Genomic DNA, 72,089 nt, shown 5'->3' with positions numbered 1-72,089 from the left:
GAGACCCTCACTAAACACCGGACACTCCCTCCCCTCAGACGCTCTCCCTCCCCCGAGACCCTCACTAAACACCGGACACTCCCTCCCCTCAGACTCTCTCCCTCCCCCGGGACCCTCACTAAACACCAGACACTCCCTCACCTCAGACTCTCTCCCTCCCCCGAGACCCTCACTAAACACCGGACACTCCCTCACCACAGACTCTCTCCCTCCCCAGGGACCCTCACTAAACACCGGACACCCCCTCCCCTCAGACTCTCTCCCTCCCCCGAGACCCTCACTAAACACCGGACACTCCCTCACCTCAGACTCTCTCCCTCCCCCGGGCCCCTCACTAAACACCGGACACTCCCTCACCTCAGACTCTCTCCCTCCCCCGAGACCCTCACTACACACCGGACACTCCGTCTCCTCAGACTCTCTCCCTCCCCCGAGACCCTCACTAAACACCAGACACTCCCTCACCTCAGACTCTCTCCCTCCCCCGGGCCCCTCACTAAACACCGGACACTCCCTCACCTCAGACTCTCTCCCTCCCCCGAGACCCTCACTAAACACCGGACACTCCGTCACCTCAAACTCTCTCCCTCCCCCGAGACCCTCACTACACACCTGACACTCCCTCACATCAGACTCTCTCCCTCCCCCCAGACCCTCACTAAATACCGGACACTCCCTCACCTCAGACTCTCTCCCCTCCCCCGAGACCCTCACTAAACACCGGACACTCCCTCACCTCAGACTCTCTCCCTCCCCAGAGACCCTCACTACACACCGGACACTCCCTCACCTCAGACTCTCTCCCTCCCCCGAGACCCTCACTAAACACCTGACACTCCCTCACCTCAGACTCTCTCCCTCCCCCGGGCCCCTCACTAAACACCGGACACTCCCTCACCTCAGACTCTCTCCCTCCCCCGAGACCCTCACTACACACCGGACACTCAGTCTCCTCAGACTCTCTCCCTCCCCCGAGACCCTCACTAAACACCGGACACTCCCTCACCTCAGACTCTCTCCCTCCCCCGAGACCCTCACTAAACACCGGACACTCCCTCACTTCAGACTCTCTCCCTCCCCCGAGACCCTCACTAAACACCGGACACTCCCTCACCTCAGACTCTCTCCCTCCCCCGAGACCCTCACGAAACACCGGACACTCCCTCACCTCAGACTCTCTCCCTCCCCGAGACCCTCACTAAACACCAGACACTCCCTCACCTCAGACTCTCTCCCTCCCCCGAGACCCTCACTAAATACCGGACACTCCCTCCCCTCAGACGCTCTCCCTCCCCCGAGACCCTCACTACACACCGGACACTCCCTCACCTCAGACTCTCTCCCTCCCCCGAGACCCTCACTGCACACCGGACACTCCCTCACCTCAGAGTCTCTCCCTCCCCCGAGACCCTCACTAAACACCGGACACTCCCTCACCTCAGACTCTCTCCCTCCCCCGAGACCCTCACTAAACACCGGACACTCCCTCACTTCAGACTCTCTCCCTCCCCCGAGACCCTCACTAAACACCGGACACTCCCTCACCTCAGACTCTCTCCCTCCCCCGAGACCCTCACGAAACACCGGACACTCCCTCACCTCAGACTCTCTCCCTCCCCGAGACCCTCACTAAACACCAGACACTCCCTCACCTCAGACTCTCTCCCTCCCCCGAGACCCTCACTAAATACCGGACACTCCCTCCCCTCAGACGCTCTCCCTCCCCCGAGACCCTCACTACACACCGGACACTCCCTCACCTCAGACTCTCTCCCTCCCCCGAGACCCTCACTGCACACCGGACACTCCCTCACCTCAGAGTCTCTCCCTCCCCCGAGACCGTCACTAAACACCGGACACTCCCTCCCCTCAGACGCTCTCCCTCCCCCGAGACCCTCACTAAACACCGGACACTCCCGCACCTCAGACTCTCTCCCTCCCCCGAGACCCTCAATAAACACCGGACACTCTCTCACCCCGAGACCCTCACAACACACCGGACACTCCCTCACCTCAGAATCTCTCCCTCCCCCGAGACCCTCACTAAACACTGGACACTCCCTCACCTCAGACTCTCTCCCTCCCCCCGAGACCCTCACAACACACCGGACACTCACTCCCCTCAGACTCTCTCCCTCCCCCGGGACCCTCACTAAACACCGGACACTCTCTCCCCTCCGACTCTCTCCCTCCCCAGAGACCCTCACTAAACACCGGACACTCCCTCACCTCAGACTCTCTCCCTCCCCCGGGACCCTCACTAAACACCGGACACCCCCTCACCTCAGATTCTCTACATCCCCAGAGACCCTCACTACACACCGGACACCCCCTCACCTCAGACTCTCTCCCTCCCCCGGGCCCCTCACTAAACACCGGACACTCCCTCACCTCAGACTCTCTCCCTCCCCCGAGACCCTCACTAAACACCGGACACTCCCTCACCTCAGACTCTCTCCCTCCCCCGAGACCCTCACGAAACACCGGACACTCCCTCACCTCAGACTCTCTCCCTCCCCGAGACCCTCACTAAACACCAGACACTCCCTCACCTCAGACTCTCTCCCTCCCCCAAGACCCTCACTAAATACCGGACACTCCCTCCCCTCAGACGCTCTCCCTCCCCCGAGACCCTCACTACACACCGGACACTCCCTCACCTCAGACTCTCTCCCTCCCCCGAGACCCTCACTACACACCGGACACTCCCTCCCCTCAGACGCTCTCCCTCCCCCGAGACCCTCACTAAACACCGGACACTCCCTCCCCTCAGACTCTCTCCCTCCCCCGGGACCCTCACTAAACACCGGACAGTCCCTCACCTCAGACTCTCTCCCTCCCCCCGAGACCCTCACTAAACACCGGACACTCCCTCACCTCAGACTCTCTCCCTCCCCGAGACCCTCACTAAACACCAGACTCTCCCTCACCTCAGACTCTCTCCCTCCCCCGAGACCCTCACTAAATACCGGACACTCCCTCCCCTCAGACGCTCTCCCTCCCCTGAGACCCTCACTACACACCGGACACTCCCTCACAGACTCTCTCCCTCCCCCGAGACCCTCACTACACACCGGACACTCCCTCACCTCAGACTCTCTCCCTCCCCCGAGACCCTCACTAAACACCGGACACTCCCTCCCCTCAGACGCTCTCCCTCCCCCGAGACCCTCACTAAACACCGGACACTCCCTCCCCTCAGACTCTCTCCCTCCCCCGGGACCCTCACTAAACACCAGACACTCCCTCACCTCAGACTCTCTCCCTCCCCCGAGACCCTCACTAAACACCGGACACTCCCTCACCACAGACTCTCTCCCTCCCCAGGGACCCTCACTAAACACCGGACACCCCCTCCCCTCAGACTCTCTCCCTCCCCCGAGACCCTCACTAAACACCGGACACTCCCTCACCTCAGACTCTCTCCCTCCCCCGGGCCCCTCACTAAACACCGGACACTCCCTCACCTCAGACTCTCTCCCTCCCCCGAGACCCTCACTACACACCGGACACTCCGTCTCCTCAGACTCTCTCCCTCCCCCGAGACCCTCACTAAACACCAGACACTCCCTCACCTCAGACTCTCTCCCTCCCCCGGGCCCCTCACTAAACACCGGACACTCCCTCACCTCAGACTCTCTCCCTCCCCCGAGACCCTCACTAAACACCGGACACTCCGTCACCTCAAACTCTCTCCCTCCCCCGAGACCCTCACTACACACCTGACACTCCCTCACATCAGACTCTCTCCCTCCCCCCAGACCCTCACTAAATACCGGACACTCCCTCACCTCAGACTCTCTCCCCTCCCCCGAGACCCTCACTAAACACCGGACACTCCCTCACCTCAGACTCTCTCCCTCCCCAGAGACCCTCACTACACACCGGACACTCCCTCACCTCAGACTCTCTCCCTCCCCCGAGACCCTCACTAAACACCTGACACTCCCTCACCTCAGACTCTCTCCCTCCCCCGGGCCCCTCACTAAACACCGGACACTCCCTCACCTCAGACTCTCTCCCTCCCCCGAGACCCTCACTACACACCGGACACTCAGTCTCCTCAGACTCTCTCCCTCCCCCGAGACCCTCACTAAACACCGGACACTCCCTCACCTCAGACTCTCTCCCTCCCCCGAGACCCTCACTAAACACCGGACACTCCCTCACTTCAGACTCTCTCCCTCCCCCGAGACCCTCACTAAACACCGGACACTCCCTCACCTCAGACTCTCTCCCTCCCCCGAGACCCTCACGAAACACCGGACACTCCCTCACCTCAGACTCTCTCCCTCCCCGAGACCCTCACTAAACACCAGACACTCCCTCACCTCAGACTCTCTCCCTCCCCCGAGACCCTCACTAAATACCGGACACTCCCTCCCCTCAGACGCTCTCCCTCCCCCGAGACCCTCACTACACACCGGACACTCCCTCACCTCAGACTCTCTCCCTCCCCCGAGACCCTCACTGCACACCGGACACTCCCTCACCTCAGAGTCTCTCCCTCCCCCGAGACCGTCACTAAACACCGGACACTCCCTCCCCTCAGACGCTCTCCCTCCCCCGAGACCCTCACTAAACACCGGACACTCCCTCCCCTCAGACTCTCTCCCTCCCCCGGGACCCTCACTAAACACCGGACACACCCTCACCTCAGACTCTCTCCCTCCCCCCGAGACCCTCACTAAACACCGGACACTCCCTCACCTCAGACTCTCTCCCTCCCCGAGACCCTCACTAAACACCAGACTCTCCCTCACCTCAGACTCTCTCCCTCCCCCGAGACCCTCACTAAATACCGGACACTCCCTCCCCTCAGACGCTCTCCCTCCCCTGAGACCCTCACTACACACCGGACACTCCCTCACAGACTCTCTCCCTCCCCCGAGACCCTCACTACACACCGGACACTCCCTCACCTCAGACTCTCTCCCTCCCCCGAGACCCTCACTAAACACCGGACACTCCCTCCCCTCAGACACTCTCCCTCCCCCGAGAGCCTCACTAAACACCGGACACTCCCTGCCCACAGACTCTCTCCCTCCCCCGGGCCCCTCACTAAACACCGGACACTCCCTCACCTCAGACTCTCTCCCTCCCCCGAGACCCTCACTAAACACCGGACACCCCCTCACCTCAGAATCTCTCCCTCCCCAGAGACCCTCACTACACACCAGACACTCCCTCACCTCAGAATCTCTCCCTCCCCCGAGACCCTCACTAAACACCGGACACTCCCTCACCTCAGACTCTCTCCCTCCCCCGAGACCCTCACTACACACCGGACACTCCGTCTCCTCAGACTCTCTCCCTCCCCCCGAGACCCTCACTAAACACCGGACACTCCCTCACCTCAGACTCTCTCCCTCCCCGAGACCCTCACTAAACACCAGACTCTCCCTCACCTCAGACTCTCTCCCTCCCCCGAGACCCTCACTAAATACCGGACACTCCCTCCCCTCAGACGCTCTCCCTCCCCTGAGACCCTCACTACACACCGGACACTCCCTCACAGACTCTCTCCCTCCCCCGAGACCCTCACTACACACCGGACACTCCCTCACCTCAGACTCTCTCCCTCCCCCGAGACCCTCACTAAACACCGGACACTCCCTCCCCTCAGACGCTCTCCCCCCCCCGAGACCCTCACTAAACACCGGACACTCCCTCCCCTCAGACTCTCTCCCTCCCCCGGGACCCTCACTAAACACCGGACACTCCCTCACCTCAGACTCTCTCCCTCCCCCGAGACCCTCACTAAACACCGGACACTCCCTCACCACAGACTCTCTCCCTCCCCAGGGACCCTCACTAAACACCGGACACCCCCTCCCCTCAGACTCTCTCCCTCCCCCGAGACCCTCAGTACACACCGGACATGCCCTCACCTCAGACTCTCTCCCTCCCCCGAGACCCTCACTAAACACCGGACACCCCCTCACCTCAGAATCTCTCCCTCCCCAGAGACCCTCACTACACACCGGACACTCCCTCACCTCAGACTCTCTCCCTCCCCCGAGACCCTCACTAAACACCGGACACTCCCTCACCTCAGACTCTCTCCCTCCCCCGGGCCCCTCACTAAACACCGGACACTCCCTCACCTCAGACTCTCTCCCTCCCCCGAGACCCTCACTACACACCAGACACTCCGTCTCCTCAGACTCTCTCCCTCCCCCGAGACCCTCACTAAACACCGGACACTCCCTCACCTCAGACTCTCTCCCTCCCCCGAGACCCTCACTAAACACCGGACACTCCCTCACTTCAGACTCTCTCCCTCCCCCGAGACCCTCACTAAACACCGGACACTCCCTCACCTCAGACTCTCTCCCTCCCCCGAGACCCTCACGAAACACCGGACACTCCCTCACCTCAGACTCTCTCCCTCCCCGAGACCCTCACTAAACACCAGACACTCCCTCACCTCAGACTCTCTCCCTCCCCCGAGACCCTCACTAAATACCGGACACTCCCTCCCCTCAGACGCTCTCCCTCCCCCGAGACCCTCACTACACACCGGACACTCCCTCACCTCAGACTCTCTCCCTCCCCCGAGACCCTCACTGCACACCGGACACTCCCTCACCTCAGAGTCTCTCCCTCCCCCGAGACCGTCACTAAACACCGGACACTCCCTCCCCTCAGACGCTCTCCCTCCCCCGAGACCCTCACTAAACACCGGACACTCCCTCCCCTCAGACTCTCTCCCTCCCCCGGGACCCTCACTAAACACCGGACACACCCTCACCTCAGACTCTCTCCCTCCCCCCGAGACCCTCACTAAACACCGGACACTCCCTCACCTCAGACACTCTCCCTCCCCGAGACCCTCACTAAACACCAGACTCTCCCTCACCTCAGACTCTCTCCCTCCCCCGAGACCCTCACTAAATACCGGACACTCCCTCCCCTCAGACGCTCTCCCTCCCCTGAGACCCTCACTACACACCGGACACTCCCTCACAGACTCTCTCCCTCCCCCGAGACCCTCACTACACACCGGACACTCCCTCACCTCAGACTCTCTCCCTCCCCAGAGACCCTCACTAAACACCGGACACTCCCTCCCCTCAGACGCTCTCCCTCCCCCGAGACCCTCACTAAACACCGGACACTCCCTCCCCTCAGGCTCTCTCCCTCCCCCGGGCCCCTCACTAAACACCGGACACTCCCTCACCTCAGACTCTCTCCCTCCCCCGAGACCCTCACTAAACACCGGACACCCCCTCACCTCAGAATCTCTCCCTCCCCAGAGACCCTCACTACACACCGGACACTCCGTCTCCTCAGACTCTCTCCCTCCCCCGAGACCCTCACTAAACACCAGACACTCCCTCACCTCAGGATCTCTCCCTCCCCCGGGCCCCTCACTAAACACCGGACACTCCCTCACCTCAGACTCTCTCCCTCCCCCGAGACCCTCACTACACACCGGACACTCCCTCACCTCAGACTCTCTCCCTCCCCCGAGACCCTCACTAAACACCGGACACTCCGTCACCTCAAACTCTCTCCCTCCCCCGAGACCCTCACTACACACCGGACACTCCCTCACATCAGACTCTCTCCCTCCCCCCAGACCCTCACTAAATACCGGACACTCCCTCACCTCAGACTCTCTCCCCTCCCCCGAGACCCTCACTAAACACCGGACACTCCCTCACCTCAGACTCTCTCCCTCCCCCGAGACGCTCACTACACACCAGACACACCCTCACCTCAGACTCTCTCCCTCCCCCGAGACCCTCACTAAACACCGGACACTCCCTCACCTCAGACTCTCTCCCTCCCCCGAAACCCTCACTAAACACCGGACACTCCCTCACCTCAGACTCTCTCCCTCCCCCGAGACCCTCACTAAACACCGGACACTCCCTCACCTCAGACTCTCTCCCCTCCCCCGAGACCCTCACTAAACACCAGACACTCCCTCACCTCAGACTCTCTCCCTCCCCCGAGACCCTCACTACACACCAGACACTCCCTCACCTCAGACTCTCTCCCTCCCTCCGAGACCCTCACTACACACCGGACACTCCCTCACATCAGACTCTCTCCCTCCCCCCAGACCCTCACTAAATACCGGACACTCCCTCACCTCAGACTCTCTCCCCTCCCCCGAGACCCTCACTAAACACCGGACACTCCCTCACCTCAGACTCTCTCCCTCCCCCGAGACGCTCACTACACACCAGACACTCCCTCACCTCAGACTCTCTCCCTCCCCCGAGACCCTCACTAAACACCGGACACTCCCTCACCTCAGACTCTTTCCCTCCCCCGAGACCCTCACTAAACACCGGACACTCCCTCCCCTCAGACTCTCTCCATCCTCCGAGACCCTCACTACACACCGGACACTCCCTCACCTCAGACTCACTGCCCCCCCCCCCGAGACCCTCACTAAACACCGGACACTCACTCACCTCAGACTCTCTCCCTCCCCCGAGACCCTCACTAAACACCGGACACTCCCTCACCTCAGACTCTCCCCCTCCCCCGAGACCCTCACTAAACACCGGACACTCCCTCACCTCAGACTCTCTCCCCTCCCCCGAGACCCTCACTAAACACCGGACACTCCCTCACCTCAGACTCTCTCCCTCCCCCGAGACCCTCACTACACACCAGACACTCCCTCACCTCAGACTCTCTCCCTCCCCCGAGACCCTCACTAAACACCGGACACTCCCTCACCTCAGACTCTCTCCCTCCCCCGAGACCCTCACTAAACACTGGACACTCCCTCCCCTCAGACTCTCTCCATCCTCCGAGACCCTCACTACACACCAGACACTCCCTCACCTCAGACTTACTGCCCCCCCCCGAGACCCTCACTAAACACCGGACACTCCCTCACCTCAGACTCTCTCCCTCCCCCGAGACCCTGACTAAACACCGGACACTCCCTCACCTCAGACTCTCTCCCTCCCCCGAGACCCTCACTAAACACCTGACACTCCCTCACCTCAGACTCTCTCCCTCCCCCGAGACCCTCACTAAACACCGGACACTCCCTCACCTCAGACTCTCTCCCTCCCCCCGAGACCCTCACTAAACAGCAGACACTCCCTCACCTCAGTCTCTGTCCCTCCCCTGAGACCCTCACTAAACACCAGACACTCCCTCACCTCAGACTCTCTCCCTCCCCCGAGACCCTCACTACACACCGCAGAACGCCCTCACCTCAGACTCTCTCCCTCCCCCGAGACCCTCACTAAACACCAGACACTCCCTCACCTCAGACTCTCTCCCTCCCCCGAGACCCTCAATAAACACCGGACACTCTCTCACCCCGAGACCCTCACTACACACCGGACACTCCCTCACCTCAGAATCTCTCCCTCCCCCGAGACCCTCACTAAACACCGGACACTCCCTCACCTCAGACTCTCTCCCTCCCCCCGAGACCCTCACTACTCACCAGACACTCCCGCACCTCAGACTCTCTCCATCCCCCGCGACCCTCACTAAACACCGGACACTCCCTCCCCTCAGACTCTCTCCCTCCCCCCAGACTCTCTCCCTCCCCCGGGACCCTCACTAAACACCGGACACTCCCTCACCTCAGACTCTCTCCCTCCCCCGAGACCCTCAATAAACACCGGACACTCTCTCACCCCGAGACCCTCACTACACACCGGACACTCCCTCACCTCAGAATCTCTCCCTCCCCCGAGACCCTCACTAAACACCGGACACTCCCTCACCTCAGACTCTCTCCCTCCCCCCGAGACCCTCACTAAACACCGGACACTCCCTCACCTCAGACTCTCTCCCTCCCCCCGAGACCCTCACAACACACCGGACACTCCCTCCCCTCAGACTCTCTCCCTCCCCCGGGACCCTCACTAAACACCGGACACCCCCTCCCCTCAGACTCTCTCCCTCCCCCGAGACGTTCACTAAACACCGGACACTCTCTCCCCTCAGACTCTCTCCCTCCCCAGAGACCCTCACTAAACACCGGACACTCCCTCACCTCAGACTCTCTCCCTCCCCCGGGACCCTCACTAAACACCGGACACCCCCTCACCTCAGATTCTCTACATCCCCAGAGACCCTCACTACACACCGGACACCCCCTCACCTCAGACTCTCTCCCTCCCCCGGGCCCCTCACTAAACACCGGACACTCCCTCACCTCAGACTCTCTCCCTCCCCCGAGACCCTCACAAAACACCGGACACTCCCTCACTTCAGACTCTCTCCCTCCCCCGAGACCCTCACTAAACACCGGACACTCCCTCACCTCAGACTCTCTCCCTCCCCCGAGACCCTCACGAAACACCGGACACTCCCTCACCTCAGACTCTCTCCCTCCCCGAGACCCTCACTAAACACCAGACACTCCCTCACCTCAGACTCTCTCCCTCCCCCGAGACCCTCACTAAATACCGGACACTCCCTCCCCTCAGACGCTCTCCCTCCCCCGAGACCCTCACTAAACACCAGACACTCCCTCACCTCAGACTCTCTCCCTCCCCCGAGACCCTCACTAAATACCGGACACTCCCTCCCCTCAGACGCTCTCCCTCCCCTGAGACCCTCACTACACACCGGACACTCCCTCACAGACTCTCTCCCTCCCCCGAGACCCTCACTACACACCGGACACTCCCTCACCTCAGACTCTCTCCCTCCCCCGAGACCCTCACTAAACACCGGACACTCCCTCACCTCAGACTCTCTCCCTCCCCCGAGACCCTCACTAAACACCGGACACTCCCTCACCTCAGACTCTCTCCCCTCCCCCGAGACCCTCACTAAACACCAGACACTCCCTCACCTCAGACTCTCTCCCTCCCCCGAGACCCTCACTACACACCAGACACTCCCTCACCTCAGACTCTCTCCCTCCCCCGAGACCCTCACTACACACCGGACACTCCCTCACATCAGACTCTCTCCCTCCCCCCAGACCCTCACTAAATACCGGACACTCCCTCACCTCAGACTCTCTCCCCTCCCCCGAGACCCTCACTAAACACCGGACACTCCCTCACCTCAGACTCTCTCCCTCCCCCGAGACGCTCACTACACACCAGACACTCCCTCACCTCAGACTCTCTCCCTCCCCCGAGACCCTCACTAAACACCGGACACTCCCCCACCTCAGACTCTCTCCCTCCCCCGAGACCCTCACTAAACACCGGACACTCCCTCCCCTCAGACTCTCTCCATCCTCTGAGACCCTCACTACACACCGGACACTCCCTCACCTCAGACTCACTGCCCCCCCCCGAGACCCTCACTAAACACCGGACACTCCCTCACCTCAGACTCTCTCCCTCCCCGAGACCCTCACTAAACACCAGACTCTCCCTCACCTCAGACTCTCTCCCTCCCCCGAGACCCTCACTAAATACCGGACACTCCCTCCCCTCAGACGCTCTCCCTCCCCTGAGACCCTCACTACACACCGGACACTCCCTCACAGACTCTCTCCCTCCCCCGAGACCCTCACTACACACCGGACACTCCCTCACCTCAGACTCTCTCCCTCCCCCGAGACCCTCACTAAACACCGGACACTCCCTCCCCTCAGACGCTCTCCCCCCCCCGAGACCCTCACTAAACACCGGACACTCCCTCCCCTCAGACTCTCTCCCTCCCCCGGGACCCTCACTAAACACCGGACACTCCCTCACCTCAGACTCTCTCCCTCCCCCGAGACCCTCACTAAACACCGGACACTCCCTCACCACAGACTCTCTCCCTCCCCAGGGACCCTCACTAAACACCGGACACCCCCTCCCCTCAGACTCTCTCCCTCCCCCGAGACCCTCAGTACACACCGGACATGCCCTCACCTCAGACTCTCTCCCTCCCCCGAGACCCTCACTAAACACCGGACACCCCCTCACCTCAGAATCTCTCCCTCCCCAGAGACCCTCACTACACACCGGACACTCCCTCACCTCAGACTCTCTCCCTCCCCCGAGACCCTCACTAAACACCGGACACTCCCTCACCTCAGACTCTCTCCCTCCCCCGGGCCCCTCACTAAACACCGGACACTCCCTCACCTCAGACTCTCTCCCTCCCCCGAGACCCTCACTACACACCAGACACTCCGTCTCCTCAGACTCTCTCCCTCCCCCGAGACCCTCACTAAACACCGGACACTCCCTCACCTCAGACTCTCTCCCTCCCCCGAGACCCTCACTAAACACCGGACACTCCCTCACTTCAGACTCTCTCCCTCCCCCGAGACCCTCACTAAACACCGGACACTCCCTCACCTCAGACTCTCTCCCTCCCCCGAGACCCTCACGAAACACCGGACACTCCCTCACCTCAGACTCTCTCCCTCCCCGAGACCCTCACTAAACACCAGACACTCCCTCACCTCAGACTCTCTCCCTCCCCCGAGACCCTCACTAAATACCGGACACTCCCTCCCCTCAGACGCTCTCCCTCCCCCGAGACCCTCACTACACACCGGACACTCCCTCACCTCAGACTCTCTCCCTCCCCCGAGACCCTCACTGCACACCGGACACTCCCTCACCTCAGAGTCTCTCCCTCCCCCGAGACCGTCACTAAACACCGGACACTCCCTCCCCTCAGACGCTCTCCCTCCCCCGAGACCCTCACTAAACACCGGACACTCCCTCCCCTCAGACTCTCTCCCTCCCCCGGGACCCTCACTAAACACCGGACACACCCTCACCTCAGACTCTCTCCCTCCCCCCGAGACCCTCACTAAACACCGGACACTCCCTCACCTCAGACACTCTCCCTCCCCGAGACCCTCACTAAACACCAGACTCTCCCTCACCTCAGACTCTCTCCCTCCCCCGAGACCCTCACTAAATACCGGACACTCCCTCCCCTCAGACGCTCTCCCTCCCCTGAGACCCTCACTACACACCGGACACTCCCTCACAGACTCTCTCCCTCCCCCGAGACCCTCACTACACACCGGACACTCCCTCACCTCAGACTCTCTCCCTCCCCAGAGACCCTCACTAAACACCGGACACTCCCTCCCCTCAGACGCTCTCCCTCCCCCGAGACCCTCACTAAACACCGGACACTCCCTCCCCTCAGGCTCTCTCGCTCCCCCGGGCCCCTCACTAAACACCGGATACTCCCTCACCTCAGACTCTCTCCCTCCCCCGAGACCCTCACTAAACACCGGACACCCCCTCACCTCAGAATCTCTCCCTCCCCAGAGACCCTCACTACACACCGGACACTCCGTCTCCTCAGACTCTCTCCCTCCCCCGAGACCCTCACTAAACACCAGACACTCCCTCACCTCAGGATCTCTCCCTCCCCCGGGCCCCTCACTAAACACCGGACACTCCCTCACCTCAGACTCTCTCCCTCCCCCGAGACCCTCACTACACACCGGACACTCCCTCACCTCAGACTCTCTCCCTCCCCCGAGACCCTCACTAAACACCGGACACTCCGTCACCTCAAACTCTCTCCCTCCCCCGAGACCCTCACTACACACCGGACACTCCCTCACATCAGACTCTCTCCCTCCCCCCAGACCCTCACTAAATACCGGACACTCCCTCACCTCAGACTCTCTCCCCTCCCCCGAGACCCTCACTAAACACCGGACACTCCCTCACCTCAGACTCTCTCCCTCCCCCGAGACGCTCACTACACACCAGACACACCCTCACCTCAGACTCTCTCCCTCCCCCGAGACCCTCACTAAACACCGGACACTCCCTCACCTCAGACTCTCTCCCTCCCCCGAGACCCTCACTAAACACCGGACACTCCCTCACCTCAGACTCTCTCCCTCCCCCGAGACCCTCACTAAACACCGGACACTCCCTCACCTCAGACTCTCTCCCCTCCCCCGAGACCCTCACTAAACACCAGACACTCCCTCACCTCAGACTCTCTCCCTCCCCCGAGACCCTCACTACACACCAGACACTCCCTCACCTCAGACTCTCTCCCTCCCCCGAGACCCTCACTACACACCGGACACTCCCTCACATCAGACTCTCTCCCTCCCCCCAGACCCTCACTAAATACCGGACACTCCCTCACCTCAGACTCTCTCCCCTCCCCCGAGACCCTCACTAAACACCGGACACTCCCTCACCTCAGACTCTCTCCCTCCCCCGAGACGCTCACTACACACCAGACACTCCCTCACCTCAGACTCTCTCCCTCCCCCGAGACCCTCACTAAACACCGGACACTCCCTCACCTCAGACTCTTTCCCTCCCCCGAGACCCTCACTAAACACCGGACACTCCCTCCCCTCAGACTCTCTCCATCCTCCGAGACCCTCACTACACACCGGACACTCCCTCACCTCAGACTCACTGCCCCCCCCCCCGAGACCCTCACTAAACACCGGACACTCACTCACCTCAGACTCTCTCCCTCCCCCGAGACCCTCACTAAACACCGGACACTCCCTCACCTCAGACTCTCCCCCTCCCCCGAGACCCTCACTAAACACCGGACACTCCCTCACCTCAGACTCTCTCCCCTCCCCCGAGACCCTCACTAAACACCGGACACTCCCTCACCTCAGACTCTCTCCCTCCCCCGAGACCCTCACTACACACCAGACACTCCCTCACCTCAGACTCTCTCCCTCCCCCGAGACCCTCACTAAACACCGGACACTCCCTCACCTCAGACTCTCTCCCTCCCCCGAGACCCTCACTAAACACTGGACACTCCCTCCCCTCAGACTCTCTCCATCCTCCGAGACCCTCACTACACACCAGACACTCCCTCACCTCAGACTTACTGCCCCCCCCCGAGACCCTCACTAAACACCGGACACTCCCTCACCTCAGACTCTCTCCCTCCCCCGAGACCCTGACTAAACACCGGACACTCCCTCACCTCAGACTCTCTCCCTCCCCCGAGACCCTCACTAAACACCTGACACTCCCTCACCTCAGACTCTCTCCCTCCCCCGAGACCCTCACTAAACACCGGACACTCCCTCACCTCAGACTCTCTCCCTCCCCCCGAGACCCTCACTAAACAGCAGACACTCCCTCACCTCAGTCTCTGTCCCTCCCCTGAGACCCTCACTAAACACCAGACACTCCCTCACCTCAGACTCTCTCCCTCCCCCGAGACCCTCACTACACACCGCAGAACGCCCTCACCTCAGACTCTCTCCCTCCCCCGAGACCCTCACTAAACACCAGACACTCCCTCACCGCAGACTCTCTCCCTCCCCCGAGACCCTCAATAAACACCGGACACTCTCTCACCCCGAGACCCTCACTACACACCGGACACTCCCTCACCTCAGAATCTCTCCCTCCCCCGAGACCCTCACTAAACACCGGACACTCCCTCACCTCAGACTCTCTCCCTCCCCCCGAGACCCTCACTACTCACCAGACACTCCCTCACCTCAGACTCTCTCCATCCCCCGCGACCCTCACTAAACACCGGACACTCCCTCCCCTCAGACTCTCTCCCTCCCCCCAGACTCTCTCCCTCCCCCGGGACCCTCACTAAACACCGGACACTCCCTCACCTCAGACTCTCTCCCTCCCCCGAGACCCTCAATAAACACCGGACACTCTCTCACCCCGAGACACTCACTACACACCGGACACTCCCTCACCTCAGAATCTCTCCCTCCCCCGAGACCCTCACTAAACACCGGACACTCCCTCACCTCAGACTCTCTCCCTCCCCCCGAGACCCTCACTAAACACCGGACACTCCCTCACCTCAGACTCTCTCCCTCCCCCCGAGACCCTCACAACACACCGGACACTCCCTCCCCTCAGACTCTCTCCCTCCCCCGGGACCCTCACTAAACACCGGACACCCCCTCCCCTCAGACTCTCTCCCTCCCCCGAGACCTTCACTAAACACCGGACACTCTCTCCCCTCAGACTCTCTCCCTCCCCAGAGACCCTCACTAAACACCGGACACTCCCTCACCTCAGACTCTCTCCCTCCCCCGGGACCCTCACTAAACACCGGACACCCCCTCACCTCAGATTCTCTACATCCCCAGAGACCCTCACTACACACCGGACACTCCCTCACCTCAGACTCTCTCCCTCCCCCGGGCCCCTCACTAAACACCGGACACTCCCTCACCTCAGACTCTCTCCCTCCCCCGAGACCCTCACAAAACACCGGACACTCCCTCACTTCAGACTCTCTCCCTCCCCCGAGACCCTCACTAAACACCGGACACTCCCTCACCTCAGACTCTCTCCCTCCCCCGAGACCCTCACGAAACACCGGACACTCCCTCACCTCAGACTCTCTCCCTCCCCGAGACCCTCACTAAACACCAGACACTCCCTCACCTCAGACTCTCTCCCTCCCCCGAGACCCTCACTAAATACCGGACACTCCCTCCCCTCAGACGCTCTCCCTCCCCCGAGACCCTCACTAAACACCAGACACTCCCTCACCTCAGACTCTCTCCCTCCCCCGAGACCCTCACTAAATACCGGACACTCCCTCCCCTCAGACGCTCTCCCTCCCCTGAGACCCTCACTACACACCGGACACTCCCTCACAGACTCTCTCCCTCCCCCGAGACCCTCACTACACACCGGACACTCCCTCACCTCAGACTCTCTCCCTCCCCCGAGACCCTCACTAAACACCGGACACTCCCTCACCTCAGACTCTCTCCCTCCCCCGAGACCCTCACTAAACACCGGACACTCCCTCACCTCAGACTCTCTCCCCTCCCCCGAGACCCTCACTAAACACCAGACACTCCCTCACCTCAGACTCTCTCCCTCCCCCGAGACCCTCACTACACACCAGACACTCCCTCACCTCAGACTCTCTCCCTCCCCCGAGACCCTCACTACACACCGGACACTCCCTCACATCAGACTCTCTCCCTCCCCCCAGACCCTCACTAAATACCGGACACTCCCTCACCTCAGACTCTCTCCCCTCCCCCGAGACCCTCACTAAACACCGGACACTCCCTCACCTCAGACTCTCTCCCTCCCCCGAGACGCTCACTACACACCAGACACTCCCTCACCTCAGACTCTCTCCCTCCCCCGAGACCCTCACTAAACACCGTACACTCCCCCACCTCAGACTCTCTCCCTCCCCCAAGACCCTCACTAAACACCGGACACTCCCTCCCCTCAGACTCTCTCCATCCTCCGAGACCCTCACTACACACCGGACACTCCCTCACCTCAGACTCACTGCCCCCCCCCCGAGACCCTCACTAAACACCGGACACTCACTCACCTCAGACTCTCTCCCTCCCCCGAGACCCTCACTAAACACCGGACACTCCCTCACCTCAGACTCTCCCCCTCCCCCGAGACCCTCACTAAACACCGGCCACTCCCTCACCTCAGACTCTCTCCCCTCCCCCGAGACCCTCACTAAACACCGGACACTCCCTCACCTCAGACTCTCTCCCTCCCCCGAGACCCTCACTACACACCAGACACTCCCTCACCTCAGACTCTCTCCCTCCCCCGAGACCCTCACTAAACACCGGACACTCCCTCACCTCAGACTCTCTCCCTCCCCCGAGACCCTCACTAAACACTGGACACTCCCTCCCCTCAGACTCTCTCCATCCTCCGAGACCCTCACTACACACCAGACACTCCCTCACCTCAGACTTACTGCCCCCCCCCGAGACCCTCACTAAACACCGGACACTCCCTCACCTCAGACTCTCTCCCTCCCCCGAGACCCTGACTAAACACCGGACACTCCCTCACCTCAGACTCTCTCCCTCCCCCGAGACCCTCATTAAACACCAGACACTCCCTCACCTCAGGCTCTCTCCCTCCCCCCGAGACCCTCACTAAACACCTGACACTCCCTCACCTCAGACTCTCTCCCTCCCCCGAGACCCTCACTAAACACCGGACACTCCCTCTCCTCAGACTCTCTCCCTCCCCCCGAGACCCTCACTAAACAGCAGACACTCCCTCACCTCAGTCTCTGTCCCTCGCCTGAGACCCTCACTAAACACCAGACACTCCCTCACCTCAGACTCTCTCCCTCCCCCGAGACCCTCACTACACACCGCAGAACGCCCTCACCTCAGACTCTCTCCCTCCCCCGAGACCCTCACTAAACACCAGACACTCCCTCACCTCAGACTCTCTCCCTCCCCCGAGACCCTCAATAAACACCGGACACTCTCTCACCCCGAGACCCTCACTACACACCGGACACTCCCTCACCTCAGAATCTCTCCCTCCCCCGAGACCCTCACTAAACACCGGACACTCCCTCACCTCAGACTCTCTCCCTCCCCCCGAGACCCTCACTACTCACCAGACACTCCCTCACCTCAGACTCTCTCCATCCCCCGCGACCCTCACTAAACACCGGACACTCCCTCCCCTCAGACTCTCTCCCTCCCCCCAGACTCTCTCCCTCCCCCGGGACCCTCACTAAACACCGGACACTCCCTCACCTCAGACTCTCTCCCTCCCCCGAGACCCTCAATAAACACCGGACACTCTCTCACCCCGAGACCCTCACTACACACCGGACACTCCCTCACCTCAGAATCTCTCCCTCCCCCGAGACCCTCACTAAACACCGGACACTCCCTCACCTCAGACTCTCTCCCTCCCCCCGAGACCCTCACTAAACACCGGACACTCCCTCACCTCAGACTCTCTCCCTCCCCCCGAGACCCTCACAACACACCGGACACTCCCTCCCCTCAGACTCTCTCCCTCCCCCGGGACCCTCACTAAACACCGGACACCCCCTCCCCTCAGACTCTCTCCCTTCCCCGAGACCTTCACTAAACACCGGACACTCTCTCCCCTCAGACTCTCTCCCTCCCCAGAGACCCTCACTAAACACCGGACACTCCCTCACCTCAGACTCTCTCCCTCCCCCGGGACCCTCACTAAACACCGGACACCCCCTCACCTCAGATTCTCTACATCCCCAGAGACCCTCACTACACACCGGACACCCCCTCACCTCAGACTCTCTCCCTCCCCCGGGCCCCTCACTAAACACCGGACACTCCCTCACCTCAGACTCTCTCCCTCCCCCGAGACCCTCACAAAACACCGGACACTCCCTCACTTCAGACTCTCTCCCTCCCCCGAGACCCTCACTAAACACCGGACACTCCCTCACCTCAGACTCTCTCCCTCCCCCGAGACCCTCACGAAACACCGGACACTCCCTCACCTCAGACTCTCTCCCTCCCCGAGACCCTCACTAAACACCAGACACTCCCTCACCTCAGACTCTCTCCCTCCCCCGAGACCCTCACTAAATACCGGACACTCCCTCCCCTCAGACGCTCTCCCTCCCCCGAGACCCTCACTAAACACCAGACACTCCCTCACCTCAGACTCTCTCCCTCCCCCGAGACCCTCACTAAATACCGGACACTCCCTCCCCTCAGACGCTCTCCCTCCCCTGAGACCCTCACTACACACCGGACACTCCCTCACAGACTCTCTCCCTCCCCCGAGACCCTCACTACACACCGGACACTCCCTCACCTCAGACTCTCTCCCTCCCCCGAGACCCTCACTAAACACCGGACACTCCCTCCCCTCAGACGCTCTCCCTCCCCCGAGAGCCTCACTAAACACCGGACACTCCCTCCCCTCAGACTCTCTCCCTCCCCCGGGCCCCTCACTAAACACCGGACACTCCCTCACCTCAGACTCTCTCCCTCCCCCGAGACCCTCACTAAACACCAGACACCCCCTCACCTCAGAATCTCTCCCTCCCCAGAGACCCTCACTACACACCAGACACTCCCTCACCTCAGACTCTCTCCCTCCCCCGAGACCCTCACTAAACACCGGACACTCCCTCACCTCAGACTCTCTCCCTCCCCCGAGACCCTCACTACACACCGGACACTCCGTCTCCTCAGACTCTCTCCCTCCCCCGAGACCCTCACTAAACACCAGACACTCCCTCACCTCAGACTCTCTCCCTCCCCCGGGCACCTCACTAAACACCGGACACTCCCTCACCTCAGACTCTCTCCCTCCCCCGAGACCCTCACTACACACCGGACACTCCCTCACCTCAGACTCTCTCCCTCCCCCGAGACCCTCACTAAACACCGGACACTCCGTCACCTCAAACTCTCTCCCTCCCCCGAGACCCTCACTACACACCGGACACTCCCTCACATCAGACTCTCTCCCTCCCCCCAGACCCTCACTAAATACCGGACACTCCCTCACCTCAGACTCTCTCCCCTCCCCCGAGACCCTCACTAAACACCAGACACTCCCTCACCTCAGACTCTCTCCCTCCCCCGAGACGCTCACTACACACCAGACACACCCTCACCTCAGACTCTCTCCCTCCCCCGAGACCCTCACTAAACACCGGACACTCCCTCACCTCAGACTCTCTCCCTCCCCCGAGACCCTCACTAAACACCGGACACTCCCTCCCCTCAGACTCTCTCCATCCTCCAAGACCCTCACTACACACCGGAGACTCCCTCACCTCAGACTCACTGCCCCCCCCCCCGAGACCCTCACTAAACACCGGACACTCCCTCCCCTCAGACTCTCTCCCCTCCCCCGAGACACTCACTAAACACCGGACACTCCCTCACCTCAGACTCTCTCCCTCCCCCGAGACCCTCACTACACACCAGACACTCCCTCACCTCAGACTCTCTCCCTCCCCCGAGACCTTCACTAAACACCGGACACTCCCTCACCTCAGACTCTCTCCCTCCCCCGAGACCCTCACTAAACACTGGACACTCCCTCCCCTCAGACTCTCTCCATCCTCCGAGACCCTCACTACACACCAGACACTCCCTCACCTCAGACTTACTGCCCCACCCCCTAGACCCTCACTAAACATCGGACACTCCCTCACCTCAGACTCTCTCCCTCCCCCGAGACCCTGACTAAACACCGGACACTCCCTCACCTCAGACTCTCTCCCTCCCCCGAGACCCTCATTAAACACCAGACACTCCCTCACCTCAGGCTCTCTCCCTCCCCCCGAGACCCTCACTAAACACCTGACACTCCCTCACCTCAGACTCTCTCCCTCCCCCGAGACCCTCACTAAACACCGGACACTGCCTCACCTCAGACTCTGTCCCTCCCCCCGAGACCCTCACTAAACTGCAGACACTCCCTCACCTCAGTCTCTGTCCCTCCCCTGAGACCCTCACTAAACACCAGACACTCCCTCACCTCAGACTCTCTCCCTCCCCCGAGACCCTCACTACACACCGCAGAACGCCCTCACCTCAGACTCTCTCCCTCCCCCGAGACCCTCACTAAACACCAGACACTCCCTCACCTCAGAATCTCTCCCTCCCCCGAGACCCTCACTAAACACCGGACACTCCCTCACCTCAGACTCTCTCCCTCCCCCCGAGACCCTCACTACTCACCAGACACTCCCTCACCTCAGACTCTCTCCATCCCCCGCGACCCTCACTAAACACCGGACACTCCCTCCCCTCAGACTCTCTCCCTCCCCCCAGACTCTCTCCCTCCCCCGGGACCCTCACTAAACACCGGACACTCCCTCACCTCAGACTCTCTCCCTCCCCCGAGACCCTCAATAAACACCGGACACTCTCTCACCCCGAGACCCTCACTACACACCGGACACTCCCTCACCTCAGAATCTCTCCCTCCCCCGAGACCCTCACTAAACACCGGACACTCCCTCACCTCAGACTCTCTCCCTCCCCCCGAGACCCTCACTAAACACCGGACACTCCCTCACCTCAGACTCTCTCCCTCCCCCCGAGACCCTCACAACACACCGGACACTCCCTCCCCTCAGACTCTCTCCCTCCCCCGGGACCCTCACTAAACACCGTACACCCCCTCCCCTCAGACTCTCTCCCTCCCCCGAGACCTTCACTAAACACCGGACACTCTCTCCCCTCAGACTCTCTCCCTCCCCAGAGACCCTCACTAAACACCGGACACTCCCTCACCTCAGACTCTCTCCCTCCCCCGGGACCCTCACTAAACACCGGACACCCCCTCACCTCAGATTCTCTACATCCCCAGAGACCCTCACTACACACCGGACACCCCCTCACCTCAGACTCTCTCCCTCCCCCGGGCCCCTCACTAAACACCGGACACTCCCTCACCTCAGACTCTCTCCCTCCCCCGAGACCCTCACAAAACACCGGACACTCCCTCACTTCAGACTCTCTCCCTCCCCCGAGACCCTCACTAAACACCGGACACTCCCTCACCTCAGACTCTCTCCCTCCCCCGAGACCCTCACGAAACACCGGACACTCCCTCACCTCAGACTCTCTCCCTCCCCGAGACCCTCACTAAACACCAGACACTCCCTCACCTCAGACTCTCTCCCTCCCCCGAGACCCTCACTAAATACCGGACACTCCCTCCCCTCAGACGCTCTCCCTCCCCCGAGACCCTCACTAAACACCAGACACTCCCTCACCTCAGACTCTCTCCCTCCCCCGAGACCCTCACTAAATACCGGACACTCCCTCCCCTCAGACGCTCTCCCTCCCCTGAGACCCTCACTACACACCGGACACTCCCTCACAGACTCTCTCCCTCCCCCGAGACCCTCACTACACACCGGACACTCCATCACCTCAGACTCTCTCCCTCCCCCGAGACCCTCACTAAACACCGGACACTCCCTCCCCTCAGACGCTCTCCCTCCCCCGAGAGCCTCACTAAACACCGGACACTCCCTCCCCTCAGACTCTCTCCCTCCCCCGGGCCCCTCACTAAACACCGGACACTCCCTCACCTCAGACTCTCTCCCTCCCCCGAGACCCTCACTAAACACCAGACACCCCCTCACCTCAGAATCTCTCCCTCCCCAGAGACCCTCACTACACACCAGACACTCCCTCACCTCAGACTCTCTCCCTCCCCCGAGACCCTCACTAAACACCGGACACTCCCTCACCTCAGACTCTCTCCCTCCCCCGAGACCCTCACTACACACCGGACACTCCGTCTCCTCAGACTCTCTCCCTCCCCCGAGACCCTCACTAAACACCAGACACTCCCTCACCTCAGACTCTCTCCCTCCCCCGGGCACCTCACTAAACACCGGACACTCCCTCACCTCAGACTCTCTCCCTCCCCCGAGACCCTCACTACACACCGGACACTCCCTCACCTCAGACTCTCTCCCTCCCCCGAGACCCTCACTAAACACCGGACACTCCGTCACCTCAAACTCTCTCCCTCCCCCGAGACCCTCACTACACACCGGACACTCCCTCACATCAGACTCTCTCCCTCCCCCCAGACCCTCACTAAATACCGGACACTCCCTCACCTCAGACTCTCTCCCCTCCCCCGAGACCCTCACTAAACACCAGACACTCCCTCACCTCAGACTCTCTCCCTCCCCCGAGACGCTCACTACACACCAGACACACCCTCACCTCAGACTCTCTCCCTCCCCCGAGACCCTCACTAAACACCGGACACTCCCTCACCTCAGACTCTCTCCCTCCCCAGAGACCCTCACTAAACACCGGACACTCCCTCACCTCAGACTCTCTCCCTCCCCCGGGACCCTCACTAAACACCGGACACCCCCTCACCTCAGATTCTCTACATCCCCAGAGACCCTCACTACACACCGGACACCCCCTCACCTCAGACTCTCTCCCTCCCCCGGGCCCCTCACTAAACACCGGACACTCCCTCACTTCAGACTCTCTCCCTCCCCCGAGACCCTCACTAAACACCGGACACTCCCTCACCTCAGACTCTCTCCCTCCCCCGAGACCCTCACGAAACACCGGACACTCCCTCACCTCAGACTCTCTCCCTCCCCGAGACCCTCACTAAACACCAGACACTCCCTCACCTCAGACTCTCTCCCTCCCCCGAGACCCTCACTAAATACCGGACACTCCCTCCCCTCAGACGCTCTCCCTCCCCCGAGACCCTCACTAAACACCAGACACTCCCTCACCTCAGACTCTCTCCCTCCCCCGAGACCCTCACTAAATACCGGACACTCCCTCCCCTCAGACGCTCTCCCTCCCCTGAGACCCTCACTACACACCGGACACTCCCTCACAGACTCTCTCCCTCCCCCGAGACCCTCACTACACACCGGACACTCCATCACCTCAGACTCTCTCCCTCCCCAGAGACCCTCACTACACACCAGACACTCCCTCACCTCAGACTCTCTCCCTCCCCCGAGACCCTCACTAAACACCGGACACTCCCTCACCTCAGACTCTCTCCCTCCCCCGAGACCCTCACTACACACCGGACACTCCGTCTCCTCAGACTCTCTCCCTCCCCCGAGACCCTCACTAAACACCAGACACTCCCTCACCTCAGACTCTCTCCCTCCCCCGGGCACCTCACTAAACACCGGACACTCCCTCACCTCAGACTCTCTCCCTCCCCCGAGACCCTCACTACACACCGGACACTCCCTCACCTCAGACTCTCTCCCTCCCCCGAGACCCTCACTAAACACCGGACACTCCGTCACCTCAAACTCTCTCCCTCCCCCGAGACCCTCACTACACACCGGACACTCCCTCACATCAGACTCTCTCCCTCCCCCCAGACCCTCACTAAATACCGGACACTCCCTCACCTCAGACTCTCTCCCCTCCCCCGAGACCCTCACTAAACACCAGACACTCCCTCACCTCAGACTCTCTCCCTCCCCCGAGACGCTCACTACACACCAGACACACCCTCACCTCAGACTCTCTCCCTCCCCCGAGACCCTCACTAAACACCGGACACTCCCTCACCTCAGACTCTCTCCCTCCCCCGAGACCCTCACTAAACACCGGACACTCCCTCCCCTCAGACTCTCTCCATCCTCCAAGACCCTGACTACACACCGGAGACTCCCTCACCTCAGACTCACTGCCCCCCCCCGAGACCCTCACTAAACACCGGACACTCCCTCCCCTCAGACTCTCTCCCCTCCCCCGAGACACTCACTAAACACCGGACACTCCCTCACCTCAGACTCTCTCCCTCCCCCGAGACCCTCACTACACACCAGACACTCCCTCACCTCAGACTCTCTCCCTCCCCCGAGACCTTCACTAAACACCGGACACTCCCTCACCTCAGACTCTCTCCCTCCCCCGAGACCCTCACTAAACACTGGACACTCCCTCCCCTCAGACTCTCTCCATCCTCCGAGACCCTCACTACACACCAGACACTCCCTCACCTCAGACTTACTGCCCCACCCCCTAGACCCTCACTAAACATCGGACACTCCCTCACCTCAGACTCTCTCCCTCCCCCGAGACCCTGACTAAACACCGGACACTCCCTCACCTCAGACTCTCTCCCTCCCCCGAGACCCTCATTAAACACCAGACACTCCCTCACCTCAGGCTCTCTCCCTCCCCCCGAGACCCTCACTAAACACCTGACACTCCCTCACCTCAGACTCTCTCCCTCCCCCGAGACCCTCACTAAACACCGGACACTGCCTCACCTCAGACTCTCTCCCTCCCCCCGAGACCCTCACTAAACTGCAGACACTCCCTCACCTCAGTCTCTGTCCCTCCCCTGAGACCCTCACTAAACACCAGACACTCCCTCACCTCAGACTCTCTCCCTCCCCCGAGACCCTCACTACACACCGCAGAACGCCCTCACCTCAGACTCTCTCCCTCCCCCGAGACCCTCACTAAACACCAGACACTCCCTCACCTCAGACTCTCTCCCTCCCCCGAGACCCTCACTACACACCAGACACTCCCTCACATCAGACTCTCTCCCTCCCCCGACACCCTCACTAAACACTGGACACTCCATCACCTCAGACTCTCTCCATCCCCCGCGACCCTCACTAAACACCGGACACTCCCTCCCCTCAGACTCTCTTCCTCCCCCCAGACTCTCTCCCTCCCCCGGGACCCTCACTAAACACCGGACACTCCCTCACCTCAGACTCTCTCCCTCCCCCGAGACCCTCAATAAACACCGGACACTCTCTCACCCTGAGACCCTCACTACACACCGGACACTCCCTCACCTCAGAATCTCTCCCTCCCCCGAGACCCTCACTAAACACCGGACACTCCCTCACCTCAGACTCTCTCCCTCCCCCCGAGACCCGCACTAAACACCGGACACTCCCTCACCTCAGACTCTCTCCCTCCCCCCGAGACCCTCACAACACACCGGACACTCCCTCCCCTCAGACTCTCTCCCTCCCCCGGGACCCTCACTAAACACCGGACACCCCCTCACCTCAGATTCTCTACATCCCCAGAGACCCTCACTACACACCAGACACCCCCTCACCTCAGACTCTCTCCCTCCCCCGGGCCCCTCACTAAACACCGGACACTCCCTCACCTCAGACTCTCTCCCTCCCCCGAGACCCTCACAAAACACCGAACACTCCCTCACTTCAGACTCTCTCCCTCCCCCGAGACCCCCACTAAACACCGGACACTCCCTCACCTCAGACTCTCTCCCTCCCCCGAGACCCTCACGAAACACCGGACACTCCCTCACCTCAGACTCTCTCCCTCCCCGAGACCCTCACTAAACACCAGACACTCCCTCACCTCAGACTCTCTCCCTCCCCCGAGACCCTCACTAAATACCGGACACTCCCTCCCCTCAGACGCTCTCCCTCCCCCGAGACCCTCACTACACACCGGACACTCCCTCACCGCAGACTCTCTCCCTCCCCTGAGACCCTCACTACACACCGGACACTCCCTCACCTCAGACTCTCTCCCTCCCCCGAGACCGTCACTAAACACCGGACACTCCCTCCCCTCAGACGCTCTCCCTCCCCCGAGACACTCACTAAACACCGCACACTCCCTCCCCTCAGACTCTCTCCCTCCCCCGGGACCCTCACTAAACACCGGACACTCCCTCACCTCCGACTCTCTCCCTCCGCCCGAGACCCTCACTAAACACCGGACACTCCCTCACCTCAGACTCTCTCCCTCCCCGAGACCTTCACTGAACACCAGACTCTCCCTCACCTCAGACTCTCTCCCTCCCCCGAGACCCTCACTAAATACCGGACACTCCCTCCCCTCAGACGCTCTCCCTCCCCTGAGACCCTCACTACACACCGGACACTCCCTCACAGACTCTCTCCCTCCCCCGAGACCCTCACTACACACCGGACACTCCCTCACCTCAGACTCTCTCCCTCCCCCGAGACCCTCACTAAACACCGGACACTCCCTCCCCTCAGACGCTCTCTCTCCCCCGAGACCCTCACTAAACACCGGACACTCCCTCCCCTCAGACTCTCTCCCTCCCCCGGGACCCTCACTAAACACCGGACACTCCCTCACCTCAGACTCTCTCCCTCCCCCGAGACCCTCACTAAACACCGGACACTCCCTCACCACAGACTCTCTCCCTCCCCAGGGACCCTCACTAAACACCGGACACCCCCTCCCCTCAGACTCTCTCCCTCCCCCGAGACCCTCAGTACACACCGGACATGCCCTCACCTCAGACTCTCTCCCTCCCCCGAGACCCTCACTAAACACCGGACACCCCCTCACCTCAGAATCTCTCCCTCCCCAGAGACCCTCACTACACACCGGACACTCCCTCACCTCAGACTCTCTCCCTCCCCCGAGACCCTCACTAAACACCGGACACTCCCTCACCTCAGACTCTCTCCCTCCCCCGGGCCCCTCACTAAACACCGGACACTCCCTCACCTCAGACTCTCTTCCTCCCCCGAGACCCTCACTACACACCGGACACTCCGTCTCCTCAGACTCTCTCCCTCCCCCGAGACCCTCACTAAACACCGGACACTCCCTCACCTCAGACTCTCTCCCTCCCCCGGGCCCCTCACTAAACACCGGACACTCCCTCACCTCAGACTCTCTCCCTCCCCCGAGACCCTCACTACACACCGGACACTCCCTCACCTCAGACTCTCTCCCTCCCCCGAGACCCTCACTAAACACCGGACACTCCGTCACCTCAAACTCTCTCCCTCCCCCGAGACCCTCACTACACACCTGACACTCCCTCACATCAGACTCTCTCCCTCCCCCCAGACCCTCACTAAATACCGGACACTCCCTCACCTCAGACTCTCTCCCTCCCCCGAGACCCTCACTAAACACTGGACACTCCCTCACCTGAGACTCTCTCCCTCCCCCGAGACCCTCACTAAACACCGGACACTCCCTCCCCTCAGACTCTCTCCATCCTCCGAGACCCTCACTACACACCGGACACTCCCTCACCTCAGACTCACTGCCCCCCCCCGAGACCCTCACTAAACACCGGACACTCACTCACCTCAGACTCTCTCCCTCCCCCGAGACCCTCACTAAACACCGGACACTCCCTCACCTCAGACTCTCTCCCTCCCCCCGAGACCCTCACTAAACACCGGACACTCCCTCACCTCAGACTCTCTCCCTCCCCCCGAGACCCTCACAACACACCGGACACTCCCTCCCCTCAGACTCTCTCCCTCCCCCGGGACCCTCACTAAACACCGGACACCCCCTCACCTCAGACTCTCTCCCTCCCCCGAGACCCTCACTAAACACTGGACACTCCCTCACCTGAGACTCTCTCCCTCCCCCGAGACCCTCACTAAACAGCGGACACTCCCTCCCCTCAGACTCTCTCCATCCTCCGAGACCCTCACTACACACCGGACACTCCCTCACCTCAGACTCACTGCCACCCCCCGAGACCCTCACTAAACACCGGACACTCACTCACCTCAGACTCTCTCCCTCCCCCGAGACCCTCACTAAACACCGGACACTCCCTCACCTCAGACTCTCTCCCTCCCCCGAGACCCTCACTAAACACCGGACACTCCCTCACCTCAGACTCTCTCCCCTCCCCCGAGACCCTCACTAAACACCGGACACTCCCTCACCTCAGACTCTCTCCCTCCCCCGAAACCCTCACTACACACCAGACACTCCCTCACCTCAGACTCTCTCCCTCCCCCGAGACCCTCACTAAACACCGGACACTCCCTCACCTCAGACTCTCTCCCTCCCCCGAGACCCTCACTAAACACTGGACACTCCCTCCCCTCAGACTCTCTCCATCCTCCGAGACCCTCACTACACACCGGACACTCCCTCACCTCAGACTCACTGCCCCCCCCGAGACCCTCACTAAACACCGGAGACTCCCTCACCTCAGACTCTCTCCCTCCCCCGAGACCCTGACTAAACACCGGACACTCCCTCACCTCAGACTCTCTCCCTCCCCCCGAGACCCTCACTAAACAGCAGACACTCCCTCACCTCAGTCTCTGTCCCTCCCCTGAGACCCTCACTAAACACCAGACACTCCCTCACCTCAGACTCTCTCCCTCCCCCGAGACCCTCAGTACACACCGGAGAACGCCCTCACCTCAGACTCTCTCCCTCCCCCGAGACCCTCACTAAACACCAGACACTCCCTCACCTCAGACTCTCTCCCTCCCCCGAGACCCTCACTACACACCAGACACTCCCTCACATCAGACTCTCTCCCTCCCCCGACACCCTCACTAAACACTGGACACTCCATCACCTCAGACTCTCTCCATCCCCCGAGACCCTCACTAAACACCGGACACTCCCTCCCCTCACACTCTCTCCCTCCCCCCAGACTCTCTCCCTCCCCCGGGACCCTCACTAAACACCGGACACTCTCTCACCCCGAGACCCTCACTACACACCGGACACTCCCTCACCTCAGACTCTCTCCCTCCCCCGAGACCCTCACTAAACACCGGACACTCCCTCAACTCAGACTCTCTCCCTCCCCCCGGGACCCTCACTAAACACCGGACACTCCCTCACCTCCGACTCTCTCCCTCCCCCGAGACCCTCACTAAACACCGGACACTCCCTCACCTCAGACTCTCTCCCACCCCCCGAGACCCTGACTACACACCGGACACTCCCTCACCTCACCCTCTCTCACCCCGAGACCCTCACTAAACACCGGACACTCCCTCACCTCAGACTCTCTCCCTCCCCCGAGACCCTCACTAAACACCGGACACTTCGTCACCTCAAACTCTCTCCCTCCCCCGAGACCCTCACTACACACCGGACACTCCCTCACATCAGACTCTCTCCCTCCCCCCAGACCCTCACTAAACACCGGACACTCCCTCACCTCAGTCTCTCTCCCCTCCCCCGAGACCGTCACTACACACCAGACACTCCCTCACCTCAGACTCTCTCCATCCCCCGAGACCCTCACTAAACACCGGACACTCCCTCACCTCAGACTCTCTCCCTCCCCCGAGACCCTCACTAAACACCGGACACTCCCTCCCCTCAGACTCTCTCCATCCTCCGAGACCCTCACTACACACCGGACACTCCCTCACCTCAGACTCACTGCCCCCCCCCGAGACCCTCACTAAACACCGGACACTCCCTCACCTCAGACTCTCTCCCTCCCCCGAGACCCTCACTAAACACCGGACACTCCCTCACCTCAGACTCTCTCCCTCCCCCGAGACCCTGACTAAATACCGGACACTCCCTCACCTCAGACTCTCTCCCTCCCCCGAGACCCTCATTAAACACCAGACACTCCCTCACCTCAGGCTCTCTCCCTCCCCCCGAGACCCTCACTAAACACCGGACACTCCCTCCCCTCAGACTCTCTCCTCCCCCCGAGACCCTCACTAAACACCGGACACTCCCTCACCTCAGACTCTCTCCCTCCCCCGAGACCCTCACTAAACACCAGACACTCCCTCACCTCAGACTCTCTCCCTCCCCCGACACCCTCACTAAACACTGGACACTCCCTCACCTCAGACTCTCTCCCTCCCCCGAGACCCTCACTACACACCGGACACTCCCTCACCTCAGACTCTCTCCCTCCCCCGAGACCCTCACTACACACCGGACACTCCCTCACCTCAGACTCTCTCCCTCCCCCCGAGACCCTCACTACACACCGGACACTCCCTCACCTCAGACTCTCTCCCTCCCCCGAGTCCCTCACTAAACACCGGACACTCCCTCACCTCAGACTCTCTCCCTCCCCCCGAGACCCTCACTAAACACCGGACACTCCCTCACCTCAGACTCTCTCCGTCCCCCGAGACCCTCACTACACACCGGACACTCCCTCACCTCAGACTCTCTCCCTCCCCCCAGACTCTCTCCCTCCCCCGGGACCCTCACTAAACACCGGACACTCTCTCACCCCGAGACCCTCACTACACACCGGACACTCCCTCACCTCAGACTCTCTCCCACCCCCCGAGACCCTCACTAAACACCGGACACTCCCTCACCTCAGACTCTCTCCCTCCCCCCGAGACCCTCACAACACACCGGACACTCCGTCTCCTCAGACTCTCTGCCTCCCCCGAGACCCTCACTAAACACCGGACACTCCCTCCCCTCAGACTCTCTCCCTCCCCCGAGACCCTCACTAAACACTGGACACTCCCTCACCTCAGACTCTCTCCCTCCCCCGAGACCCTCACTACACACCGGACACTCCCTCCCCTCAGACTCACTGCCCCCCCCGAGACCCTCACTAAACACCGGACACTCCCTCACCTCAGACTCTCTCCCTCCCCCGAGACCCTCACTACACACCGGACACTCCCTCACCTCAGACTCTCTCCCTCCCCCGAGACCCTCACTAAACACCGGACACTCTCTCACCCCGAGACCCTCACTAAACACCGGACACTCCCTCCCCTCAGAAGCTGCTCGGACTCGGTCAGACTGAGCGGAGTTTTCCAGACGGATGAAAAGCGCCGAGCGGAGCTCACGCAACCGACAAGAATTCCTGACCAATGGTGGATGGAGATTGGAGCTCGCGCTGTGGGCGGGGCGACTGTTCAATGGTGGAGCGTGATTAAATCTCGCGCCTTGGGCGGAGCCATGGGCCAATGGCAGAGAGAGATTGGAGCCCGTGCCGTAGGCGGGGTAATTGACCAATGGTAGAGTGCGATTGGAATTCGCGCCGTAGGCGGTGTTATTGACCAATGGGGGAGGGAGATTGGAGCTCGCGCTGTGGACGGGGCTATTGACCAATGCTGGAGCGAGTTGAAAACTCGCGCCGTGGGCGGAGCCATGGGCCAATGGCAGAGAGCGATTGGAGCTCGCGCGGTCAGGAACTAACGGTGAGGGCGGAGGGCGGAGCGCGATGATCGCGCGGTGGGCGGGGCTCCCCGATCAATGACGGAGAGATCTCGGAGCTCAGCAGAGGGGAGAGGTTACTGGGAGACAGGGCAATTGATATTGATCCCCTGTCCCCGTCCCTCTGTGGGTGAGTGGGTGTCCGGGTCTTCCGTCTCTCTGCTGGGTTACACATCAGTGACAGGGGAAGAGGTTACTGGGAGACAGGGCAATTGATGTTGAACCCCTGTCCCCGTCCCTCTGTGGGTGAGTGGGTGTCCGGGTCTTCCCTCCCTCTGCTGGGTTACACATCAGTGACAGTAAAGTCCCCTCTGTTCACACTCCCGCACTCAGACAGTGAAGCTCCCTTTATCAGGCGTCTCGGCCCGAAACGTCGACTCTATCTTTCCTAGAGATGCTGTCTGGCCTGCTGCGTTCACCAGCAACTTTTCTGTGTGTTGCTTGAAATTCCAGCATCTGCAGATTTCCTCGTGTTTGCGTTCCCAGCTTTTCTCTGCCATGGACCTCTCCTACTAACTGAGGGTACCTGGACCCAGTTTGGGAACTCCTACTTCTACACGGTCCCATCACACACGCCCGGAAACAGACACGCAGTGAAGCTCCCTCTGCAATGTCCAATCACACACTCCTAGGGATTAGACAAGGAGAACAGCTCCCTGCACAATATCCCATCACACAATCCTGGGGTCAGACACAGTGAAGCTGTTTCTACAGGCCCCATCACACAATATCGCTGTCAGACACAGTGAAGCTGCCTCTACACAATACCATCGCACACTCCCACAATTAGATATATAGTGAAGCTCCCTCCACACTCTCCCATCTCACATTCCCGTGGCCAGACAGAGTAAAGCACCCTCTACATTGTCCATCATGGTAATTAAAGGAGGTCCTGAGGTAGAGGGAGGGTATTTCATTAGCAAGAGGCCAGACTGAGTGAACTCCCTCAGGGTGAGAGATGGACCTGAGCATCTAAGGTGGGCAGAGTTCCACTGGTCAGATTTTACTAATGACGGATCTATTACAGGAAGGTATCAGACCGAGAGTGATGGACTCTTGTCAGTGACAGAGGCAACATCTGGTGAGGTGCCACAGGGGAACACTGAACAACAGATGGAAACCAGGCTGAGGTGAGAGGTGGAGCTGAAACCTGGAGGGTGAAGACTTCCTCGGGTCTTACTCTCCACTGAGTTATCACTGCTGTCCCATCCCTGTCACTATTATTGTGATTTAAATTCTGCAACACTGTCCATCGTGTTCCTCTGCTCTTGAAGTACATCATGAGACACCAGCACCTCCACACGAGAACACACAACAGATCAGGAGCTTGACTGGGTCACTGGGCTCCTCAACCCTGACCCAGTTCTCAAATCGATCTGGGTGATTTGTCCCTGGCCTCACCTCCTCTCCTGAACCAGCTCCACAAAGCTCTCAAATCTCCATTCCTTCACAGATTGATCCATTTCATTCCATAACCCCAGTGTTTAAGATTCTGGATTTAACACAGTGAGAAGAAATACCAATGTACGTCACTTATAAATGACCACACAACTTGTTACCACATCCACCTTATTTGAGTCATACCCACCCCTGGGAACTTCTCAACATCTACACTATTATCTCCCTCTGGACCTTCCAAATTTCAGTAAGATCACCCCTCATTACTCTAAATTCCAAACTGCACAGGTCTTTTAGCTCCTCAGGGAAGGACAACCTTCTCATCCCAGTAATCAGCTGAGTGAATCTCTTCTCATCAACCTTCAATGCTAGTCTCTACTTTTGTTTAAATAAGGGTACCAAAGCAGGACATAATATTCCAGGTGACGTCACACATCCTCCTTTGTGTAATAGTAGTCCTCTAAACTCTAACCCCTCACAATGATGACAAAATGTCCTTTACCTTCCTGATTGTTTGCTGCAGCTTCATGTTCACTTGATATTATTTTATTCGCAATAACACTTCAATCTCTCTGTAATATGTTCATCTCAAATTTTCTCCGTTTAGATTTTTTTCTAAAACTTGACATGCAAAATTTATTCACAAAAAATATACAGTACATTGTATTCTTCACATTTGTAATGTTGTTCAAACAATATGCTCGTAGTGTCCTGTTTTTTCACATATTCATTTGCCACTTTATTAGGTAGACCTGTACATCTGCTTGTTAATGCAAATATTTAAACAGCAAATTTTGAGTCAGCAACTCAATGCAAAAGTGCCTGCAAACATGGTCAAAAGGTTCAGACCAAACATCAGAATGGGGAAGAAAGTGATCAAAGAGTATGACAGTGAAATAATTGTTGGTGCCACATGGGGCAGTCTGAGCATCTCCAAAACTGCTGACGTGCCGGTATTTTCATGCACAACAATCGCTCTAGTTGAGAGAGGATGGTCCAAAAATAAAGTTGTACAAGGCAGTATGAATGTTCAGGAATGTAAGGAGCTGGGGAGAGTGGATGACTCAGATCAATACATTACAGACACACCCCTCCCCACTGTCACTAGTTTCTACATGAGGTGCTACTCAAGAAGGCAACGTCTATCATCAAACATCAAGACCATGCCATCTTTTCACAGATACTATCAGGCAGAAGGTATGTAACCCTGAAGTCCTCACAAGGGTAGGTTTCACACAGTGAACAATAGAGCACTGGTGATTGTGGTAGAGCAAAATAATCTGGGAATACAACGGCAGATGGGCCTTCATAAATCAAAGTCTTGTTGTGTTGAAGTTGTGTAAGCCTGGCTTATAGTATTGTGTGCAACTTTGATCACCTGACCTGTAGGAGAGATGTCAGCAAGGTTGAAAGAGTACGGAGACAATCTACAGGGCTGTTGCTGGATCTGGAGGATCTAAATTAGAAAGAAAGATTGACTAGGTTAGGACTTTATTCCTTGGGACGTAGAAGATTGAGAGGAGACCTGATACAGGTATACAGCATTATGAGAGGTATAGATAGCATAAATACCGGCAGGCTTCTTTCACTAAGGCTGGGTGAGATTACAATTGAGGTCTTAGGTTAATGGTGAGTGGTGAAAATGTCCAGGGGAACACGAGGGAAACTTTCTTCACTCAGAGGGTTGCATGCGTGTGGAATAAGCTGCCAGCATAAGTGGTGCATATGAACCCGATTCAACGTTTAAGAGAAGTTCGAATCAGTACACAGATGGTATGTGTATGGATGGCTATGGTCCCAGTACAGGTTGATGGCAGTGGGCACTTTAAGTGGTTCAGCATGGACTCAATGGGGCGAACAGCCTGTTTCTGTGCTATACTTTCCTGTGACTCTATGTCCTATCTATCACCTCCTCAGCCTCCTGGAAGTCCTATTCTCAATTATTGACGAAATGAAATAACATACTAATCTGAATTATACTCCATCTGCCATTCATTTGATCACATCAAGAGATGATCAAGATCTCTCTGCAAGTCCCGATACCATGTTCACTGTTTTCCACATCACCTATTTTAGTGATGCATACATCTCAGCCAGTTCTCTCCCATTTCCCTCCATTCCAACAGTGCTGTTGGCCTGGAGATTTCTCAATACATTTTGAGATATTTAGCACCTCCTCTGCTATGATGTAGACTATCACAAAACCATTTGCATTGACTATTTTAAGTTTTGCATCATTCTCTACAATGAAAAAAAAGCAGGATAAATATTGATTTAAGATCTTGCCCATCTGCTGAGGCTCAATATAAAGAAGTTTACTTCCAGAAGTGATCAATTTTTGATCTCTTTTTGGTACATCACGTGGATGCTCTTCAACACTCGTTGTGCATTAAAGTTTAATTTGTCAGAGCCCACAGTCTTACTAATGTCCGGTGTGTTAGAGGAAGCTGATAGACTGTGATTGATCGACTCCCTGTATCAGAGACAGAGACAACATCAGGTGAGAAGCCACGTGAGAGCTTTGAGTAATAGTGACAAACAAGACTGAGGTGACAGAGGGAGTTGGGACTCGGGCGAGTGTATGCATTTCCTGTGCCCTTAGCCCCCACAGAGATAACAATGACTATAGCAGCCGTATTTGTCACATGTGCATTGACACATATAGGGAAACACGTTGTTTGCGTTGGAGAGGTGCCGTGGCAGTTCGCAAGTGTTGCCATGCATTCGGTGCCAACACAGCATATCCACAACTCAGTAACCCTACCTGTGCATCTTTGGAATGTGGGAGGAAACCGGGGCAGCCAGAGGAAGCTCCCACAGCGAAAGTGTGCAGGCTCCTTTCGGGCAGTGGCCGGAATTGAAACGCAATCTTAAAGCTTATGCTAACCACTATTCCACCATGTCATTCTGTTATCCTTAACTTAAATACTCCAACACTGGTCACTAATATCTCCCACTCAAGAATGACCTCCAAAGTCCTCTCCACTTATTTACACTCTTACTGCTGTGCTCAGTGATTCTAACCAGACAGAGAGAGTCTCCCTGAGAGTTTGAGGGAACAGGCATGGTGTTTGCCAAGTTACACTGTTTCATTTACTGATTCCCAAAAATGATTCCGGAATGGAAAGGCTTGTCATAGGAGGAGGTTTTGGTGCTTTGGGAAGCTAATCACTGGAATTTAAAAGGATGATTGGGACCTTCAATGAAACCTATCGAATATTGAACGGCTTTGATAGAGTGGATGTAGAGAGGATGTTTCTCATGATATGGAGGTGGATGGAAGAGGTCTGAGACCAGAAAACACAGCCTCCTAATAGAGGGGGCTGAAGGAAGTCAATTTAGAACAATGAGGAGGAATATGTTTACTCAGAACGTGGAGAATATGTGAAATTCTTTGCCACAGATGTCTAAGGAGGACAGGTGATCTGTTATATTTAAGGCAGAGGTTGACAGAATCTTGATTAGTCAGAGCATGAAAGGATATGGTGATAAGACAGGAGATTGTGGTTGAGAGGGAAATCTGTCTTTCCTGATGCAATTTTTGAGGAAATAACAGCAAATACAGACAAAGGAGAGTTAATGGATATTGTTTATTTGGATTTTCAGAAGGCATTTGATAAGGTGCTGCACATAAGGCTGCTGAATAAGATAAATGCTCGTGGTATTACAAGAAAGGTGGAGCGCTTAACAAAGTGTGGTCGCACCCAGAGTAATGCATTTACTCTGGTGGCCCCACTAGAGGAAGGATGTCGAGTCTTTGTAGAGGCTGCTGAAAATATTAACAAGGGTGCTACCTGGATTAGAGAGCATGCGCGACGACGGGAGTTTAGACAAACAGCGACTGTTTTTATTTACTAGAGCGGAGGAGGCTGAGAGTAGATCTGATTGATGTTTCTAAGTTTATGAGCGGCACAGATATACAAGACAGACAGTATCTTTTCTTCAGGGTTGAAATTTCCAGTAGAAGGGGCCATGAATTTAAGATCAGATGGGGATAATTCTAAAGGACATGTGAGGTACAGTTTGTTTTTCAATTTGAGGTTGTGGGTATTTGTCAATTTAACATTATTATTTCGGTCACACTGCGGAATGTACCGTCCTCAGCAAAGTGGGCAAAAGGATTCACTCCCCGGATTACCCCATCCCGGGACTGGTGACCCATGAGCACTGCCTCTGGGCTCTTACTGTCTGTGTAATTACCCAGGGCATCACTTGGGGGCGCTCTCCGGACTGAACATACATCGGAGGCAGTTCCGCTGATCCGGAGGTGGAATTACGTCTCTGGAACTGACTCTGACGTCACAGTGCGCGCTGCTGGAGACGGGGTCCGTCAGAAACTTTGGGAATTAAATCTGTCACGGTCCATTAAAGGCGCGGGGGAGGGGGTGGGCGGAGAGTCTGTCAAACTGTGGGTGGGGATGTGCACACATTCAGATGTTCACAGTATCAGACTCAGTCCGGATCTGAGTTCCTGCAGAGACTTCAGTTCCTCTTCCCCGGTCCAACTGATCCGATTGTCCCACAGCCTGAAACAGATGGAAGAATGAAGAGGAAATAACAAATTACACAACAGTGTCAGCAACAGAGGACTAGGGTTAATGTTTCAACAACATTCACAGACAAACACAAGCGGAAACCCGGCGGATCCGCTGATATTTTATGACATTGAATATGAACACAATCACTCACCAGATCCGCTCCAGATTCGGGAGGGCCAGTATGAGGCGGCGAAGAGTGGGGACAGATTGGTCTGTGAGCGAGTTTGATCCCAGATCCAGCTCTGCCAGTGATTGGGTTGCACTGAGAGCGGAGACGAGATCATCGACACCAGCATCAGTGAGACCGACCTTGTACAACCTGGAGATGAGAGAGAGTGAGGGTGAAGGACATCGAGAGACAGTGGACGCTATGAATCTCGAATGTTTACCAATAAGACAATTACTGATCACATTAATGTTCAGCGTCAGACACCCAGTGACTGTAAAGACAATCTCCCACAGTCTTACACTTACCACAGTTTCTGCATTTTACACTCCGAGTTCGTCAGCGCCTCAGACACCAGTTTCACCCCTGAATCTCCTAGTTCATTTTCATTCAGGTTCAGCTTCGTCAGTGAAGGGTTTGTGCTGAGAACGGAGGCAAGATGCTCGGCACCAGAATCTGTGAGACCGACATTGCTCAGCCTGTGGATGAAAGGGAGAGTGTGGGTAAAGGCCACAGAGAGACAGGAGACGGTAGAAATTCCCAGTGTTTATCAGTAATACATTACTGATCACCTTAATGTTCAGTGTCAGATACCCAGTGACTATAACCGCAATATCCCTTTCTGACACTTACCATAGTGTCTGTATTTTACACTCTCGATTCCTCAGAGCTGCAGACAGCAGTTTCACCCCTGAATCTCCCAGTTTATTCATCCCAAGTCTAAACACAAACAGACAAATTGATGAACAAATTGATTCAGACAGTGGTTCTGAGGGAATTCCTCTCACCCGGTATTTCAGGAAACATTAAACCCTTCAGTAAATCACTGACCAATTCACATGACTGTCAATGTCCCTCACTGGCCAGCTCCGAATGTTAGTAATTTAGCCTGTCGGTGTGACTCTGTAAACTTTCTATATTCTGTCTCAGTCCCCGACGTTTGGAAAAAAAATCCTGACGAGATGGTAGAAAGCTGCAGCGTTGAAGGGCTGGAAAAAGTCCCACAGGGAGGAAGAGTTGTGGATGAGAACGTGTCCATGGGAGATGGTGGAAGAAAAGCCCGCCAGGGCAAAAGGGATAGGCAGAGTAATCCCACAGGAGGAAGGGAGATGGGGAATAGAGATACCACGGGAGGGAAGGGGAATAGAGAAGAAAGATGCCACAGAAGGAAGGGAGATGGGAAAGAGATATCCCCACAGGACGAGGGGGGTGGAGAAGAGGGATTCCATGGGAGGACGGGGAATGGAGAAAAGAAATCCCACAGGAGGAAGGGGGATGTGGAAGACAGTTGCCACAGGAGGAAGGGGGATTGAGTGGATAATTACCACAGGAGGAAGGAGAATGGAGAAGAGAGATCCCACAGGAGGAAAAATGTATGCAGAGGATAGATCCCAAAGGAGGAAGTGGGATAGGGAAGCGAGATCCCACAATGAATTAAGATAGGTAAAGAGCCATCCCACAAGATGAAGCGGATATGGCAAAGACAGATCCCATAGGAGGAAAGGGAATGGGGAAGAGAGATCCCATAGGAGGAAGGCGGATGAAAAAGAGAGATCCCATAGGTGTAAGGCAGATGGGGAAGCAAGATTCCACAAGAGGATGTGATGCAGACGTAGATCGCACGGGGAGGGTTGGTCAGAATTGAACCCCACAATTGGAAGAGGTGATGCCCACATGAGTGTTGGGTATCTGGCAGTGAACAAAGTCACACTGTTGGAGTGATCGTGATAGTCACACGCGGGGAGAGGGGTTGGGAAGGATAATCTCGGGTATTTCTCTCCCTCTCACTGGGACATTCCTCTGATCCTCTCTTGTACTTCATCGGGAAGAGGGTGCGCAGATCCGTCACACCTGCTGCAGTCAGTGTCGGTGTCGATGTCAGTAACAGTGAGAAGGAACATTGTCAATTGACGTGTCACATGCAGCGAGAAACACGGCCATTCATGTGATTTACTACCATTAAACCAACGGCCATTGTTCGCTCATCTGAAGTCTCCAACATCTCTATACACGAAACCATAGGGCACTCCCGTTCTTGATTTACTGACCGATTGTCTATTAATTTGTCACAAAAACTCATAATCTGCTTTACCTTTACATTAAAACAAAATAATGAAATACTTTCACAGATCAGACTGAGAAATAAGTGAAGTTACCCCAACTCCTGGCATTTGTGCAGCCCAGGTACCAGCCGCTGGATTTCTTCACACTGAATGTGGCAGCCAACTAGGTCGATATGTTTTATTGTATCACAGAGTCCGATGACATGAGACAGGACCGCGCAGTCTATCGGGGTCAGTGTCATTCCACTGAATGAAAGTGCTTCCACAGATTCCAGTGCGGCCTGAGCCAGGCCACGATTCTGAGACTCAAACAGGTAGTGCAGTGTGTTCAGGAGGCTCCTTTTACCACCATTATTCCTCGTGTTTCCACTCTGGCGTTTAACCTCCTCCCTCACCCAGTCAATCACCCGGCAGGTTGTTTGACGGGGAAATGGTCCCAGAAACTCCTCCAGGCCCCGAGCCGTCATTGGAGAGGAGAGGCCAGCAACAAAACGGAGAAATACCTCAAATCGCCCATCTGTTGTGTTGTGGGCTTCAGTGAGGAATTTCAGAATATCCCCGGGATGTGGATTCATAAACTGTGCGAGTGCCGCTACAAACTCCTGGATGGTGAGGTGTGGGAATGTGTACACCACACATCGGGGAGAATCCTTTCTCTCCAAAAGCTCCATCAAGAACCCAGACAAGAACTGGGAAGGCTTCAGATTGTAGTTGATTAAATCTCCATTTGTAAATACAATCTTCTTGTCAAACACACCTCTGAAGGCCATCTGACCAACCCTGAATAACATGTCACGGGGGTTCTCAATCTCACGGCCGTAGTTTTTCAGGATGTTGTAAATATAGTAGGAATAGAGTTGGGTTATGGTCTTGGGAACTTGCTGTGGGACCCTGTCTCTTTTTGCGAAGAAGGGTCCCAGTGCCAAAGCGAGGATCCAGCAGTAGGAGGGGTTGTAGCTCATGGTGTACAGGATCTCGTTCTCCTCCACGTGTTTGAAAACAGCTTCTGCTACCGTCTTATCTTCAAAATGCCTGATGAAATATTCCTTCCGTTCTTCATCGACAAATCCCAGGATTTCAGCCCTGACATTGATTTCTGCCTTTTCTAATAAATGTAACACAGTGGGGCGGGTGGTCACCAGCACTGAACACCCTGGCAGCAGCTTGTGCTGGATTAAACTGTACACAATATCCGACACTTCACACCACCACTCGGGATCTGGGCACTTGTGCTGAGGTTCTGTATCTCTCCGACTGTCAGCAAAATCAATTTTATGTTTGAATTCATCCAAGCCATCGAATATAAACAGCAATCCCTCTGGGTTTTTCCAAACCTCTCTCAGGAAATTCCCAAAGTAAGGATACTGATCCAAAATCAGTTCCCTCAGGTTTACTCTGCAGTTAATGGAGTTTAAATCCCTGAATTTGAAACTGAAGACAAACTGGAATTGTTGGTATATTTTCCCCGTGGCCCAGTCATAAACAATCTTTTGCACCATTGTTGTTTTCCCTATCCCCGAGACTCCAGCCAATGCTGCCGAACTCCCAGATTTGCATTTTCTTTGGGAAAAGCTGCTCTGGAACAACTGATCAGTCCGGAGTTTTTCCAGCTCTCTGCGGAGATGTTGTTTTCTCCACTCCTCGTGGTCTCTGCCTCTCGCCAGCAGCTCGTGTTCCACCAGTCTCCGATCACGAATAGTAGAAATGACCGTGAGCTCAGCGTATCGATCAACCAGCTGGAAAACATTCACCTTTTCCGTCATCAGGATCGTGTTCTCTCTCAGTGTTTCTGTTTGTGCCCGCAGAGTCTCCTTGTGTTTCTGTTGAACATCTTCCATGGGAACAGAGAAAGAGTCAAAATGTTAGACGCCTCAACTCAGAACTTAGTAAACAACAAATAGTGCAGCACAAAGCTCTTGTATCAATTTAATTTATCAGAATATGTTCATACACTAAAGTAAATTTGGTTGCAGTGATTCAGAATTGTGACGAAAAACCAAGTTATCAGAAGATTGATGCTGATGAGAGAGATAAGGGGAACAATGGAGAAACATTTAAAATGCTAATAAGAGAGAAGAGCGAGATTAACGAGAAAGAAAGACATTTCAGATATTGACAGATCGATTGCTTTGAACCTGAACTGTTTGAAGTTTAATGGACAGGCGATACCCCAGCAGGGAGATAAAAAGAACAGGTTCGCTAAGGCATGACACACACCACGAGATCACGAGATAACGAGACCCTGGAAGAGCGTTGTGCCTCCACAAGTTGGTTAAAGTTGGAGGTCTGGTTCGAGGGAACCGACCATAGACTGACAGGGTGAAAAGGAATGATCGGCGGGAACCTGGTGTGTGCGTCCACCCTTGCCTGGGTGCCGGGTTCACCGCGGAAGAACGGTCGTATCCAGAATGGAGGGATCACAGTCGGTGAACCACAGAAGACATAAAAGGGTTCGCCCGAAAGCTAACTGCGAAGAACATCAAAGGTCTGTTTGAATCAAAATTTGCATTCTCTCTCTCTCTCCAATGGCACAACAGCGATTACTGCAAACTGTACTAAGCTGAACTGAACTCTGCGTCACTTGAGACTGATCATTTTACCCCTAGACTGCGATAGAGCTTGGTTGATTCCTGTTACCCTAGTTCTGTGTACACGTGTGTATTATCATTGCTAACCTGTTTCATTTACATCCTTACGATTAGAGTACTGTGTTACTTATTTCTTTAATAAAGCTTTATTAATTTCTGTTAAACCAGACTCCAACTAAGTGGTCCATTTCTGCTGGTTTGGCAACCCAGTTACGGGGTACGTAACAGAATAAAACAAAAGAAACCTACTGCATGTCGATCAGCAACGTTGTAGGGGTGGTGGGGGTCAGCTGTCAAGGTCTCGCAAAGCTGACTCAGACAATCAGCGTTTCTAATCAAACATAAATAATTTATTCACCCTACTATACCACGGATGCTGGACAACTCACCGAGATCATCCAGAAGAATGTCCGGGCCTGCAGATCTGCAGTCTCATGTCCACTAAACAGTATACACGGGAAATACTCAGCAGGACAGGGAGAATAAAAACATAGAAACATAGAAAACCTAGAGAACAATACAGACTCTTCAGCCAACAAAGCTGTGCCGAACATGTCACTACCTTAGAATTACCTAGGCTTTATCCATAGCCCTCTACTTTTCTCAGCTCCATGTCGCCATCCAGGAGTTTCTCAGAAGACCCTACCGTTTCCGCTTCCACTAACATCGCCGGCAGCCCATTCCACGCACTCACCACTCTCTGCGAAAGAAAACTTACCCCTGACATCTCCTCTGTACCTACTTCCAAGCACCTTAAAACTATGCGCTCTCGTGCTCGCGATTTCAGCCCAGGGGAAAAGCCTTTGACTATCCACTCGATCAATGCCTCTCATTATCTTGTACACCTCTATCAGGTCACTTCTCATCCTCCGTCGCTCCAAGGAAACAAGTCCGAGCACACTCATACTGTAAGGCATTCTACCCAATCTAGGAAACATCTTTGTAAATCTCCTCTGCACCTTTTCTATGGTTTCCACGTCCTTCCTGTACTGAGGCGACCAGAATTGAGTACAGTACTCCAAGTGGGCTCTTTCCACTGTCCTGTATAGCTGTAATATTACATCTTGGTTCTTAAACTCAATCCCACGACTGATGAAGGCCAATGCACCATATGCCTTCTTAACCACAGAGTCAACTTACATTGCAGCTTTGAGTGTCCTATGAACTCGGACCCCAAGATCCCTCTGATCCTCCACACTTCCAAGAATCTTACCATTAATTCTATATTCTGCCATCATATTTGCCCTAACAAAATAAACCATCTCACACTTATCTGGGTTAAACTCCATTTGCCACTTCTCAGCCCAGATTTGCATCCCATCAGTGTCTCGTTGTAATCTCTGACAGCCCTTCACACTATTCACTACACCCTCAAGCTTCGTGTCATCAGCAGATTTACTAAACCATCCCTCCACTTCCTCATCCAGATCATTTATAAAAATCACGAACAGTAGGGATCCCAAAACCGATCCCCAAGGCACACCACTGCTCTGGAGAAAGGGAGAGAGTGGATGCTACAGATCTATTATTCAAATTGAACTAAAATTTTGAAAAGCAGGATCATTTCCAATCCCGGTAGCATCTGGTAAAACTCTCTTCTCCAAGTTCTCCAGATCCTTCCTGTAATGGACCGACAGAATTGAACCAATTCTCCAAGTGCAGCCAAACCAAAGTTTTATACATCTGTAACCTAAAGCTTCGATAGACTTAGTGCTCCGTACAATGAAGTGAACTATGTGATCATATCTTCTTCATTTACCTGTGTTGTCACACCTAGCGAGCTACGGACATTGACAACAAACTCCCTCTACACCTCAATGATGTTAGCGTCTGCCAGCTACTTTAAACATCCCCCATACCTTCACACTTTTCTGGATTAAACTCCATCTGCTATTTGCCCACCCTCCTCTGCAACTGATCTATACCCCACTCAACGGCTGTGAAGGCGGATGAAGGCTGCAACAAATCCGCCAGCTCCAATCGTCGTGGTTTCCATGCCATTGGAATCAGTTGGTTGATTTGTGAAGTATTGTGTGCTTCTTGGAGTGCAACATCAAGTATTCGTTAAACAAATTCACGCACAGGCGTCTTCGCTCTGGGGGCCACTTCTTCAGAATGAAGACCATCATCCTCGACCTCGAGGGATAGCCACGACGATACCCCACTGGACTCTTTGAGACATTTCTTCCCTCTCCATTACTCATTGTCTCACCTCAGCTTCAGAAAGCATATATTTCATTTGCAGACTAAATTCACAACATTTCCCGCCACGGTCACGGGACGGTGACAAACTATGCTCTAATCCTCTTTGGAACATGCCGGTTCGAAATTCTGATCAGCTGATATATATCGACTCTCACCAGACGGAGATTTGCCCTGTAACAGTTGCTCCTCACCTGACTTCTACCATTTAATCTGCCTTCCCCAATTTAACATCCCCACCCTGTGTATCACCTAAGCTGCAGACCTCTCTTTATTCATAACCATCTCAGAACTTGAGTTGTGTTCATTGTTCCCGAAACCTCTCCCACTGAAACCCGAGCCCGTCCTGAAATAAGGGATAGCCGATGTCAATGTAGGACCTGGTCTGGATGAGGTGTGGGAAAGTTACTTGCAGTGAAAGTACACCTGAAGAATGTGAAACCTCACGGTATGTCAGGATCCTGACAGGAGTGTGCGGGACCTCAGAGTGTTCCAGAGCCTTGTAAAGTAGTTAAAGGGTTTCACATTGTGTGACGGCTCTTGCAGGAGTGTATGGCATCTCGCAGCGTGTAGGTAGACGGCAAGAGGCTTGTGGAGTCTCGCAGCGTGTCAGCCCCTGCCAGGGATGTGTGGTGTCTAGCGGTGTGTCAGTACCCTGCCAGAGATGTGCAGGGTTTCACAGCGCATTAGGATCCTGCCAGGGGTGTGTGGTGTCTAGCGGTGTGTCAGTACCCTGCCAGAGATGTGCAGGGTTTCACAGCGCATTAGGATCCTGCCAGGGGTGTGTGGGGTTTCCAAATAACAGGTATACTCTACATAAGGGTTTATTGTGTAACGGATCTTGAAAATGACATTTTAGTCTTCACCATGTATCCGGGGCCAGCAAATACCGTTTATATCATCTTCTTAGAGAGTTGAGAGTTCTGAGGAAAACAGTGGTGATCTGGCGCTAAACGATGCAGGCATGTTTTCTCAGTAGTCATTCATTCAACGTATTCGAGTGAGACAGGGAACGTAGGAAAGCATGGATTGCATAAACAGTTACATTAGAGAATGGCAAACTAGTAGAGAAGTTGTTCTTCAAAGATCCAGGGGAGTATCTATTGCATGTTCAGAAGTGGTTACCTAGAGTGCCAGGATTTAGGTGTTTCAGAAAGAACAGGGAGGAATACAAAAGGGGTGGGCGTGGCACTGCTGATCAGAGATAATGTCACGGTTGCAGGAAAGGAGGAAGTTATGGAGGGATTGCCTACTGAGTCTCTGTGGGTGGAAGTTATAAACAGGAAGAGGTCAATAACTCTACTGGACGTTTTTTTATCGACCACCCAATTGTAACATGGACATCGAGCAGCAGATGGGGAGACAGATTCTGGAAAGATGCAAGAATAACCGGGTTGGCGTGGCGGGAGGTTTTAATTTCCAAAATATTGATTGCAATCACCCTAGAGCAAGGGCTTCAGATGAGGTGGAGTTTGCTAGGTGTATTCAGGAAGGTTTCCTGATATAATATGTAGATAAGCCTACAAGAGGAGAAGCTGTACTTGATCTGGTATTGGGAAATGAACCTGGTCAAGTGTCAGATCTCTCAGTGGAATAGCATTTTGGAGATAGTTATCACAATTCTGTCTCCTTTACCATAGCATTAGAGCGGGGTAGGAACAGACAAGTTAGGAGTGAGGAGAAATATGAAGTAATTGGGCAGGAACTTGGAATCATAAATTGGGAACAGATGTTCTCAGGGAAATGTATGGCAGAAATGTGGCAAACGTTCAGGGGATATTTGCGTGGCATTCTGCATAGGTGCGTAGAGTACAGGAACCGTGGTGTACAAAAGCTGTTGAAAATCTCGTCAAGAAGAAAAGAAAAGCTTACGAAAGGTTCAAAAATCTAGGCAATGCTAGAGACCTAGAAGATTATAAGGCTAGCAGGAAGGCGCTTAAGGATGAAATTAGGAGAGCCAGAAGGGGCCATGAGAAGGCCTTGGCGGGAAAGATTAAGGAAACCACCCAAGGCATTCTACAAGTATGTGAACAGCAAGATGATAAGAGAGAATAGGACCAATCAAGTGTGACAGTGGAAAACTGAGTATGGAACCGGAAGAGATAGCAGAGGTTCCTAGTAAGCACTTTGCTTCAGTATTCACTACGGAAAAGGATCTTGGCGAGCATACAGACATGAAGAAAGAGGACGTGCTGGAGCTTTTGGATAAGTCTCCGGGACCAGACGAGATGCACCTCAGGTTACTACGGGAGGCGACGGAGCAGATTGATGAGTCTCTGGCAACTATCAACGCATCATCAATCGAGACAGGAGAGGTTCCAGTGGGTTGTAGGTTTGTAGATGTTGTTCCCTTATTCAAGAAAGGGAGTAGAGATTGCACCGGAAATTATAGACCAGTGAATCTTACTTCAGGAATTGGTAGACCGATGGAAAAGACACTGAGAGGCAGGATTTATGAACATTCGGAGAGGCATAATATGATTAGGAATAGTGAGCATTGTTTTATCAAAGGCATGTCGTGCCTTACGAGCCTGATTGATTTTTTTTGAGGATGTGACTAAACACATTGATGAGGTAGAGCAGTAGATATACAGTATAATGGATTTTAGCAAGGCATTTGACATGGTACCCGATGCAAGGCTTATTGAGAAAGTACGAAGTCATACGATCCAAGGGGGCATTGCTTTGTGGATGTAGAACTGGCTTGCCCACAGAAGGCAAAGTGTGGTTGTAGGTGGTTCATATTCTGCATGGAGGTCGATGACTCAGGGATCTGTTCGGGGTCCCTTTCACTTCGTGATTTTTATCATTGACCTGGATGAGGAAGTGGAGTAATGGATTAATACATTTGCTGATGACACAAAGCTTGAGAGAGTTGTGGATAGTGTGGAGGGCTGTCAGAGGTTACAGCGGGACATCGATAGGATGCAAAATTGGGCAGAGAGGTGGCAGATGGAGTTTAACCCAGATAAGCGTGAGGTGGATTATATTGGTAGGTCAAATATGATGGCAAAATATAATATCAATGGTAAGCCTTTTGGCAGTGTGGAGGATCGGAGGGATCATGGGGTCCGAGTCCACAGTACACTCAAAGCTGCTGCGCAGGTTGACCCTGTAATTAAGAAGGTATACGGTGCATTGGCCTTCATCAACCGTGGGACTGAGTTTAAGAATCGAGATGTAATGTTACGGCTACATAGGACTCTGGTCAGACCCCACCTGGAATACTGTGCTCAGTTCTGGTCATCTCAGTACAGGAAGAATATGGAAAATATAGAAAGGGTGCAGAGGGGATTTACAAGGATGTTGCCTGGATTAGGGAGCATGCATTTTGAGAAGAGGTTGAGTGAACTCGGCTTTTTCTCTCTGGAGGATGAGAAGTGACCTGACAGAGCTGTACAAAATAATGAGAGGCACTGATCGTGTGGATAGTCAGAGGCTTTTTCCCAGGGCTGAAATGGCTAGCATGAGAGAACATAGTTTTAAGGTGCTTGGAAGTAGGTAAAAAGGAGATGTCAGGGGTAAGTTTTTTACGCAGAGAGTGGTAAGTGTTTGGGATGGTCTGCCGGTGGTGGGAACGGGTACGATAGCGTCTTTTAAGAGACTCCTGGATAGGTACATAGAGCTTCGAAAAATAGAGGGCTATGCGTAAACATAGGTAATTTCTGAAGTAACTGACATTACTCAATGTTAGGCGCAGCATTGAGGGCCGATGGGCCTGCATTGTGTTGTAGGTTTTCTATGTATCTATGTTTCTAAGTCGGTGTGAGAATTCTACAGCTGTATCTGTTCCCTTGGGAAGCAGCATGAAGAACATTGAAGAATAATTTTGCAGGCAATTTGTAGAGATATACTAAGTCAGTGGTGCAAGGAAACTGAGGGGTTTTGGTGGCAGAATATGGACCGAAACAATAATTACGGAAGTGACAGAGACTGAGAGGTCTTTCTAAAGTTCCTAATTAGCCTATCTCAGGTCCTATAAGAACAATAACAGATTTGGAATTTGTTCTTGGAAATGAGAGACGCTGAACCAGGACACTGGAAGGGATCCCTCATGTCTCTGATGAAGACTTTCGAATACTGAGATACAACATGGGCTACTGTAAGATTAATAACTGTTGCAATATCTGTCTTTCCTTCGCCCTCTCCTCTGTTAGATGTGCAGTTGGATGATACAACACTGTCTGTGAATATGAAGCTTTTCGGACTCTGAGCACTTGCAATGCCCAAGGCTTCATTTTCACAGATGCAATGTGCTTATGGATGAAGTGAGCTTCTCATTAGTCTGGCGCAATTTAATTTATCTCAACATTTTTTTATAGAAAACATACATAGAAAACATACATAGAAAATAGGTGCAGGAGTAGGCCATTCGGCCCTTCGAGCCTGCACCGCCATTTATTATGATCATGGCTGATCATCCAACTCAGAACCCCACCCCAGCCTTCGCTCCATACCCCCTGACCCCCGTAGCCACAAGGGCCATATCTAACTCCCTCTTAAATATAGCCAATGAACTGGCCTCAACTGTTTCCTGTGGCAGAGAATTCCACAGATTCACCACTCTCTGTGTGAAGAAGTTTTTCCTAATCTCGGTCCTAAAAGGCTTCCCCTCTATCCTCAAACTGTGACCCCTCGTTCTGGACTTCCCCAACATCGGGAACAATCTTCCTGCATCTAGCCTGTCCAATCCCTTTAGGATCTTATACGTTTCAATCAGATCCCCCCTCAATCTTCTAAATTCCAACGAGTACAAGCCCAGTTCACCCAGTCTTTCTTCATATGAAAGTCCTGCCATCCCAGGAATCAATCTGGTGAACCTTCTTTGTACTCCCTCTATGGCAAGGATGTCTTTCCTCAGATTAGGGGACCAAAACTGCACACAATACTCCAGGTGTGGTCTCACCAAGGCCTTGTACAACTGCAGTAGTACCTCCCTGCTCCTGTACTCAAATCCTCTCGCTATAAATGGCAGCATACCATTCGCCTTCTTCACCGTCTGCTGTACCTGCATGCCCACTTTCAATGACTGGTGTATAATGACACCCAGGTTTCGTTGTACCTCCCCTTTTCCTAATCAGCCACCATTCAGATAATAATCTGTTTTCCTATTTTTGCCACCAAAGTGGATAACTTCACATTTATCCACATTAAATTGCATCTGCCATGAATTTGCCCACTCACCCAACCCATCCAAGTCACCCTGCATCCTCTTAGCATCCTCCTCACAGCTAACACTGCCACCCAGCTTCGTGTCATCCGCAAACTTGGAGATGCTGCATTTAATTCCCTCATCCAAGTCATTAATATATATTGTAAACGACTGAGGTCCCAGCACTGAGCCTTGCGGTACCCCACTAGTCACCGCCTGCCATTCTGAAAAGGTCCCGTTTATTCCCACTCTTTGCTTCCTGTCTGCTAACCAACTCTCCACCCACACCAATACCTTACCCGCAATACCGTGTGCTTTAAGTTTGCACACTAATCTCCTGTGTGGGACCTTGTCAAAAGCCTTCTGAAAACCCAAATATACCACATCCACTGGTTCTCCCCTATCCACTCTACCAGTTACATCCTCAAAAAATTCTATGAGATTCGTCAGACATGATTTTCCTTTCACAAATCCATGCTGACTTTGTCCGATCATTTCACCGCTTTACAAATGTGCTGTTATCACATCCTTGATAACTGACTCCAGCAGTTTCCCCACCTCCGATGTTAGGCTAACCGGTCTATAATTCCCCGGTTTCTCTCTCCCTCCTTTTTTAAAAAGTGGAGTTTCATTAGCCACCCTCCAATCCTCAGGAACTAGTCCAGAATCTAACGAGTTTTGAAAAATTATCACTAATGCATCCACTATTTCTTGGGCTACTTCCTTAAGCACCCTGGGATGCAGACCATCTGGCCCTGGGGATTTATCTGCCTTCAATCCCTTCAATTTACCTAACACCACTTCCCTACTAACATGTATTTCGCTCAGTTCCTCCATCTCACTGGACCCTCTGTCCCCTACTATTTCTGGAAGATTATTTATGTCCTCCTTAGTGAAGACAGAACCAAAGTAATTATTCAATTGGTCTGCCATGTCCTTGCTCCCCATAATCAATTCACCTGTTTCTGTCTGCAGGGGACCTACATTTGTCTTTACCAGTCTTTTCCTTTTCACATATCTATAAAAGCTTTTACAGTCCGTTTTTATGTTTCCTGCCAGTTTTCTCTCATAATCTTTTTTCCCCTTCCTAATTAAGCCCTTTGTCCTCCTCTGCTGAACTCTGAATTTCTCCCAGTCCTCAGGTGATCCACTTTCTCTGGCTAATTTGTATGCTTCTTCTTTGGAATTGATACTATCCCTAATTTCTCTTGTCAGCCACGGGTGCACTACCTTCCTTGATTTATTCTTTTGCCAAACTGGGATGAACAATTGTTGTAGTTCATCCATGCAACCTTTAAATGCTTGCCATTGCATATCCACCGTCAATCCTTTAAGTGTCATTTGCCAGTCTATCTTAGCTAATTCACGTCTCATACCTTCAAAGTTACCCCTCTTTAAGTTCAGAACCTTTGTTTCTGAATTAACTATGTCACTCTCCAACTTAATGAAGAATTCCACCATATTATGGTCACTCTTACCCAAGGGGCCTCTCACGACAAGATTGCTAATTAACCCTTCCTCATTGCTCAAAACCCAGTCCAGAATAGCCTGCTGTCTAGTTGGTTCCTCGACATGTTGGTTCAAAAAACCATCCCGCATACATTCCAAGAAATCCTCTTCCTCAGCACCTTTACCAATTTGGTTCACCCAATCTACATGTAGATTGAAGTCACCCATATAACTGCTGTTCCTTTATTGCACACATTTCTAATTTCCTGTTTAATACCATCTCCGACCTCACTACTACTGTTAGGTGGCCTGTACACAACTCCCACCAGCGTCTTCTGCCCCTTAGTGTTATGCAGCTCTACCCATATCGATTCCACATCTTCCCGGCTTATGTCCTTCCTTTCTATTGCGTTAATCTCTTCTTTAACCAGCAACACCACCCCACCTCCCCTTCCTTCATGTCTATCCCTCCTGAATATTGAATATCCCTGAACGTTGAGCTCCCATCCCTGGTCACCCTGGAGCCATGTCTCTGTGATCCCAACTATATCATAATCATTAATAACAATCTGCATTTTTAATTCATCCACCTTATTACGAATGCTCCTTGCATTGACACACAAAGCCTTCAGGCGCTCTTTTACAACTCTCTTAGTCCTTTTACAATCATGCTGAAAAGTGGCCCTCTTTAATGCTTGCCCTGGATTTGTCGGCCTGCCACTTTTACTTTTCTCCATAGTACTTTTTGTTTCTACCCTCACTTTACACCCCTCTGTCTCTCTGCACTGGTTCCCAGCCCGCTGTTGTGAACTAACCTCCTCACGCCTAGCCTCTTTAATTTGATTCCCACCCCCAAACCATTCTAGTTTAAAGTCACCTCAGTAGCCCCCGCTAATCTCCCTGCCAGGATATTGGTCCCCCTAGGATTCAGGTGCAACCCGATTTTTTCATTTCTTCTCAGCTTCCTCGTCGCATTAACACAACACTGGGTTTCTCTGACCTAATTGACAGCTCTTACCCGTCCACAGTTTCCATCACACACCACAGGCAGACATGAATTTCAGTTCTGTAGATTTTTCAACCCTCACTGTCCCCCCACCCTACCCTCACCTCCACTGTCTCCTGATGGACTTCCCACTGTTTGCATTAAGAGAGTACAGATATAAACAGACTGGGTTGCAGTTGCTTTTTTGGGATTGGACAGGTTAGTTGGAATATGACCTGGTTTTCTGTTTAAAGGGAAGCTGTTGCTGGTATTCTGTGACTAGAACTTCAATCGATGTCCAACTCGAAGAACAGATTATCTGTGGGGACTGACGGAGTTTAGAGAAATGAATTAGGATGAGGGATGTTCGGCAGTGGGGAAGGGGGAGAGAGGCATGTAGGGTGAGGTTTTGACCTTTTGGGGTGCAGAGGTTTCCCAGATTTCCCCTCCACCGGATTGCTCCTTTGTCTGCTCTGACCCCGGTGGAGGCAGCTGTAGTTCCACACACCAGAGAGGAGTCACCCCTTTCCTCAAGTCCCAACTCTCAGCCTCGTTCCTCATTATGTCCTCTGAAAACTCTTCCTCCAGGAGACGATGTTTCTATGTGCCTTAGTATGTACTGTGTCACAGTGACAACATTTACCTGGTCAAACCCCCTTGACTCATCAACATGACCGTTCTGCGCAAGTGTCAGCGGTTGGTGGAAACAGCATTTTCTTCACCTACCTTTCAGCTCACTGGGGATCTCCCGTAAACCTTGAGCGGGGTCTGATCGCTCGTACGGTGCACAACCTGTTTAATTTTAAACAGTTTGGTGAAATCAGAATTATAGAGTGTGCATTGTTTGAATCCGAATTGACATTAATCTCTACTATTATCTCACCATATTCCTGTATTTCTTTAAGTATTTTGTCCAACTTTGGGACGCCATTCCGCATTTTCACAAACGATTCCCACATCACCCTCTGGGCGCGGGAGCCTCTCTCAATCACCAGGCTCAAGAGGAGTTTAGAACCATCCGCCAACTCTCCCTTATCAGCGAGATCAGAGACTTTCTGTGGGGTGCAGAAATGAACATATTGGGGACTGCCAGATTCACAGAGAATGCGAAGTAAGCGATGTTCCCTTTATCGGGATCACACGGCCAGATGCCGATCCTCTCTGGAGATGGGCTGTACATTCAGAGCAGAGCACAGAGAGGGGCATTCACCGTGAACCTGGCCCACCAGTCAATGAGATCCTGGCTGGTCTGTGACCACTTTGTTACAATGATTCCAACCCATAAATAATTCCTCATCAGATTTGACAGTGTCAATAACAAATCATAAAATATGATTTATCATAAAGCAGATGAACAAAGAAGTCAAGAAGCTTTTTTCATAACACGTGTTCAGTCTCAGAGAAGTTACAGAAAAGATGATCCGATTAATCTTCTCAGTCTGCCAGTATCCAACATGACGGCGGCTGGCACCCACTGTATTTCCATTTTCTTTTCTGGTGGCGTTTCTTCAGTGATTACATCACAACATCACAACATGGTAGTGTACCACGCAAGACACAGTTTGCAGTTACAAATTATAACACAAGCACCTCCACCCAAACGAGAACACTGTCGAGTTCCTGTGACACCCTCAGATGATGCCCAGGTTTTCACTGAAATCCTACGGTCACGCTCTGCAATCGTCCTAAACCGAAATACCGTATCATATTTCTATTTAATGTCCATTATGTTAAGCCTATACAACAGTTACCCGCTTCCCTCGCTGTGAAAATGAGCAATCACCCACCAGCCCGGGGGATATTTTCACCCCTTTTCTGTCATTGGTGCAGATTCATAATTTTGTGATTGTACAGGGCATGCAAAATTTGGGCACCCCTGGTCAAAATTTCTGTTACTGTGAATCGTTAAGTGAGTAGAAAATGAACTGATCTCCAAAAGACATGACGTTAAAGATAAAACATTCTTTGCAACATTTTAAACAAGATTAGTGTATTATTTTTGTTTTGTACAATCTTAGGGTGAAAAAAAGGAAAGGAGCACCATGTGAAAGTTTGGGCACCCCAAGAGATTTGAGCTCTCAGATAACTTTTACCAACGTCTCATACCTTAATTAGCTTGTTAGGGCTATGGTTTGTTCACAATCATCGTTAGGAAAGGCCAGGTGATGCAAATTTCAGAGCTTTATAAATACCAGGAACCTTCAAACCTTCTCCCAACAATCAGCAGCCATGGGTTCCTCAAAGCAGCTGCCCAGCACTCTGAATATTAAAACAAATAATGCCCACAAAGCAGGAGAAGGCTATAAGAAGATAGCAAAGCGTTTTCAGGTAGCCATTTCCTCAGTTCATAATGAAATTAAGAAATGGCAGTTAACAGGAACGGTGGAGGTCAAGTTGAGGTCTGGAAGAAGACGAAGAAAGCTTTCGAGAGAACTGATCGTAGGATTGCTAGAAAGACAAATCAAAACCCCGTTTGACTGGAAAAGACCTTCAGGAAAATATTTCAGACTCTGGAGTGGTGGTGCACTGTTCTACTGTGCAGCGACACCTGCACAAATAATGACCTTCATGGAGGAGTCATCAGAAGAAAACCTTTTCTGCGTCATCACCACAAAATTCAGCGTCAGAAGTTTACAAAGGAACATCTAAGCAAGTCCTGATGAAGGGTCTCGGCCTGAAACGTCGACTGCACCTCTTCCTAGAGATGCTGCCTGGCCTGCTGCGTTCACCAGCAACTTTGATGTGTGTTGCTTAAATTTGCAGCATCTGCAGAATTCCTGTTGTTTATACCTAAACAAGCCTGGTGCATTTTGGAAACATGAAGTTAAAATAGAACTTTTTGGCCGCGATGAGCAAAGGTTATGTTTGGAGAAAAAAGGGTGCAGAATTTCATGAAAAGAACACCTCTCCAACTGTTAAGCACGGGGGTGGATCGATCATGCTTTGGGCTTGTGTTGCAGCCAATGGCACGGGGAACGTATCACTGGTAGAGGGAAGAATGAGTTCAATTAAATACCAGCAAAATTCTGGAAGCAAACATCACACCGTCTGTCTTCTACAACAGGATAATGATCCGAAACACACCTCAAAAATACAAAATGGACTACCTCAAGAGGCGCAACCTAAAGGTTTTGTCATGGCCCTCTCAGTCCCCCGACCTAAACGTCATTGAAAATCTGTCGATAGACCTCAGAAGAGCAGTGCACGCAAGACAGACCAAGAATCTCAGAAAACTAGAAGTCTTTTGCAAGGACGAATGGGCGAAAGTCCCCCAAACAGAAAGCGTTTACATTATGTGATATTTGCCAAAAGGGGTGTTACTGAGTACTGACCATGCAGGGTGCCCAAACTTTTGCTTGGGGCCCTTTTACTTTTTTGTCATTTTAAAACTGTAAAAGATAGAAATTTAAAAAAAAAAACACTTGCTTAAAATATTAAAGAAATGTGTCATCTTTAACTTTATGCCTTTTGGAAATCAGGTCATCTTTTACTCGCTTAACTATTCACGGTAACAGAAATTTTGACCAAGGGTGCCCAAACTTTTGCATGCAAACTTTTTGTATATTCAGTATTTATTTCCCAGTTGTTCATTTATCTGCTTTAATATCCGATGAGTCAGATTTTGGACACCTATGATGTGTGAACATTCAAACCCATTCTCTCGCTCACTTACCCGATGTTCCTCTTCACTGAACTGATTCTCGAACGTTAACGCCAGGCTCATTCCGTGCACCACTCCTTCCATCGCCTGCTCCAGCCTGTCCCGGTAGAAGTCAATCAACTGCAGAAGCGTGAAATCGTTCCAGTTTGCCAGGAGCTCGGTGATTACTGAGCTCGGACCTGTGGAGCGAAGCGAAGGAAACTAAAGACATTATCCAACCTTTATTGCTCAACACCTTTCCATCCAGAACCTAAGGTCGGTGCACCATGTTACCAAACACAATCAGAAATAGACACACACAGGTGTTACCATTTTGAAGCACAAATCAAGGAAGGACTTACACAGCGAAAGACATGGCACTGAGAAATATAGATCCAACTCCAAGGAATTTAATTAATTGATAGTGGCGTCACGTGGAGACAGGGTATTAAAGAGAGTCCCGGAACATTTAATTTTGTTAACCTAGCTACTGAGTAGAGAAATTGGAGCTGTATGAGTCGTTCGTGAGGTCTTGTTTGGAGTATTGCGTGCAGTTGCACCTTAGATCGACTTCAGTATATTTCAATTCTCATTAATCCCACCTGCATTTACCTACTTCTTGAGCTGAATGGTTTGAGGTGGTTAACATTACACAGGTCTGTGAAAGTGGAAGTTAAAACGAAGATTAGGAACAATATTCTGCTTAGCCTGACATCAGTGATGTGAACAATTCTCGGCCATTGTAGAAGCTGTATCAGGAGAAAATTCAAAAGGCCTAACGAATTCAACAACACTTTGTGAAACAGAAATCACACTGGCTGAACCCCTTGCAATACTTTTGAGGATGCAACTAGCAGAATATATAAGGAGAGACCAGCGAATGTAGAATATTAGGATTTTCAGTAAAATCACGCATTACAGATTATCAGGCAAGCGTAAACCACGAGGGGTTGCGGATAAAGTAATGATACAGACACGAATTTGTTGGTCGAATTACATAGATTAGGCATAAATTGATTGTTTTCCGAATGGCAAGGAGTGAGGAGTGGTACCACCGGAATCAATGCCAGGACCCGAGATATTCAGAAAGGCTATTTCCACGAGGGAAATAAATGAAACATCTCCATGTTTCTGAATGACCTAAATCTGGATGGAAGGCGAGAATCGAAGAGACAGGCTGCGACAGATTTAAATTTGTCCAGGAAGTTGAGAAATACCTGGCAGATACAGTACGAATAACAAATATACGACTGGCCACTTTGGTGGAAATGACAGGATGGCTGCGTACCCGGGTGTTTTTCTGATGTTGACGCCTCTGAGTCTCGACCCTCGCTGGCTCCATCAGCCATTGTGAAGACAGGTGTTAACAGATTCTAGTTCTCTGCAAGAAACAAAATCAAGAGTAGGGTCCGGTATTAATTTAGGTATAAAGGAGAAAGCTGATATCTGTACAGAACAACATACTGCCAAAAACATAGTCCTTTCCAATGAAATCATGATATGGCTTGATCCTTCTGCACACACCCAGACAACTTCTGGAAGATACTTTATGGCCGGATTACTGGATGAGATGCCCGTGCTTTTCCAGGCAATCCCGTGACATGAGCAAGAGTGAGGTGTCACACTGGCTTGTCAAGTCAACAGAACGGCAATACAGGTTGGAGGTCCTGAGCAGGAAACACATACAGCTTGTGCCCTCCGACCACTAGTGGCGCTATGGTGATCAATGGACATCTGGTACAGCAGCGAGTGCTCAAACACTTCTGCTGACCTTGGCACATCTATTCCTCACTTCGCCAAATTGTACACATTTCTCCATCACACCTGATTCTCAGAGTCTCCTTCCATTTTTTTTTAAATTACGAAGTATTGACGTCACTGGCAAGACTACATATCTTGTTTCAGGCAATGTGGAAAGCCAGTCCCGCGTACAGCATCACGACGTCTTGCCTTAAACCACTATATTTTCACCGGCAGGTCTTCAGCGCCTAAGTTGCTGTCAAGATTTATTGGAGCATATCAACTGGTTACCATTGGATCGTTACATCCAATACAGCAAGTTTTACAAAAAATCTTCAAAATAATTTTAAATGCTGGAATTATTCAACAAGACAGACGGTGTAATACTTTTTTTCAGGTCGAGGGACCATAATCAGAATTGAGCCTGTCCACAGCTGTTCCCCAATCTGCTGAAAACTTCCAGTATACTCTGTTTACGTTTCACATTTCCCTCACCGAAGATTTATTTTAATTATTTAATGGATAAGAATTTCCTCAATTGACTGTAAAAAAAAATCCTGCAAAATTAAGCAAGACTATTGGAATACCATTCGATTTCCCTAATGCGACAATCTTCAATGTTTTATTAGATAGAGTATGAAACTGACAGCATGGAGCATAACTTCGATACGTCCCTTATCTCGCTTCATTGCGTCTGCACCCGAGATGACACTCTGACTGCCGAATGGCAGTCACCAGACCTTGATAAAATCACTGACCTGGGGATCGGGACGACACGCGGTCTAGGGATAGGGGGACCGTGCGGACTTGTTATGGTTGTGGTGGTGTTGCGTAGTGTGAATAACTCTCCTTGCAGCTCGCAGACAATGAAGGGAGACTCTCATCATAGACAACCGAACAGAGAAATAATACATCTAAGGCCACGTGATTTCTTAGTTATCCGGACAACAATACGGCAATATCTGAAGTTTATTGAACAGTTGCGTGCAACTGTGAGATGACTGTATTTCATAGGAATACCTTCACCGAAAGTTAGAGAGCAGCACACACAAACTTCTGGAAGATTTGAGCGGATAAGGCAGCTTCTATGGAGAGGAATATTACGGTCGACGTTTCAGATCCGAGACGTTTCATGTGGACGTCGATTTCCTATTCATCTCCCGAGATGCTGCTTGACCTGCTCAGTTTTGTGTGTGTTGCTCTTGATTTCCAATATTCTCAAATTTCTGGTTTTGTGACTGAAATATATATTTCTCAGTAACCTACCTTGTACTGGGTCTCCCGATTCGGATCTCTTTGAGTCCGTAATTGTTTTTGTGGGTAAATGTACACTCCGGAGTAAATATTACTTCCACTTGATAATCATAAACAAAAAGATGGGTTTGTCAGTCGACACGCTTCTCCACAACTCCCCCCACCCCGCCCCCGCTCTCCCAGCATTTACTGTATTCGGTTTTGACCGGATTAATGAGCTCAGATTAATTCACCGGGACGTCAGCAACACACCGGACATTCAAAAGTGTCAGGGAAGTGAGGTTCGTGCAGCGAAATTTACGACTGAGACAGTACTCAGGAGGCTTAATGGTCTGCGAGTGGATAAATCTCCTGGACCTGATGGAATGCACCCACGGGTTCTGAAGAAAGTAGCTCCAGCGATTGCGGTGGCGTTAACGATGATCTGTCAAGAATCGATAGATTCTGGCATTGTACCGGATGACTGGAAAATTGCAAATGCTACTCCGCTACTTAACAAGGGTGGGAGGCAGCAGAAAAGGAAACTGTAGACCTGTTAGCCTGATATCAGTGGTTGGGAAGTTGTTAGAATCGATTGTTAGGGATGAGATTACGGCGTACTGGAGGCACATGACAAGACAGGCATGGTTTCCAGCATGGTTACCTGAAAGGAAGATCCTGCCTGACAAGCCCACTGCAATTCTTTGAAGAAATTACAAGCAGGATATAGAAAGGAGAGGCAGTAGAAATGGTGTACTTGGATTTTCAGAAGGCCTATGACAAGGTGCCGCACATGAGGCTGCTTAGCAAGGTAAGAGCCCATGGAATTACAGGGAAGTTACTAGTATGGATGGAGCATTGGCTGGTCGGCAGAAAACAAAGAGTGGGAATAAAGGTATCCATTTCTGGCTGGCTGCCGGTTACCAGTGGAGTTCACAGGGTCGGTGCTGGGACCGTTACTTTTTACGATGTATGTCAATGATTTCGACTATGGTATTAAGGGATTTAGATTAGATTAGATTATGAGGACACGCAGTCCTCTTTTATTGTCATTTGTGGCTAAATTTGCCGATGGTACAAAGATAGATGGAGGAATGGGCAGTGTTGAGGAAACAGAGAGCATGCAGAGAGACTTAGATAGTTTAGGGGAATAGGCAAAGAATTGGCAAATGAAATACAATGTTGGAAGGTGTATGATCATGTACTTTGGTGGAAGAAATAAACGGGCAGACTGTTATTTAGATGGGGAAAGCATTAAAATGCAGAGATGCCAAGAACTTGGGAGTCCTTGTGCAAGATACCCGAAAGGTTAACCTGCAGGTTGAGTCGGTTGTGAAGAAGGCGAATGCAATGTTGGCATTCATTTCTAGAGGTGTAGAATATAGGCAGAAAATGACTAGGCACAGCCAAGAAGGGCCAAAAGGCCTGTTTCTATGCTGCAGTTTCTATGGTTTCTATAAGAGCAGGGATGTGATGTTGAGGCTCTATAAGGCAATCGTAAGACCACTCTTGGCATATTGTGCAATTTTGGGCTTCTTATTATGGAGAGGATATACTGACATTGAACAGGGTTCAGAAAAGATTCAGTAGAATGATTCGAGGAATGAGAGGGTTACTGTAGGAGGAACGTCTGGCAGCTCTTGGGCTGTATTCCCTGGGGTTCAGGAGAATGAGGGGGGATCTCATAGAAACATTCCAAATGTTAAAAGGACTGAAAAGTTTAGAGATGACAAAGTTATTTCCCAATTGTTGGGGATGCTAGGACAAGAGGGCATGACTTCAGGATTAAAGGACGTCCTTTTAGAACTGAGATGCAGAGAAATTACTTTAATCGGAGGGTGGTAAATCTGTGGAAATCCACAAGCGGCTGTGGAGGCCAAGTCACTGGGTGTATTTAAGACAGAGATAGACAGGTTCCTGATTAGCCAGGGCATTAAAGGTTTTGGGGTGAAAGCGAGGGAGTGGGCGTGAGTGGATGAAGTGGAGAAGCGCACGATTGAATGGCGGAGCAGAATCGAGGGGCCGAATGACCTACTTCTGGTCCTATATTTTATGGTTTTATGCCGCGACGCCTCGCACAGAATTGGACCGTTAATTGGCTATGTTTTTGAAAAGAGGGGCATCGGGAATAATTAGGTCCAGATCTCATAAATGCTCATATTAGAGATAGGGGAGGGCCGTCTGAATAGGAAATACAACCATTAGCCACTCTATTCGGTGGATATGTATACCAGCTCGTCAATGCGATCCAGTGAATCATGTAGCAGCAGCTCAAAACGTAAAAACATTCAGGCATGGTCAATACGTATGAAGGGTGTTCAGGGGAAACTTCAAGATGGGGAACAAAAGTGATCGAAGTGTCTTTGACCGTGGGAGGATTGTTGGTGCCAATATCTCAGAAACTATTCAGCTCCTGGGACATTCACGCACAAATTGTTCCGTTTACAGAGAATCGTGCAAAAAACAAAAGCCAAAAAAAAAACAACAAATCAAGTGTGCGAGAACATCGCCCTAATGAGAGAGATCAGGGAGACCGGCCAGGCGGAAACAGGCAGTTATCTGGGCGAGAACCCGCTCTAATGAGAGAGATCAAGGGGATTAGCCAGACTGATTCAGTCTGATAGGAAACCGGCAGCAAATCAAATATGCACACGTTATAAAAGTAGTGTGCAGTGCAGCATCACTGAACGGGTAACATACCGAGCATTGAACTGGACGAGCAACAGTAGCAGAAGGTCCGGAACATACACTCAGTTTCCACTTCATTAGGTACAGAACGAACATAATAAAGCGCCCACTGTGTCTGCACTTTGGTATGTTTTTGTCAACAGCCAGTGAATTTACTTGGAGAAAGTTTGTATTAAATACCGTTGCCTGCTGTACCCCGTTATTGCTAAAAAAAAAAATACGCATACAGAAAAAAACAGATCCAACACCCCGTGCGATTTTAGAGACCGTATTGATCTGGTAGTAACACTAGACGCATTGCCGCGACGAATGGGCGCATTGAAACACCGTGACTTTTCCCCGTATAGTCTCTGTTCTTACCTCGTGCTCAACTCCTGAGTCTGGTCCCATCCTATCGAAGCAGCTGAATTTTATTTTGGATCTTTTTGGATCTCCCCCTCCCCCTCCCACTTTTAAATCTCTTACTAGCTCCTTCTTCAGTTAGTCCTGACGAAGGGTCCCGGCCTGAAACGTCGACTGTACCTCTTCCGAGAGATGCTGCCTGGCCTGCTGCGTTCAGCAGAAACTTCGATGTGTGTTGCTTGAATTTCCAGCATCTGCAGAATTCCTCGTGTTTGAGCTGAATTTTATGTGCCCTAACTGTGAGGGAACACACCCTGAGCAAGGGTCAGTTGATAACACTCTCATAAACCTAAACAGCACACTTTTCAGCACGTAACGCCACATCCTGTTCCACAACGCTCATGTTAAAGCATTTGTATCGCTTGAATGCGCATTTCTAACATACGGTTCCAACCCGAGCTACTACGACAGTGCACAATTGCAATGAGTAACTTCCACTGGAAAATTTGATCTGCTCCAGAGAGCGATCACAACCCACATCCTGGTTCCATTCGGTTGGTGTCGGCGCTTTGATTTATTATTCACCCTGGGCCCAGTTTATTGCCAGACTATAAACTCCAGTGACAGCTCAGGGCAAAGACCGCTGCGTGTTTACTGCACAGGCACCGCAGACGGAAGAACTCTGTTAGGTGTGATCATATATTTTGCCTTTGGAATATATATATTTTTATGAACACTGGATCCTTCCTTTCTCCAGACTTAACTGCTTTCCCATCGCGTAGACTTGCGCTGATCTTAAAGTTAGCCCGTTTATACAGCCAGCTTTAGCAGTTGTCTGATGGTGGTCTGTTGGAATAATGGGCCAGTTGGGGAGAAACATGCCGAAATTACCATCTCTCCCAGATAGCTACGGGTCAAAGTCGACAGCAGATTAAGAACCCCCTTCTCCTTCACTTTACTACTCACACACTGGAAACACGTTACCATATCCCAGCAGCAATCATATCAAATTACGACCATTCTCGCTTGTGAATTTCCCTGATGTCTAATTTATTTTATACATACGCTTACCGTTCTGCGTCAGAGGTCGATAGAAAACTCCTGAACATAAAATTAGCTGGATCTTTCATTTGTCAATGTGTTCTGTGGTATCAGCGGCCTTAGACCTGCTTCAGCGAATAAACTCGTTAAAATTTTATGAACCGTAACAGTAGGTAAACACACCTTGAACACACCTTCAGATGATAACACACTCATAACCTGAACTTCACCCTTTATGCTACACCCTGTTTCATCACGCTTTTCTTCAAACACGCAAATACTCATTTTACATCAATGAGTCTTTGTAACATGTGTTCCGAGTCAAAAATTATTAATTCAGAGCACCATAGCAGTGGCCACGTTTTCTCTAGAAAAATTGGTCTACTGCAGAGAGGAATCGCAACCTGCAGTTGGTTCGATTCGGTTGGTGTCGGCGCTTCGATTTATTCTTCAGCTTGGGACCAGTTTGTTGTCACACTATAAACTCCAGTCACAGCTCAGGACGAAGACCGCTGTGGAGGTATTACTCAGAGGCAGCAGAAGGAAGGACGCTGTGAAATATCATGAACTATTACACATTTTTCATTTTTTTTTCCTTTTGAATCCGAGACATTTTCCCTCTCCTGGTTTTAACTTTGGCCCAGCTGCCTGGAGCCGCACTGGTCTCAGAGTCAGCCCGATAATAAAACTGTCTTCAACAGTTGCACTCAGTTGCACCATTACAGCAATCGGCAAAGTAGCAGCTGTGCCGAGATTACACTTCCCAGAGATAACTACCGGTCAAATGCGACAGCAACATAGACGCGCCCTTCCCCTTCAGATGACCGTTCTTACTGGAAACAGTAAGTAACCAAATCACAGCACCAATCATATGACATCACGGCCATTTCCCGCGGATGAATTTGCATCCATCATATTTAACTGATAGATACATCTCTTCAGTAAGTGATGGAAAGACTAGGGACATTAAATTCACTGGGTCACTTAATTCTCAGGTCTGGCTGCTGGTTTATTGAATTCAGAGTAGGGCGTTTGACCTCTCAGGCATTTTCCGCAGCTGAACTCTGACCTCAGCGCGCCCTCTCTTGTGCCTGCCTGCAGCAGTTCCCTCCCTTGTCCATCGAGGGTCTGTGGAGCGCGGAACGAAACATACTGAGAGATAAATTGGAGCAGAATAAACAAAGGAGAGTCACTGAATGTTGTTTACTTGGATTTTCAGAAGGTCGTTGACAAAGTGAAGCACAGGAGTCTGCTAAAAAAGATAAACGTTCCTCATAATACAGTAAAGATACCGCCATAGATAGATGAATGGCTGACTGGGTGGAGGCAGACAGTGAGAATAAAGGGGACTAGTCAGAATTAGGGCATCATATGTCAATGAATCCGGTTGATGAAACTGGTGCTTTTGCGGCCAAATTTGCGGACAATCCAAACGTAGATTTTAAAAACGCAAACAACAGGAATTCTGCAGATGCTGGAAATTCAAGCAACACACATAAAAGTTGCTGGTGAATGCAGCAGGCCAGGCAGCATCTCTAGGAAGAGGTGCAGTCGATGTTTCAGGCCGAGACCCTTCGTCAGGACTAACTGAAGGAAGACTGATTAAGGGATTTGAAGTTGGAGGGGGAGGGGGAGATCCAAAATGATAGGAGAAGACAGGAGGGGGAGGAATGGAGCCAAGAGCTGGATAGGTGATAGGCAAAAGGGATACCCCCCCCCCCTTGTCTTTCTTCCCGGACCTCCTGTCCCATGATCCTCTCGTATCCCTTTTGCCTATCACCTGTCCAGCTCTTGGTTCCATCCCTCCCCCTCCTGTCTTCTCCTATCATTTTGGATCTCCCCCTCCCCCTCCAACTTTCAAATCCCTTACTCGCTCTTCCTTCAGTTAGTCCTGACGAAGGGTCTCGGCCTGAAACGTTGACTGCACCTCTTCCTAGAGATGCTGCCTGGCCTGCTGCGTTCACCAGCAACTTTTATGTGTGTTGCCCAAACATAGATTGTAGGGTACATGGTCTTGAGGAAGCAGAAAGTTTGCAGAAGACCTTGGACAGGTGAAGAGAGTAGGCAATGAAGTGGCAGATGGGCTGTACTGCAGGGAATTGTATGGAAATACGCTCTGTTAGGAGCAATAAAGGTAAAGACTATTTTCTGATCGGGACAAATCAGAAAAGAAGAGGTGTAACAGGAGTTCAGAGGCCTAGTGCGGGATTCTCTAGAGGTTAATTGCCAGTTTGAGACAGATATAAGAAAGGTAAATGCAGTGTCAGCATTTATTTTGAGAGAACTAGAAAATAAAAACGGATATGTAATGCTGAGCCTTTATAAGGTTTCGGTGGGGCCGCAGTTGGAATATGGTGAACGGTTTGGATCCCTTATCTAAAACGGATGTGCCGGCATTGGACAGAGTCCAGAGGGCTGTCACGAGAATGATGCCCGGAATAAAAGAGTTATGTACGAGGAATATTTTAGTACCGTGGGCTTTGGTCGCTGGAATTTGGAAGAATGAGTCGGGGATCTCATTGAAATCTATCGAATATTGACAGGTCGAGTTAGAATGGACCTGGAGAGGATTTTGATGTAGTGCTAGAGTCGAGGGCCAGAAGGCACAACCTCAGATAAGGACGTCCCTTTAGAGAAGCAGATTCTGTAGCTTGAAGTTATGGGTTTGTGGAATTTATTGCCACGAGTAGCCATGAATGACAAGTAATTGGGCATACTTAAAGTGGCAGTTGAGGAGGTGGACAGGTAATAAGGTTGTCAAATGTGACGAGGAGAAGGCAAGGGAAACGGGTTGAGACTGATAATATGTATGACCACAGGACTATAAGACATAGGAGCAGAATTAGGCGATCTGGCCTATCGACTCTGCTCCACCATTCAATCATGGCTGATACTTTTTCTTCTCTCCTCATGAACTCCAGTCCCCATCCTTCTCCCCGTATCCTTTGATGCCATGTCCAATCAGAAACCTACCAATCTCTGCCTTAAGTACACCCATCGACCTGGCCTCCACAGTTGGATGTGGCAATATATACCACAAATTCACCACCCTTTGGGTGAAGAAATCTCTATGCATCTCTGTTTTGAAAGGGAGCCCCTTTATCTTTACGCTGTGCACTCTTGTCCTAGATTCTCCCATCATGGAAATCACCCTTTCCACATCTACTCTGTCTAGTCCTTTCAACATTCAAATAGTTTCAATGAGATCCTCCTCTCATCCTTCTGAATTCCAGCGAGTACAAACCCAGAGCCATCAAATGTTTCTCGTATGATAACCCTTCCATTCCTGGAATTATTCTTGTGAACTTCCTCTAGACTCTCTCCAAAGTTTTCTGAGATGGGGGACCCAAAACTGTTGACAATACTCAAGGTAAGTCCTCAGCCGTGATGGAATAGCGGAGAAACACCGATGAGACGAATAGCCTAATCCTGCTCCTACAGTATATCTTGTGGCATTGAGGACAAATTTGGCGATAAACTAATGATGAATGTTGTTTTTCATGACTTATATGACAAACCGTCTGGCGTCCCTGTGACAGAAGTTGGAGCTTGGATGTTTTAAAGTGACAGATTCAACAAAGAGTCTCCCAGATAAACATGTCGCGACGAGGATGGGATTCGAACCCAGCCGTGCAGAGCACAATGGATTAGCAGTCCATCGCCTTAACCTCTCGGCCACCTCGTCTACTCTGCTCTCTTGTTTCTAAGTTCTGAATTTCTTCAGAGCACTTACAGACTCTGCTTATCGTCAAAACATTTGTGTTCAGATTCTATGTCAATTAACTTTGCTCGCCGTGCTTACCAGAATTCATGGACGTGGATAAGGACAGTTTAAAGAGATTTGTACGAACCACAGGAAACATGGAAATAACTAATTCAGGCACTTTAAACGCTATGGACGTGCTGCGGCATAAGTATCGATTCCGTGCTCTGTAACTCGGAGAAACTCTGAATGTTTTGAGTTGTAAAATGAAATAAACTAATGTTGTATTAAATAAAATTTCAATAGCTTTGTTATCATGTTGCTTGATTTCAAGTAAACAGATATTATAGGAATTTGCCATCTGGTTCAGAATGACGATTTTTCCTGTTTTGGGCAAATGCAATAACGCGATAACTACCACTTTATGACGCGCTGACGGCACGCCCGGCTGTGCGCAGCCGCAGACCCGAACATCCTAACGCTTACCCGAAACATACACATGGCTGCTCGGTTCGGGAATACCAAACCAACGGCTGAAATACCTAAAAACAATTCGAGTTCACTCTATCAATAACGTATTTAATGTGGTGGACCATTTTCACTTATTCCAATCCCATAATATAACGCAGCCGCAAAGGATAGTGGTGTGTGCCTTTTAGATTTCCTTTCTGAGTGACAGAAAGAGAATATTGAATTTAAAAGAACATCCCAAAGCAGGAATGAATAGAGGGATATTAACAACAATGGTCGAATGTTCACCTGGGATGAAATCACTGCATAAGAGTAGTTTTATCTCTGGCAGGAAAAAATTCTATACGTAGTGCAGTGGATGTGATCTATATGGATTTTAGTAAGGCATTTGACAAGGTTCCACACGGTGGGCTTATTCGGAAAGTCAGAAGGCATGGGATCTAGAGAAGTTTGGCCAGGTGGATTCAGAATTGGCTTGCCTGCAGAAGGCAGAGGGTGGTGGTGGAGGGAGTACATTCAGATTGGAGGATTGTGACTAGTGGTGTCCCACAAGGATCTGTTCTGGGACCTCTACTTTTCGTGATTTTTATTAACGACCTGGATGTGGGGGTAGACGGGGGGGGTGGTTTGGCAAGTTTGCAGATGACACAAAGGTTGGTTGTGTTGTAGATAGTGTAGAGGATTGTCAAAGATTGCAGAGAGACATTGATAGGATGCAGGAGTGGGCTGAGAAGTGGCAGATGGAGTTCAACACGAAGAAGTGTGAGGTGGTACACTTTGGAAGGACAAACTCCAAGGCAGAGTACAAAGGAAGTGGCAGGATACTTGGTAGTGCGTAGGAGCAGAGGGATCTCGGGGTACATGTCCACAGATCGCTAAAAGTTGTTTTACAGTTGGGTAGGCTAGTTAAGAAAGCTTATGGGGTGTTAACTTTCATAAGTCGAGGGACAGAGTTTAAGGGTGTCGATGTAATGATGCAGCTCTATAAAACTCTGGTTAGGCCACACTTGGAGTACTGTGTCCAGTTCTGGTCACCTCACTATAGGAAGGATGTGGAAGCATTGGAAAGGGTACAAAGGAGATTTACCAGGATGCTGCCTGGTTTAGAAAGTATGCATTATGATCAGAGATTAAGGGAGCTAGGGCTTTACTCTTTGGAGAGAAGGAGGATGAGAGGAGACATGATAGAGGTGTACAAGATAATAAGAGGAATAGATAGAGTGGATAGCCAGCGCCTCTTCCCCAGGGCACCACTGCTCAATACAAGAGGACATGGCTTTAACATAAGGGGTGGGAAGTTCAAGGGGGATATTAGCGGAAGGTTTTTAACTCAGAGGGTGGTTGGTGCGTGGAATGCACTGCCTGAGTCAGTGGTTGAGGCAGATACACTAGTGAAGTTTAAGAGACTACTAGACAGGTATATGGAGGAATTGAAGATGGGGGCTTATATGGGAGGCAGGGTTTGAGGGTCGGCACAACATTGTAGGCCGAAGGGCCTGTACTGTGCTGTACTATTCTATGTTATATGTTCTAAACTCTTTGCAGCAGTTTCCTGTTTTTCCCCTCGGCCTTTCTCACATAACACGACCGTGTGGCCTAATGGATAATTTCTTACTATCTCTTCTGTCAGTTAGTCCTGACGAAGGGTCTCGGCCCGAAACGTCGACTGTACCTCCTCCTATAGATGTTGCCTGGGCTGCTGCGTTCACCAGCAATTTTTGTGTGTGTTGCTTGAAATTCCATCATCCGCAGATTCCCTTGTGTCTGCATCCTCCATATGTTGTATCGCTTTATTTCATATTGGTCTTTTGTAAAAAAAAATGTCACAGAAAGGGCAGATTTGTTGTACGTTCAGTTCCGTTTAAAATGTTTAAAACCTGATGTGCAGCAAATTCCAGAATTCACTTCTGCTGTTAGCTGAAATCAGTGTTTGACTATTGCTTTAAAATGCAGATAGATGAATTTGGTATTTGTTTCTAACAGTGAGAATACCGTCTCCAACCGACAAAGCCGTGTCTCACTTTTATATTGATGAGGGAGACAGATTTGAAATTCTGAAGCTACTGAAAGTTCCTGGGTATCCCCCCTGCACGCTTGATAATTCTACTTCAAAGATCACCCGGTAAGATGATCCGGGCGCAATCTGCTACAGAGCTGCAAAGTGATCGATGGCGCTAAACGTCAGTCAGCGAAGAATCCTCATTAAAAATACAACAATTTGAGCAAAAGATCCGTCAGTGGTAATGGAGACCCCCTCAATAGTTTTATCCGCAGGGTAGTATTTGGAATTAGGGAGTGCTAGTGTGTTGCCAATACATGTAAACCAATTCCATTACACAGTTTTCGCAGATTAAAACGGACAGAAGTTGAGCAAACCTGGAGAATGTATAACAGTCATTATTACCAATGGAACTCCTGCGGCACTGAAGACAGATGAAACAAATTAAATCCAGATTTTCCGGAGTCAGTCGCTCTCCTGCAGTTATGTTTCCGGTGCCTTGTTCTACAATGCCATTGTTCAACCCCTCAATCCATTTCCTCTCTTTACTTGGTGCGGATCGCCGACACAGGCGGCAACGATATCAAATCCCAATGGTAAATGAAGTGAAAGGTTCACTTGTAAACATCAGTTGGCAGTGAAAGTCGTTGTTGTTGTTGGACCGGAGCAGACCGGCCTGTAGGTTTGCACAGCTGAGATTTCCCAAAGTCCCAAATGAAATGTACCTGTCAATAGACAATAGACAATAGGTGCAGGGGTAGGCCATTCGGCCCCTCGAGCCAGCACCGCCATTCACTGTGATCATGGCTGATCATCCACTATCAGTATCCAGTTCCTGCCCTATCCCCTGTCGTCGTGGAACTAACTTTCCAGACCAAGTGGGCAGGGGATATTGTTTCATTGGATTCATATTTCCAGAACCTTTGCTTGGTTGTGCATGTGTGCTAAATAAATGACGTAAAAAGCATTTCCACCTTATTTCGTGAATAGGACGATATGAAAGTTTCAGAAGGAAGTTCGTGCAGCTGATCCACTTCTGGTACAATTGCAGGCTTGGCCGGTCTGAGGAGGGATATGAAAACAAATGAGACGGACCTGTCAGCTCATTGAACGAATAGAACAAGCGGCAATCTAACTATTCCGGAAGGCGGCAGTCATCCGTCACTTACTGATATGAAGATGACTGGTTTCCGTATTGGTCATGGTCTTTAGTACAGCTACGTGTCCCGTTTAACTTCGCTTTTGCAAAATAAATCAGCGTTAAGCTTTAATATTAATGCTAATATTTCTCTTGCCAATGAAAGGAGAAACATCTAATTTGAATGCTAAGAGATTCTACGGAAAAGAGTACAGCCGAGGTTTAAGTCCTGCCGAAGCGTCGACTGTACATGTTTCCAGAGATGCTGCCTGGCCTGCTGAGTTCCTTCAGCATTTTGTGTGTGCTGCTCAGATTTCCAGCATCTGCACATTTTCGCTTGTTTGTGATTGAATGCCAAGAACAATACCTTTCAGTGATATGGAAAGATTGGAGTGAGGGTTAGATTATCCGTGGAAGATGAAAAACTGTGAAGGAATTTGCCAGGGTTTTATGAAAATTTGCAGGGTAGAGTCAAAGTAGATGGAGCGGGAAAAGTTTGGAGGAGCATAACTGTGATATTTAGGTAGGTTGTCGGACTAATGGGGAATATGACAGATGAAATTCAGCGCTGATGACAGCGTCATGTTATATTTTGACTCCCAATAATAAAACAGACCTCTTGCACCGCACTCTCCAACTGACTGCACATGGTTCCAAGTGGCCACACAGACCGACCCCACCTTCGGCATCACATAGGCCTCCAGAGACAGATTAGCTCCTCCATTAGCCTCATCAAATTACCTAACGATTCAGCATCAGCTGTACCCATTGAAACCGGTCTCTCCACAATTCTCCACCACTGACTATTCCTCCTCACCATGCTCTGTAATTGAACACACCCTTTCTCCGCCAGCTCTCAATAACCACGCGTCTTCCCAGCAGCCCGTCCTGCTGTGCCGAACCCTCCCACACAAATCCCAGTGAGTCCATTCCGTCATCACAGTGCCTTCGCATTGAAATTATGAATCCCACACGTTTTACACATACCCAAAGACCACACACTACATCATCGAATCCTCCTCCTAAATCTACTTCTTCCCGATCAACATATGGCAATGAATCTGATCATCTCTGTCAGCTTCTCCCAGTGATATCATCAGATCCAACAGCATGCACCCCTGCAGCCTCGGCGTCCCATTAACCCTGATTGCGTAATCCCCCCATTGACCACCTCTCTCAGCAGTTCCTCTGACCCCACTCATAAGCACAATTCCCAATGACCCCACAACCTCGAGTGGTCACACAACTTCCCATATGTTATCTCTGACAACAGAATTCCTCCACCTTCCGACACGTCCCCTATAGTTCCTGCTGATGCCACATCGGCACGTCCAGAATGACGCGACACCCCACTAATTGCTATTGAAGCTACACTGTTTCCACATTACAAACAGCACCACAGCACATCCAAGAGCCCCTAATGACGTCACATTTCCACGTCCTCAGTAATCACACACCATCACAGCAGTTTGTCAGAGTATT

At 52.3% G+C, this 72,089-nt stretch overlaps 1 protein-coding gene across 1 annotated transcript; it reads right to left on the bottom strand.

Moving 5' to 3' along the window:
* Positions 1-37,814: 37,814 nt before the first annotated feature.
* On the bottom strand, positions 37,815-57,601 carry LOC140207958 (NACHT, LRR and PYD domains-containing protein 3-like). The gene is made up of 9 exons (XM_072276494.1): positions 57,541-57,601; positions 56,286-56,452; positions 53,496-53,667; positions 53,339-53,404; positions 40,330-42,067; positions 38,807-38,893; positions 38,482-38,652; positions 38,159-38,326; positions 37,815-37,995 (listed from the first exon to the last, which is right to left on the bottom strand). Exons 1-9 carry the CDS (start codon positions 57,599-57,601, stop codon positions 37,908-37,910), a joined length of 2,718 nt encoding a protein of 905 aa, XP_072132595.1. The 3' UTR covers positions 37,815-37,907.
* Between the last annotated feature and the right edge of the window lie 14,488 nt (positions 57,602-72,089).

This window comes from Mobula birostris, chromosome 13 (assembly GCF_030028105.1).
Source record: "Mobula birostris isolate sMobBir1 chromosome 13, sMobBir1.hap1, whole genome shotgun sequence".
In the NCBI taxonomy this organism is placed as follows: Eukaryota; Metazoa; Chordata; class Chondrichthyes; order Myliobatiformes; family Myliobatidae; genus Mobula; species Mobula birostris.
Note: the sequence above shows the minus strand (reverse complement) of the source record. Positions and strands in the feature narration are given on the sequence as shown.

Excerpts from the sequence above, each read along its gene's own strand:
- LOC140207958 (XM_072276494.1), bottom strand. The coding sequence starts at position 57,601 with ATGGCTGATGGAGCCAGCGAGGGTCGAGACTCAGAGGCGTCAACATCA. Across the intron at positions 56,453-57,540 it reads AACATCAGAAAAACACCCGG|GTCCGAGCTCAGTAATCACC; the intron begins GTACGCAGCCAT and ends TTCGCTCCACAG. Across the intron at positions 38,653-38,806 it reads TGTAAAATACAGACACTATG|GCTGAGCAATGTCGGTCTCA; the intron begins GTAAGTGTCAGA and ends TTTCATCCACAG.